This window comes from Acartia tonsa, chromosome 13 (genome assembly GCF_053477335.1).
Source record: "Acartia tonsa isolate MP-2025a chromosome 13, ASM5347733v1, whole genome shotgun sequence".
In the NCBI taxonomy this organism is placed as follows: Eukaryota; Metazoa; Arthropoda; class Copepoda; order Calanoida; family Acartiidae; genus Acartia; species Acartia tonsa.
The window spans coordinates 44,924,524-44,996,612 of record NC_137272.1 but is presented as its reverse complement, the minus strand read 5'-3'; the positions used below and the strand labels follow the sequence as shown (position 1 = coordinate 44,996,612).

Sequence of the window (72,089 nt, the reverse complement as noted above, 5' to 3'; positions counted from 1 at the left end):
TAACATATCTAATTCATTGGTCAACAGCTTTGGGGACTTTCATTGAATTTTGATTGGTCGGTTCATTAAGTGTCCAAACGTTTCAATCACTGATTGTAGTGTACAGTAAAGGTAATTTTGTGTATTATCCTTAGGGATGTATATCAATTTTTAGGCTATTGTCTTACACCATAGATCACTGGAAATTAACACCTTCTTATTTTCATAACAAAGCTAGCCATGACAATTTTAAGAAAAAGACAGGTTTAATCTCTATATATTTTGTCTCCAAAAATCAACAGTTACAACAGACTAGTGTATCGACCCCTGAGATATTATGGGACAAGACTATGACATATAGATCTACATGCATTTCTAATGATGATTCACAAAATTACCCCATATATAGATTTCAATTAGGGGTTAAACATTTGGATACTCAAATTAACCAACCAATCAAAATTAAAAAGTCTCCAAAGTTGTTTAGCCAATTAATAAGGAAATGTCCTTATGAAACTTTTGGAACTGCTTCTCTGCTAAATTTGACAATAGACAAAGCTTATTATAAAATAGTTAGGCTTCGAAAACAATAATTATAACATTAGTTTATTCATGAACAAAAGCAATCAAAAGATATTATATAATAATTTAAAATATAATAAAAATAAACAATAACGATGAAATTGATACAAAATTTAAGTGAATTAAATAATTGATTAATAAAAGTTTAGTGAAAAAATAACAAAGTAAAGCTAATAGATTAAGCTGGTTTGGTAAAAGTTAATACTTTAAATAAACAAAATTTGAGACAACAATATTAACATAACAAATAATTATAAATTTAATACATTATAGGTTTCAAGTTGCACATCAGGTACTGAAATTTCAAAGGAATCACAAATCATTTAAATAAAACAAAATACATAATTTAATAACAATAAAAATAAGATTGCTAATAAATGAAAAAATAAAAAAATAGCTAAAAATGTAAACTGTTCCTAGGCTTGCGTATACATTTTAACAGTGTTTGTTAAAAGACTGACAACATTTAGTCTTCATGGTGCTGTTCTTACAATACAAGAAAGGATATCTTGTAAAGAGCTGACTACAACTTAACCCATGCCCCACCGGTCCCTCAGAATCTGCACAAACATCATTTGTCAACCTTTGGTATGTTGTTGATGATCTTAGTGGTGCTGTTGATGTTCTTAATGGTGTAGTTGATGAGGTTTGTGAATTTGTGGTGGATGTCCATGGTGAGGAGGATATTATTGATGTTGTTGTTACTCTTGATGGCAAGGATGATGATGTCATTGATTGGGTGGTTGTTGTCCAAGGAGATCTTGAAATGATTCTAGTTGTAGTGACAGTGGTCTTGAGTGGGGTAGTTGTGGAGTAAATTGGAGTTGATTTGACAGTTTCTATAGTTGATGATCTTGAACTAATTAATGGGGCCAGTTTGGTAAAGTATGTACTTGGCTTTACGCACAAACCATTGCTGCAAAATCCTTTTCCAGCACAAGCAGTTCCTTCCACAGCAGGATGATATGAGATACAACCACCAGATGGAGAGTAGCAAAACAACTGTGTGCACATCTTTTCATCATGAAAACAGGCATTAGTACCTGCCTCCATCTGACACTGTTCATCAGCAGAAGAAACTCTTGCAGTCAACTGGTTGTGTGTTAGCAGAGGATAGTTTTCTTTAGAAGGAGTGTTGTACATACAGCTTGCTGATGATAAGGTGAGGTAGTGATTTAATTGGGCCAGTGAACAGGAGGACCACTGCATACCTTTAATAGTTCTTCTGTTGTCACTCATGATATACCCATTACTAGGGCTGCATGACCTAGCACCAGGACCTCCGACATAGGAAGGCGAAGAATCACCATCATGTGAAGCTCCCAGAAGATGGGCTAGCTCATGAGCAGTTACGATAACACCGGAATAACCTCCATTGTCCTCAACAATACCAACACTGCTGGTCTGTTGATTGTGGGAGCTACTCTTACAGGCACCTCCAACATAGGCATAACCAGCTGTTGATGGATGACACTTGGATCCAGAACCCCTGTACCGGCACATTTCTTCACCGGTTAAAATCAGAACAATATCATAATCAACTCCAGGATATGTCTTGCCATAGTAGTATTTTCCAGCGTCTGACAGAGCAGTAGCAGCATCAAACGAGTTGGAGGACAGAATATTGTTTGTAATGTAAGGAGTGTCAAACTTTGATTGAGATAAATGGATGTCTGCAAGCTTTAATTGTATCCTTGGAGACTCGACTGACTTGAATCTCAAATTAACAGCTGACATAAAGTTGACAACATATTCTCTAGCTTTGCTTTTAGAATTTCCTAGCTTGTTAAACAATGTTTTGTCCACTACCACAAGAATTTCAGGATAGATTGTGTTGATACTGTTGATTGATCTCTTTGATATAAGATGATCTTCATCTGTGGGATCCTCAACAAATAGAAAATCCGTGAATGTTTCATCTTTGGTTTCAGTTTGATTTGATTCTATCACAGTTTGGTTCTCAAATTTTGATAATGTTTCTCTAGTTTCAATATACAAACAATTTGTTCTATAAATATAAAATAAAAGTAGAAGGATTGCTAAATGTTTCATGGTAATATTTGGCAGTTTTTTGTTATTTAATAATAAATTGAGTGTTTAGGTTTGTTTTGGTAATGTTCAAGTTTTGAATTTCTAGTTTCTACTGATTTGAAGTTGAAATTTTGTCCATATTTAAAGGCAGAAAATGTGATCACTTCCGAATTTTGGTAGATGTGTGAACTACGTCACAACTTTATGACTTCAACTATTCAGTTGAGGTGTTGAAACTTATGTTGAAAACGATACTCTTAATATTACAAGCAGTTAGGGGCAATTGTAGAAAAGGGGGGAGGGAGTTAGAAGACCCCTCCTTTTTGAATTTTAGTTTTAAAAAGATAAAGAAAAAAAATCAAGAGGGGGCTACATTTTTTTCTAGGGGCGTTTTATCTTGGGAGGGTGATGGCACTCTCTCCCAAAAAAGGTTTAAACCTTCCCAGTGAATGTGATCTAATAGTACAGACATTTTTTATATAAGTATTAATATGCAGCTTTTTTCACTGATTTTTACAATTTACGCAAAATCATTCAAGGGATTGAAAGTTGCTAAAAGGTGAAAAATATCATATCATGTATCATATAAAATTAATTTTCCACAAAAAAAGGATAAAAATCATAAAATTAATGCTAGTTTTGTTAGCACTCAGGGAAAGAAATAATCTAACTAAACTTTTAATTTCTCATTTTACTTTCCACGGAAAGCTGTCTATAAAAAAGATTTATAATTTCTTTAAACTTAGGTATTTTTGAACTTAGTAATCCTTTCCCTAACTGTTGGAATGAGTAAAAAGTTGAAGTCATATAAAGCATGTAGTGTGTGGATTCAAACAAAAAGTGTTTGCATTTCCTCAAGCAGGGAAAAGGGATAGACAAGGACGTCCAAGCTTTTTAAAAAAAAGGGGATTCAAAGGTTTGTCGTAGGTAATCTAATGTATTTAAGATTTTGAGCAGGGTAATATGTGGGGTTTCTATGTTTGGTGGGGATAAACACCCCCTCACCCCCTATACGTATTTGTTAAAAAGTTTAGATATTTTATAATGTTTATAATTTTATAGGGACGTCTAAGCATATCACTTCGCATTTTGTACAGATTTACGCAAATATTAAAATGAAAATTATAAGATAGGCAAGTTTTTTTAGCACGGTATGTACCGAAGGCCCTTGCGATCATGTATAAATTTATGAATTTATTCAAATATTAATGAAAAAAATATCTGTAATACGATATCATACATGATTTTTCTGTATGGATGAGAACAGGTTCTAATCCAGCGTAAATTAATCAAGTTTGTAGTCATACTTGGATAGTTATTTCTCGCATCGTATTATAAACAGCTGTCCACGAATATATAAAATATACAATTGTAAAATTAAAACTAGTTTTAAATTCGTAGAAAACTGGATATGATACAATAATAGGCATAATTTTTACGTATGGCTAAGAACAGGTTCTAATCCAGCGTATATTAACCCTTACAGATCGGGCCCCTATTCCCACCTTAATAGATCGGGGGGGGGGGGTCATATTGATCCCCCCCCCCCTCTATCTCGGCTCCTGTTACAGTTAGAGACATACATTTTTTTCTGGTGGTTCATGTGTATTTTTAGAGAAAATTACTTTTTCTAGTCATAGCGGTCAGACCGCTCCTTAGCCGCTTTTTAGCGGCCAGCCGCTAAATATTAAAACAGCTGTAGAGCAGCCAATTTTGCAGCTAGGATGACCAAATTTTAGGACGAACTTTTATTTTTCAAAACAAAAAAAATACTTTTTCTGATCATCGCCGAAAAACGGCAAATAACGGAAACCGCCATTTTCAGCGGTTAAAGCGGTAAAACGGTGGTTGGCGGCGCCAATTAATATTTTTATCTGTTTATTGTTGCTCAAGGATTTACCAAAAAAATTTTTAGGCCTCTAGCTGTAATAGAATCCACGATATTTATGATCTATGTCTGTAGTAAAAGCCGGACAAAAATCGGTCATAAGGTCGGTCAGGGAGCGGTCAAACGGTCATAACACCACTTTTCTCAGAAGTCCCATTGATATCTAAAAAAAAATTAGGTTTCTATCTCAATATGAGCCCCCCCCCCCCCCCCCCCCCCCCGATCTGTAAGGGTTAATCTGTTTTGAAGCCTTACTGGAAAACAGATTCTAAAGTTTTTCCACAAACTTTGAAAAATTGAGGGGTAAGAAAAATATTTTCGGTGCAATTTTCCTTTAATTTCTGATTGTATTTATTTACCTAAAATTACTACAAAGCAAACAAATCCAAAAATAGCTTTCGTGGCTATAAATAGTAAACAGTTAGCAGGGATTTAAAGGGATAAGACAATAGCTGATACATTGATATACATTCTTAATAATGACAACGAAAATTACCTCTTTTTTAGATATAAATTATTGGTTAATATGTTTGGACATAATTTGGTAATTTGGAACCAACCAATCAAAATTTAATAAAAGTACCCAAAGTTGGGTATCAGTGTAATTAACAGTAAAGTCCCCAAACTTTTTGTAAAGATTTGATTAACTGCATAAACAAACAGGGCTGGACAAAAAAGGAGGGGGGGGGGGCGTATCCTAGCTAGCCCCATCCATAGCCAACTCTAGACCAATAGGAAACTCAATCCTGCCATTTACGTGATCTTGGCCGACCCACATACATACAGACACATAGACCTAGTGTTACTTTAGGGGTCTTTCTAATGTATTATATAAATTTATATGTAATATATATTTAACATATTTTTGTACCTTTTTACACAGTTTTTTACGAAAAGATAAACAACTCCAAAAATAGCTATTTTAGTTATAAATAAAAACAAGGATGACAACGTCAACATCCATAAGTTGCGAAGCCATAAAAAATCATAAATGGGAAAATGATAAAAGTAAGTTATAGAGCAGATGTTTAGTGACAATTAAAAAGAGAGAGATAAAGAAAGAAGGAAATAAAAATATTATTACAAAATATATTTATTATGTAATTTTTTGAAGACGAAGAAAGTCCATCAAAAAATTTACATGTTACGTCATAAAAACGAGGGATTATTCATCTCTTTTTTAGAGGTTTTCTTTCCTATCATCCCTCATTTTTATGACCTCATTAAGGGACTTACTTCGTCTTCTAATTTCTTGCATGATATATATACCGACGTATACTCTTTGGTATTAGCCATCTTCACAAAAAAATCAAGTTTCTATCTTGAATAGTAGCCGAGAAAATCACATTTTCCCAGGACGGGCGGACAAAGTGAATAATATAGCAGCTAAGGGGAAGTACACGGGGATAGGACAATAGATGAGAAGTTGATTTCAAGTATAGCTTCGAAACTGATTAATATCCGCTGGATTAGAGCCGGTTCTCAGCCATACTGAAAAATCATTATAGCATTAGTATTACAGAAAATATTTCACGAATATTGAAATTAAGAATCTTAAAATTAACCAGTTTGTTAGTCTGGGCCTTCGGGTTAACAAAACTGGTTTTAATCATATAATTTCATTTTAATATCCGCAGAAAGCTAACAATAATACAGTGCAATAATAACTACTACAACTGAAATGGTTATAACCAACAAAACACCTTCTGTATATTAAAATTATTGGTTGAAAAGTTATAACACAACTATTTTTGTACCATCCAATGTAGCTGGACACAATTGGAAAATCAGACTTGTGACGTCATAAGAATGAGGTATCGTCCAGATCTTTTTTTAGGGGTTTTCTTTCCCACTTTTCCTCTCATCTCCCAAATGTTTATGACGTCACATGGATGATTTTTTTAGACACTTTGTCCAGCTACCATACAATGAAATAAAATCACCCAAAGTTTACGAGACAATATATATTAAAAACTTTGGGTACCAATATAATTACAGGTACTCAATATCCTAGTTATGGAGTAGCTGCTATCTCAGCACAAATTACTCAAAACAAACATTGTTGTGTGTTTCCTAAAAAATAAAATTTCTCCTTGGCATAATGACATAATAGTCCAGGGACCTAAAGGGATAAGACAATGGCCGATAAATTGATGTACCTCCCTAATGATGATACATAAAATTATCCCTTCTGTAGAATATATTCGATGGTTGAAACGTTTGTACACTGAACTCAAGGTAACAACCAATCAAATTGATAAATAGTACCCAAAGTTGTTCAGAAAACGTTGTTATAAAACTTTGGGGACTAGTGTAATAAACAGCCCAATAAAACTTCTTTTTAAAACTAAAATTATAAATTTTTTTTGGGGGGGCGGGTCGAATTCCACCACCCTCGACCTCAAGTAGTTATACATTTTAGCGAAGTTTCACATAGGTCCCTAGCCGTTAATTCATAATATATCATGTTTATGCATTTTTGGAAATATTTCTATACATTTTTTATAGTGTTATGACGTAGTTATTTTTATTGTTTATTGAATTAACAGAAACTTGTGAAAATCTACATGATATCATAAAAATACCCAACATTTTTAAAAGCGAAGCTTTTCTATAGTTAGGGTCGGTCCGTCCGTACGTCCGTCCGTACGTCCGTCCGTACGTCAATCCGACGGAGATAGATAGCTTTTATTCGTTAATTTAGGCATGTTAGAATTGTCTTATCAATTTCAAACTTTGCTTGGTGATTCCTTTAGTAGTTAGGTACGATTTAGAAAGCGTAGGAGCTCTATAATCATAACAAGAATGTCCGTACGTCCATTTTAAACATGTTGATTTTTCTACTTTTTTAACAACAAATTTTTATGTGATCTAATCATCCGATTGATCTGATTTTTGGTATGTTGATTCGTGGAACAACAAAGTATAATGTTATGAGCAAACCAACTCTTTCCAATTCCTAAAAATGTAAGTATGTCCATAAACATTATCCTTTATCAAGCAGTTTTTCAACAATTTACTTACAATTTTGCTCCGATTCTTATACATTTATATTCTGATTATTTAGTTCTGACACTATACAAGTGTTAATGTCCGTTTGTCCTACCGTTTCAGTGCTTCGCTTTTATGGATGTTGTCATCCTTGTTACAAGTGTATTTTACTATATTAATACTAGCGAAGTTATTATATAATTCACTTTGTTGCTAGTAAAATTGTACATCTTAAATCTTAGGAATCTTAAGGGATAAGACTGTGGACGATTAAATTACCCAACTAATAATGATAAACAATATTACCCTGTAGATGAAAATTATTGGTTAAAAAGTTTAAGCACTGCAAATATTTAACCAAAAAATCAGGATTTAAAGAAAAGATATATTTTAGTAAGCATTAATTGTATCCATTGCCAAAAATACACAAAATCATAAAAAAAACGTATTAATTCATCAAGGGAAGTAATAGGCAGCATACGAATATAAATTACACTGGTACCCAAAGTTCTACATAGAAAAATTTTGGGTACTGTTAATTTATTTTGATTTAGTTATTTAGTTTAAACTTTTTTCACAAAAATTGTCTCAACAAATAATTGTATCTACAAAAGTGGCAATTTGTAGATATTTATGATAATTCAATTTATTGTCCATTGTCTTATTCCTTAAGATCCCTGCATTCATCCAATAAAAATGAGGTCATCACCAAATCAATAAGAATTAACTTGCGAAATTTTCAATTTGGAAAAAGTTTTTCAGAAAATTAATCATATTTGTAGAGGTGAAGCTTCTCTATAATTTAAAATATCTGTCTGTCCGCTAAAGTAGTGGGAGGGAGGGGGGGGGGGTAATCTGCTTGCTAGGCACTTTGAGAGAAAGCACCATTATGCGGCTGTTAAAATGAAAAAAAGCGGCCGGTGGTCCCGCAAAAAAAGGGGGGTTAAAAATTGCGGCGTTTCATTTCAACTATTAACATCGGGGATTAAAAGGGATAAGGCAATAGCCGATAAATTAATGTACTTCCCCAATGATGTTTCACAAAAGGACCCCTTCATTAGATTATAATTAGTGGCTAAAACGTTTAGACTTAATAAACCAAAAAATTCAATAAAGGTTCCTCTAATCTATTAGGCCAACGAATCAGAAAATCTTTTTGTAAAACTTTGGGGACTATTGTAATATACAGACCAATGTCCCGTCCCTCTCTAATTAACACATAACATTAAGGATAATATTCTAGTAGCAACGCATAATAAAAAATCATGGATGGACAAACGGTGAAAATGAGTTATAGAGCAGATGTTCAGTTGTCATTAAAAGATAAATAAGTTTTTATGTTTTTAAGCATGATTGACAGACCACCGGACCAAGTAAATTACATCATAGATGTTCATTAGTACAAGAAATTTTTCAGCTGTCTATCTAAAAAAGCAGCTTCGAAAAACAAACTGACAGACAGACAAAGTGAATTTTAAAGTAGCTTCGCTATTAAAATTGAAAATTGACTAACCTTCCTGCATTGTTGAGATACTGTCTAAATACTGTTTACTGTCCAATATTTTAACTTTAACATTTACTTAGATCTAGACTTAATAATAGGAAATGTATAATATTTAGGGATCTTAACCCTTAGAGATCGGGGGGGGGGTCATATTGACCCCCCCCTCTAGTTTTTTCAATGTCATTTTTTTTGTAGGTAAGATGGAGAGCTGTGACTTCATGACTTTTTAAGTTTAGTAATTATGCGTCGGCAAGAGTTGATTTTATTAGGATATCTGGTCTGTGTCGGTCGTGGTGTCCGGTCAAAGTCGGTTGGGTAGCACCAAAATTAAAAAAAAAATTCTAAATATATCTTAATTTCTACATTATGACTTTTGTGTACAAGGTAGAAACCTAAAATTTTTTTGGTGAATACTGAGATATCAATGACCTTATGAAAAAAGTGGTGTTATGGCCGTTTGACCGCACCATGACCGACTTTATGACCGATTTTTGTCCGGCTTTTACTACAGACATATATCATGAATATCGTGGCTTCTATTACAGCTAGAGACCTATAATTTTTTTTGGTAAATTCTTGAGCAACAATAAACAGATAAAAATATTAATTGGCGCCGCCAACCGCCGTTTTACCGCCGTAACCGCCGAAAATGGCGGTTTCCGTTATTTGCCGTTTTTCGGCGATGATCAGAAAAAGTAATTTTTTTGTTATGAAAAATAAAAGTTAGTTCTAAAATTTGGTTATCCTAGCTGCAAAATTGGCCGCTCTACAGCTGTTTTAAAATTTAGCGGCTGGCCGCTAAAAAGCGGCTAAGGAGCGGCCTGACTGCTATGACTAGAAAAAGTAATTTTCGCTAAAAATACACATGAACCACCAGAAGAAAATTTTACGTCTTTATCTGTAACAGAAGCCGAGATAGAGGGGGGGGTCAATATGACCCCCCCCCCCGATCTATTAAGGTGGGAATTGGGGCCCGATCTGTAAGGGTTAAGGGATAAGACAATGAAAGATAAATGTATATAAATCCCCAATTATGATACACAAAATTACCCTTTCTGTAATATTTTCACTTTAACAATTATTACTTAATTCTATAAATAATTATAGAGATATTAATATTTAGGGATCTTAAGGAATAAGACAATGTACGAAAAATTGATTTAAATCCCCATTTATGATACACAAAATCAACCCCTTTTTGAAACTTTTCACTTTAACATTTACTTTAATCTACACATAATTATAGAAAATATAAAATATTTAGGGATCTAAATGGATAAGACAATGGACGATAAATTTATATAAATCCACAAATTATGATACACAAAATCATCCCTATCTATGTTATTTTCACTTAACATTTACTTTGATCTACACATAATTATAGAAGGGATAAGACAATAGACGATAAATTAATTTAAATCCCCAATTATGATACACAAAATTACCCCTTCTGTAATATTTTCACTTTAACATTTATTGCTTTGATCTACACATAATTAAAGAAAATATATAATATTCAGGGATCTTAAGGGATAAGACAATGTACGATAAATTTATATAAATCCCCAATTATGACACACAAAATTACCCTTTCTGTAATATTTTCACTTTAACAATTATTACTTAAGTCTAACATAATTATAGAGATTTTAATATTCAGGGATCTTAAGGGATAAGACAATGAAAGATAAATGAATATAAATCTACAATTATGATAAACAAAATTATCCCTTCTGTAATATTTTCACTTTAATATGTATTACTTTAATCTATATATATCTGATATCCAAAGGTTTAAGACCAAGTTATCTTATTGAAAAGTAACTTTAAATACTTTTATTGTAATAATTTTAATCTATAGTTGGTGTAATTATTTGCATCATCAATAAGAATGTAATTAAATTTTCCGGCTATTGTCTTATCTCTTAGAATCGCAAGAAAAACAAGTATTAAATTTAATGTTTAATGTAAACTTGACAACTTCCTTATTAATTGCTTGCTTGGGCCGTTAACGAGATCTTAAAAATTAACTTACACGAACATCTTAATACTTTTTATAAATTAGATAAATATACATTCAATATAAATGGGTCTGTCATACTAAAATTTAAAAACTGAAATTCTTGCTTTAGCTAATATAATAATATATAAATTATTTGCTTCAGCCGTTTAGGAGATCTTAAAAATCAACATACAGGCACATTAACATCTTAATACTTTATAGATACTAGATTAATATACATTCAGTATAAATGGGCCTCTTATGCAAAAGTATAAAAAACTGAAATTCTTGCTTTAGCTATTACATATATAAATTGCTAGCTTTGGCCGTTCACGAGATCTTAGAAATCAAACACACAAACATCTTAATACTTTTTATATGCTAGATAGATATACATTCAGTATAAATGGGTTTCCAAAACTAAAACTTAAAAACTTAAATTCTTGCTTTATCTAATATAATAATTGCTAGCGTGGGCCGTTCACGAGATCTTAAAAATCAACATACAGGTACACAAACATCTTAATACTTTATAGATACTAGATTAATATATATAAATAAGTATAAATGGGCCTCTTATGCAAAAGTATAAAAAAAAACTGAAATTCTTGCTTTAGCTATTACATATATCAATTGCTTGCTTTGGCCGTTCACGAGATCTTAGAAATCAAACACACAAACATCTTAATACTTTTAATATATTAGAATGATATACATTCAGTATATATGGGTTTCCATAACTAAAATTTAAAATTTGAATTTCTTGCTTTAGCTAATAAATGAAATGCCAGCTTCGGCCGTTCACGAGATCTTAAAAAGCAGATACATGAACATCTTAATACTTTTTATAAACTAGAATGATATACATTCCGTATAAATGGGTCTGTGCAACTAAATGTAAATTATCATGGAAACATCAATAGATATTAAAGCATGAAATAGACATATCATACCATCCACCAGGGCCGGGGGGGAGGGGACATTGGACTTAAAATTACATCCAGTTTTACTATCGCGTTATTTTATTTGTTAGCTCAATTACTTTGGGTACTTTTAATTAGTATCCAAACTTTTCAACCAATGGTTTTAATCTGCAGAATGAGTATTTTGTTTATCATCATTGGAGATGTATATCAGTTTATCACCCATTGTCTTATCCCTTAAGGTCCCTGTATACCAACTCTATTCCAAACATATCATACCAATTCTACTCCTCCGTTCGTTTTAGCTCAACTTTTTAAAGGAGCAAATTGGCGGATTTTAATCAAATTTTAATATGTCAAGACCAAGTTATGTTAGAAAAGCCTGATTTAAACATTTTAAGTATCAAAGTCATACCTTGAACCTTAAACGGTTCCAGGACAAACGCAGGAGTCCCTAACGTCGGAGTGGACAAACGCAGGAGTGTTAAAATATTAATTTAACTGGGGTATTCCTATTCAGTTTTTTGTTTAGGAATGAATATTTTTTTTGGACCGATAGGTCATCATTTATTCACGCAGGGGTTAGGCATTTGAAAAACCTAAAAGATGGTTTAAAAGAAAATAAGAGGTAGGAAGGGCGTTCAAAGCTCCCCCCCCCCCTCCACCCGTTAAGGGTTAACAAAATGATAACATTTGAACGAGGCAAATTGCTGATGATGTAACTTTGTTGTATGATGAAAATACCTCTCATATACACCACTTTACACCACATTATTAAACTTGGCACCCAAAACAAGGATGACATACCTATGGTTACAAATATACTAGTACCCAAAGTTTTATAACAACATTATCTGATTTGTTATCTCAAATACCTTGGGTACTTTTATTAAGTTTTAACTGGTTGGTTCATTAAGTTGAGTGTACAAAAGTATTAAGTTAATTAATTATTTCCATACAGGTTAGGTTAGGTTAGGATATGAAAATACAAATAAGCCCCCGCAGAAGTTTCGCAATTAAAAACCTATAAGATGTTTAAAATAGGTTAGGTTAGGTTTAGTGTCCCATCCGACGTTTGTCCTAGGACCCCTGTAGGGGCTTTCATTCAAAGTGTCTATTGAGCACTTTAACCCCAACTTTTTTAATTCCATTAATTACGTTATATTGAATTGTCTAAGTATAATTAAAGTCAAACTAATTGTTTTTTTTAAACCTTATTTTGAAAATCCCCTCTCTCTCTCTCTCTCTTTCTCTCTCTCTCTTCCTCTCCCTCTCTCTCTCTCTCTATTCTAAAAAAGGTTTGATATCTATTTCATTCAGCTATAGGGAATTTTTCGGAGCCTTACTAATAATCATCTTTTAAAAGACCTAGGAAAAAAAGTATTTCAATATGGATTCCAAACTGGTTCTAAGCCATAATAAAAAATTTTCGTATTGCAGACAATTTCACACGAATATTAAAATAACATTTATAAAATTAATACCAGTTTTAAACTTTTTCATTTTAATATCCGGGGAAATCTGTCAAAAATACGATGTAATAAATAACTATTATTTCGTTTTTAATCTTATTCTGAACTATTATTATTAAATCCTTTTTAAAATATACATATAATAAAGGTCAGTCGGCCAGTACGGCCATAAATAATAGCTTTATAGTTATTTTAGGAATTATCCTATAAATTAACAACCTATCATGATGATTCCTGTAACAGTTAGATACAATTTAAAAGGTGTAGCTTCTTTATGGTCAGGCCATTTTCATTATGTGTGAATGTTTGAAAAGTTTCTGAAAGGTTGTTTTAGGTTAGGTTAGGTTTAGGTAGGTTAGTTGATTACCCCGCAGGGTTTAGAAAATTAACCCTGCAGAGTTCGAGCCCAACGCAGGGGCTAGAAATAGGAGGAAAGCTACTGTGAAAATATATGACGAAACCTGCAACTTCGTTTCCTTCAAATGACCTAATATTTTTAGCTGTCTTATTTTTTGAACTTTGCTTTAATGTTTGTTGTCATCCTTGTTTTTATTAAAAATTAATTTCATGTTATCATACATCTTACTAAATTTTCAAGTAGGTAATGTTAACTGATATTTTTTGCAAAATTTTACTCAAATGTGTGATATTAATCAAAACAATCTAAAGAGATAAGGCTATGGCCGATAAATTAATGTACATCCCCAATGATGATGCACAAAATTACCCCTTCTGTAGATGACAATTAGTGGATAACAATCAGTTAATGGACACTAAACTTTGAGGATTAGTGTAATAAACAGCTCAATTCCCCCTCCCTCCATGAAAATAATGTGATATAAGGAAAATTTTATGTTTAAGCATTGTACTCTGATTTTTAGAATCAAAAGTATTTATTGAATTAATCTTTTTAAACTTTCCATAAAGAACATTTTTTATTTAATATTTTATTATTCTTTTCTTTTCTTTCAGTTACTTGTTTTTTGTGTTAGCTCTATTTGATTCAGCCGTTAGCTAGATCTTAAGGTACTGCCCAACAGATGGACAGATAGACGGACAGACAGACGGACAGGTATTATTCTACTTGAATAACCCATTAGTGACGAACCGGGTATTAAAACCCGGTTCCGAAAAATGGAAAAAAACGGTTTCCAGTCTTCAAATTTCATCATCCTATAATATGGATCAACCGCGAAAAAAAAGGTGCTTTAGAAAAACGTTAATAACTTTTTTGTTTTTATGGTTAAGTTGCTGATTTTTTTGTGAAATCTAATGTTTATTGACAAGTACATCTATTTGTGAATTCGTTTTATTCAAATTATTACTTTTTATATGATTTTTTTTATCATTTTTTTACGCCCGGTTTGGCATGGCCATAAATACCCGACAGTTTTAAAACCCGGCTCGGTTTTGGTTTTATTACCCGGTTTTAACTTTTCAACCATTAAATATTTGTTTATGATTTATTATTCTTGAGCCACCCTAATCAGTATACCCTAGTAATCTCTATATGTGTCCTCCAATATTATTATGCTCTTTTTCTGATATGTATCATCCAATTTTTATATGTTCTTTTTTGTGTATGTCAGGTTTTAAAACTTCGACAAACGGGCTTTTTTACCCGGTTAAAGCGGCCGAAACCGGCCGAAACACTAAATTTGAAATAAATCGCTTCGTATATTACTTGTAGCCCTATAGATTACATGAGGTTGTGTAGTTTTCAATTACAGATCGTATCAAAGTTCTAAAAAGTGTTCATCTCACTTTGGGCGTTCAAAAATTAAATTTTTCATTTTTTTGTCGAAATAACCGGGTATTTAGGAAAAAGCGGCTTTTAATGCCGGCAGAAAACCACCCAAAACGGGTTTAAATACCCGTTGTGCATTTATGGCCATGCCGAACCGGTTTTTTTTGCCACTTTCCTGTGCACGCCACTAGAGCAAACCAAAAAAAAATGGAATTCCGTTTTGACCATTATTAAGCTTCCCTGAAATTTTCAGCTCGATCGGCCCATAAAAGTGGCGCTCGGCACTAATGGGATAAATGACAAATTAAGCACTTTTATATTCCAATTGTTTCTTTTATATCATTTAATATAATAAAAAAATTATTAAAATTGACCTAATCCTAATTGGGTTGTCAAATAGCCTAAAACCTGATCACTTCCCATTAAGATCTTCTCAAAATAAATACATTTTAAATTACATGAGATTAGAAATTAAAATGAGAAATATACTGGGAGGTAGGGGACATTAGGCTGTTTATTACACCAGTACCTAAAGTCATTTAATGATTTTCTTATTCGTTGGCTTAACAACCTTGACGACTTTTATTGAATTTTGATTGGTTGGTTTATTCAAAGTCCAAGCGTTTTAACTACTAATTGTAATGTACAGAAGGGGTAATTTTGTGTATCATCATTGTGGATGTATATCATTGTCTTATCCCTTTAGATCCCTGGAAATATATTTGTATGTTAGGGACCTGTTAGCACATTGTCATGCGGCGAAAAGTTGTTTACTTTTGAGGTGGGGAGGGGACTATTGAGTGTAAATTACACTGGTACCCAAAGTTTTACAGCAACAACATTATCTAATTCGTCATCAAGACTTTGGGAACATTTATTGGAATGTGATGATGGTAGACATTTAGTGTCCAAAGATTTCAACAAATTTTTTTAAGATGGAGTAATTTTGAACAGATCGATAGTATAGATGTATATACAGACAACTACCTCCCTTCATTTTAAAGGCCTCTTTCGTCTGCTTCTAAACTATGTTCTGCTACTTGGCTGTGTTAATATAAGCGACACCATTGGTTGATTTTCAATGACCCGATAGAAAAGTTGCACAAGGTGGTTGCGATGGTTAGATACAGTTATTTAACCCTTTCTCCCTCTAGTGTCTTACTCTAATTAAATTTTGTTTGCAATTATTGGGGATGTACATCAAATTTTCGTTCATTGTCTTATCCCTTAAGATCCCTGCTTGTTTTTAAACTCACAAATACAACAAAAGGGGGGAAACAAAGGCGACATTGGGCTGGTCATTACCCTAGTCCCTAAAGTTTTATAATAAAGTTTTCTTATTCGTTGGCTTAGGAACTTTGTAGACTTTTATTAATTTTGGATTGGTTGGTTTATTAAATTGAGTGTGTAAACGTTTCAACCACTAATAATAATTCTATGTTCATTATTGGGGATGTACACCAATTTTTCTTTCACTGTCTTATCCCTTTAGATCCCTGGCAAAGAAGCAAACATATAAACATTGCCGCTATGGATTTTCATTGGTGGAAAAACAGACAATGGATTGCTGGGCTGTGATTGGTCCAAAATTTGTTGGTCTCGTGTGGATTTCAAACTGTTTCATTGGATACGTTTCTTTTCTATTGTGGTTTTACAAAATAGAAAATCTATCTATCTATATATTTATCTATTTATCTATCTATCTATATATCTATCTATTCCATCTATCTATCTATCTATCTATCTATATATCTATCTATCTATATATCTATCTATCTATCTATCTATCTATCTATCTATCTATATATCTATCTATTTGTCTATCTATCTATCTATCTAACATTTCAGCACTGTATGAGCTATATAGAAAAGAGTTAAATTAACACATAGACAAATTATTAACTATATAAATTAAAATGCATATTATTTGAATTAGGTACCTAGTATAGGCATCGAACATTTTTTTCAATTGATTTAAAGTAAGAAAGGAGATTAATTTTTGTTTCTAAATAATCAACTCTCTCGGGGAGCCATAACCACGCGGGGCCCACAGTCCCAGCAGTGCCTTTACATTGCGGGGCTTCAGAGAACCCAATATAACCTAACTAACATAGACTTAAATATAAACACACAAAAAGTTTCCCCTTCAATATTTAAATTATTTAAAAGTACATATCTAATAACATTTTAGTCTATGATAATGTAAAAAAAAAGTTAATTTCTAGATTACAGAGTTAAAATTGTCCATCTATCAATGTTTGTGGTGAATCCATTAGTCCATCCATCAAATAATTGTTATAATTTGGTGTGAAACTTAGTAAAACAAGGATAGCAAATCCATAAAAACAAAGGATCATTAAGAACATTAATTTTTAAGTCTCAATATATACATAAATACAGGATCAAATCTAAATTTTTTTAGGACTAGCGGCTTCGCCCCTAGCCTCTAGGGGCTTTGCCCCAAGAGGTGATAAAAAAAATTGGCATATACGTAAAAGGACAAAGGAAATCCCCCCCCCCAAAAAAAAAAAAAATGGGGGGGGGATTTTTTGTTTTTTGGGGGGGTTGGGGGTGTCCCACCCCCCAAGAAAATAGCCTAAAACCACCACAGGACCAGTAGGTATATTTCCTGAAGAGTAGAATCCGATTGGTTCAGTGGTTACCGAGATCTTAAGGGACGGACAGACAGACAGACAGACATCGTACTACTTTGTATTATAGATAGATTATAATATTGTACATTGTTGTCGTAGTATTCATAATTTAAAAAGCCAGATTAATAGGGTGATTATATCATAAAAAAAGTTGTTGTCAATACATTTAATAATCAGCATGTTTTAAATGAACTTTCACTTTCTGGTAACGATTATAGAGTAGCTACGCTTTCTAAATCGTACCTCACTGTTATAGGAATCATCAAGCAAAGCTTGGACATTTAATTAACTTAATATTTCGATAACTACTAAACCGATTAAGTTCTTTATTTTAAAAAGCTTCTTATAGGTCCGTAATTGATTTTTGCATCTAAGTTTGGTTTTAGGCTATTTTCCTTCTTTCCTTTAAATACAAAGCTTCTAGATGCTAAGAGCGCAGGCGCTAGTAGTAATATATAGAGAAGATTCGTCACAATGAATATAAAAATTTTACCATCAAAACACAATAGAAAATGTACTAAAAATGACATAAAAAATCCCCCGATTTCCAATTAGATAAAAAGTGCTTTATAATGAATGTTTATAGAATGTAACCAAAAAAAAATTGTGAAAAATCAAAAAAAAATATATCTATAATACAAAGCAGCTTAATGTCTGTCCGTCTGTCTGTTCGTCTGTCCGTCTGTCCATCTGAAGCTTAAGATCTCGGAAACCACTGAACCGATTAGGCTCTACTCTTCAGGGTATATACCTATTGGTCCTGTGGTAGTTTTAAGCTACTTTCTTAGGGGGTGGGACACCCCAAACCGCCCCCAAAAAAACTGTTTTTAGGCAGTTACTTCAAAATAAATGACAGAACCTGAAATACTTAATTTTTTAAAAATTACCTCTTGGGGCAAAGCCCCTAGAGGCTATGGGCGAAGCCACAAGTGAAAATAAAAATTATAAAAATCTATATATGTATATGTTAGTTAAGATCTCGCTGACCACTGAAATAATTGGGTTCCCCATTTTTGAGACACTTCGCATAGATATTTTAGATGGTTTTTGGCCATTTATTGATAAATTTGAAAGTTTTTAGCTGATTTTAGGCTATTGCCCCATCCATCCCCCTTATTACAGATCCCCTAGATGATAGAGGCGTAACCTATAATAAGATTTTTTTAAAAATTATATCAAAAAGGATATTTTTCAAGATATTTATTGAATTTTGATTGGTGTATTATAAACTAGAGTAGTGTCAACCAATACTTATGACCATATGATGGGGTAATTTGTATATAATAATTTGGGATGTAAATTATTGTATTTTCCCTATTTGTCATTTTGAAAGAACGTTTCTCATAGTGCGAGGCAATTTTATGGATATTATGACTCACTCATAATCCAACGTTTATTCTTTTTAGTAGTGAAGATATTCTATAATAAGGGTCGATTCGTCCGTCTGTACGTCCGTAACGGATAGCTTTTTTCGTTAAATTAGGCATGTTAGAATTGTCCTATCAATTTAAAACTCTGTAATCATTACCAGAATGTCCCCGTACGTTATTTTTAAACATGTTGATTTTTTACTTTTTAAATAACAAATTTTTATTTAATCTAATTATCCGATTGGTCTGATTTTTGGAATACTGATTCCTAGGACCACAAAGTACAATATTATAAGCAAAGCAACTCTATAAATAAATCTTAAAAATGTAAGTATGGCCATAAACATTATCCTGTATCAAGAAGTTTTTCAACAAATTTACTCACAATTTTGCTTTGACTCTTATTCGTTTATATTCTTATCATTCAGTTCTGACACTTTACTCAAGTGTTAATGTTCATTTTGTCCTACCGTTTCAGAGCTTCGCTATATATGGATGTTGTCATCCTTGTTTATATTACAATTTGTCATTTTCAACATATTACAACAGAACCATCAAAAAAAGTAATATATTTAAAGTCGAAGCTTCCCTAAATTTATGCCTGTCTGTCAGTTCGTAGGACACAACAACCGTCCAATGTAGCTTATGCTTTATATGTCAATATAGGTACGGGGAGAAAGTCGCTCAAAAAATCAGCATGTGACGTAATAAAAATTATGGAGAGGAGAGGAGAAGTGTAAAAGAATACCCCTAAAAAAGAGTCCTCTAGGGCATGTACAAAGTCTTTTCAATCTATGTTAAGATCAGCTGTTTACCAAAAAAATATCTGCTAGGCGGCACTGTGTAATATTTTTATTTTATTTTTGGCGATTTCTCTTTTGATGGTGTTGGTACCCTACCTCAAAAAGCTCTAAACCTTCGAAGCTATAATACAAAGGAGAACCATATTGGTTGTGCGGTTAGCGAGATCATTCCGTACAAACAGACAGACAGAAATTCTTTACTACATTTATACTGAATATTGGGAATTTCCCCTCAAGCCTATTGTCGAGAACTGACACCTCCCCCCCCCCCTTTCTTCTCTTTAAAATGAAGTTTTACAAAGTGTCTCAAAAAATCAGCCATATGACGGTCTAAAAATAAGCGATTATTCATTTCTTTTTGAGGGATTTTCTTTCCCACTTCTCCTCTCATTCCTCAATTTTATGATGTCACATGGCCGATTTTTTTGAGACACTTTGTAAAGCTTCTTTTAAAATACATTTTAACAGATAGATTTCCAACTGCGTGTATCATGATTTTGAAAGTTCCAATGGATATAGAAAACCTGGATATATTGTCAAAGGAAAATTTGTCGTTATTTATCTAGCTAATATGGACCTCTTTTATTAGTCAGTTCGGTTATCCAATAGGAGGGGAGTTAATGGGGTAAAGGGGTTGGATGGGGGTAAAATTATTTTACCCAGCTGCGAGTATTACTTTATTAGAGTACATGACAATCTGGTGCAACATCCAAGTAATAACATATCCATTAAAATGGCCTACGGCAATTAAGATTATTTCTATGTGTCATTGAAAGTAAATCAATATAAACAAAATATATGTTTTACGCACACAGAGAGATAGACAGAGATATTGCTTTCCGCGAATGGTAAAACAAATTGTTCTCGCTGTCAACAAAACTGAGGTGAATTCTTAAAAAAAACTTTTGCCCCACTAAAATTTTAGTGAGGCAAAATTATCCCCTCTAAATTTTTACTTTGTCTTTTAGTGGGGCAAACTGTCACTGATTTTAGTGGGGCAAAAGTTTTTTAAAATTCACCTCTGGTATCAATGTATTTTTTTGGAGAAACTGTCTATAATACGAAACGATACATGATTTTTCAGCGTGGCTTTGATCGAGCAGATTTTAATTGGTCCTAAAGTCTTACTGAAAATTAACTTCCAAACATCTCAAAAATAGGTTAGAATTTGTTAATAGTTATTTCTTTCATCGTATTATAAACGGCTTTCCGCGGATATAGAATGTACAATTATAAGATTAAAGCCAGTTTTTTAGCCCCCAGGTGCCGAAGGCACGTGCTTAAAAAACTTGTTTTAATCTTATGATTGTACATTTTTATATTCGTAGAAAGCCGTTTATAATACGATGCTAGACATAGTTTTTTCGTATTGATGAGAACCGGTTTCTATCCACCGGATTCGAATGAATACCAGAAATAGATTTATAAATACCATCATACAAACTTTTATCTAAAACAACAAATTTTAAAAGCAGAATTTGTTTTTCTTATAATTACATGTTTTGCATTACCAATTGTTTTAGAGAATACTGAATTATTAAGATATATAAGTTGGAAAGAGTTTTAATGTTAGAGGTAGATTTGAATTCTAAAAGCGCAAATACAATTTAAGTTAATTAATTTGACATCTGTGATTGGTGGATTGAAAACTATCTGCGCTCTGATTTGAGAAGCTTAAGTGTCGTACATCATTCAACCAATAAGAGCGCAGATAGTTTTCAATCCACCTATCACGGATGTCAAAATAAATTAACTTTAATTGTATTTGCGCTTTTAAATAAAGAATTATACAAAAATGAATTTTATAAAAAAAATCCTTAAAATTTGATACAGATTTCAAATCTACCTCTAACATTGAAATTCCTCCCAACTTATATATCTTATTAATTATATCTCTCTCATAGTGGTTTGCAATTTTTTAATACAATTAACCCTTAACAGTCGGGCCCCTTGCCGCACCTTTTTCGGTCGGGGGGGGGGGGGGAGGGGGGCGTTAAACAAACCCTCCTATTATCTCAGTTCCTATTAGAGCTAGAGGGCTAAATTGTGCAAGTCCCCTGATTGATAATGATTTCCTGACCTTAAGTGAGTCAAAGTCAATTTTCGCTTCCTTTACTCTTTTATTTAAAAACCTTTGTTTTAAGGTCCTTTTTTACTTAAAAATTTCAAACGGCTGTAATTTTCTTATTTTTGAAGCTAGAAGAACATTTTTTTGCAGAAAATGTTTATCTTTATGTAAATTTTATATTAGAAATATCAAAACATAAATTTCTGGCAGCTGTACTTGGCAGCTGCCAGCCGCCGCAGCTTGCGGTCGGCGAGAAAACGGCGGCGAAAATTGCAGGCACATGAGCCTTTTAAAGATTTCTAGAGACCTGGAGAATCAGGACCTGCAGGATCATACCTGGAACCTGAAATTGACTTGAACACCTGTATTTCATATGAGGATGTACTACTAGAGGATATTTTAGTATTTTGGTAAGATAAAATGATTTGTTTAAGTCAAAAAAATATTTTTGCTCTTTACCTGGATGACCCTGCCAGGTTTACTGGCATCCTGTGCCCGCCAGGATGGAGATAATCAAAAAATTCCAACTCTCAGTTATGTGTCATGCCCATACTTAAAATGTCAGTTTGGGCTCTTTATCTTTCACACACAGAAAATAAAAAACCGGAGGGGAAGGCGTTCAAAGCCCCTCCCCCCCCCCTTCCCCGACCGTTAAGGGTTAATCTACCCAATTTTGAGACTTTTAGGGCTTAAAAATGTTAAGATTATGGGTCTTTAGAAAGCATTATTTTAACAATAAAATGTGGTATGTAAAACACAGGGAGGGAGTGGATATTGGACTTTAAAATACACTTGTACTTTTAATCCTTGACTTTAAAACTTTTATTGAACTTTGATTGGTTGGCTCCTACATGATAATTTCCAATAGTTTTGATCTACTAAAATTGAAAAAGGGGGGATTGTGAAACCCCACCTTCAAAAAAAGAAGTTATAATTCTTGTTAAATTTTGATATCTCTAAAGTTTTACAAATAGACTGATATGTCTTACAGAGCTCGGTTATAGAGAAGTTGCGCTATTTAAAATTTAAAAATAAAAAAATTCTACCATAAATAAATATTACAAGTTTATTAAATCAAATAGAATGCACAGTTTAAAATCAAACATTGAAATATTAAGAAGTATTTATTTAAAATTACAGAAGATACAAATAGTGGTTTATAATATACTATCGACTACGCCCCCTAAAAGCCTCTAGGAGCAAGGGGGAAAAGAAAATTTTAAAATAAAAAATGTAATTTTTGGGGGGCGGGCTATTTTTTTGGAGGGTGGATATACCCTCCCCAAATATAGTTAAAAACCTTCCCTGGACGTGAAAAGCTTCACTGTAAAGAAGAACCATATAAGGTCAGCGAGATCTTTTGCTTCAAACAAAAAAGCTTACTACTTTATATATTAGGTAGGTTAGGATAGGATTTTTAGTAAAGTTTTATAGACATATATGTACATAAGTTTTTTTTCCTTTCTGTAGTTACTATGACATACATTCGGTTCAAAATCAGTTTTAATCAAGAGAATAGTTATTTCTCGCATTGTATTATAAACAGTTTTCCATGAATATAAAATGTACAATTATAAGATTAAAAACCAGTTTTTATTAGCCCCAAGATGTCGAAGGCACAGGCTAAAAAATCTGGTTTTAATCTTATTATTGTTAATTTCTAATTTTACTATTCGTAGAAAACTGTATATTACACGATGCTAGATATAGTTTTTTTTTGTTTCGAGGGGAACTGGCTCTAATCCGCCAGATATAAATCTGTAAAAAAGGCTGACATAAAATTTAGTAAAGGAGAAACAATGTTGGCACCATACATGGAAGTAGCTCAGCAAACAAAAATTTGGGGTGGATTGGACAATGTGAGTTGTTGTTGTTTAATTGTCATAAAATCAAGAATTTATGAATTGAAGAATGAACTTGAACATGCTGACAGGCTAAATAAATTTTATAAAGGATTGAAGTTTCATGGTAGTGGAAATATTCACAAACAAACAAAAACCCACTGTCTTTCTTAAATAGCAGCCAAGAAAATCATCCTTCCCCCAAGCTGTTTCTTCCGGGCAGACTAACTGACAGACATTTTTGATTATAGAGTAGCTTTGCTACTTATAACAAAACTATTTAAAATAATAAACTAAATGTGGATTTGCTTTGAGAGTCTGAAGAACAATTTGTAAGAGGTTGAGGTCAAACTGTTTATTTTCTGATTCGATTTGAGACAGCTTCAAGGTTTGTAAAGGATTCTCCAGCGCCTTGAGTACTGCTGTAACAACTTCTGAATCAGTATTGGAGCATTCTAAACTAATTAGATCCAACTGCAGGTTTTTGTTGGTGAAGGAGAAACTGTTACCTTTAAGGCTGCAAAGTTTCAGGTTCCTCAATGTAGATTGTGATGCAGTGATCAATGATGCAGCTTGGTCTGTAGTCATTCCCAAACATTCAAGTTTCTCAATGTTGTGTAGTTTATGATTAAACAGTTCAGTACCTTCCGGAGCCAATATTCTCAAATCTTGTAATGACTGTTGTGCTGCTGACAGAATTGAATTGATAGAGTTTGTTGAAAGGCTAGAGCCATTAAATGATTGCAACTTTAGTTTGGTGGATGAGTCCAAATCAATATCAGTATCTACATTATCCAAATGCAGTTCTTTGATTGTATTCTTTGATGCACTGATAATGTCTCGTATAAGACTTCCTTCCGTGTACATGGCACTCAACTTGTGTAGTTTAAGGCATGGTGAATTGAATTGTTGATAAGTTCCATGAAAATATATAATTTCTAAAGCTTTCAATGTTGAAGAAAAAGATATTAAAGCTTTGCTGATTAGATCAACTGAACAGTGATTCACTCTTAAATATTCTATGTTCAGCTTAGGCATGGTTAAATCCCATTGGTTCATGAATTCATCATCCAACCCAAAAAGGATTAATTTCTTAAGATATGATTGGCTAGCCATAGTGATTATTTTTAATGATATAAAAGAAGGATTGCCAACAATTTCCAAACACTTAATTTTCAATGGAGGGCAAGAAAATTCCTCTGGGAAATCTTTCAACCCTCCACACTTTAGGGTTTCTAGACTTGTGGAAGAGCATTTAAGTACAGAGGCAACTGTCTTACCATCAACTTCACTTGTTGTAAAATTCTTCAATTTTAGATTTTTGGTAACTTCAACATTAATCTTGAATAATTGAAGATCTTCAAGTGTGTCAGCTTGATTTTCTATCAGTAAAGAGGTAAGCAGAGATTTATTGTCTTCATATTCCTTCAATCCTTTGAAAGAATGATGATATGTCTTTAATTTTAGACATTTTAATTTAGGCATGTTCAACAGTGGATCTTGTAGGAAGAATTCAGCACCATAAATCTTTATGTCAAGACTTACAATGTTATTTTTCCAATGGTTAATAATACTATCACTAATTAGAAACAGAGTCTCTGCTTTTGAAACTTCAGAAAGGTTTAGAGAGAGCTGAATATCATTGAGGGTTTCATCCAAATAGTGTCTTGTCTTAGCTTTCATCAGGTGAACCATTGTGTTAAGATAGTTAGAGTCAGTCAGGCTAACCTTCCATTTTATCATCACAGGATCTAATTTATTTACCCTTCTTTCACATGTCTTGGATGCCAGCTTCAGATTTTTCTTGTCCCTGGGGCTAAGGTAACTCAACATCTTTTCGTATTCATCATTAGGAAACTTTTGAAGATTACCATCATGATGTTCTATGTCATCTTGAAGGCCAGGTACAGGTCTTGCTTCATTAACGTCCTCCATGACTTCAATCCTTAATGATTTGTTTTATTTAATCATAGTGAGTACGTCATAGAGGCCGCTAGGGTCAATTGAGAGGGTGGGTGGAGGAAGTTAAGTTCCCAATTTAAATTTTCTAAGTAAAAAAGTATTAGGTGACATTTTTTCTCATGTTAATTTCTCTTAGAAGTGTGGTGTACTTTCCTTCAAACTATGTAGTTGTAAATCTTCCCAGGAACTATGAGAAGCTACACTGTAAAGGAGAAACATATCAGGTCAGTGTTTAGTGAGATTCTTTGATAAACAGAGACTGACAGACATTTTGTTATTTCATAAGTAAATTATATCTTTATTTTATTTTTTTAAGACCTCTTTTAAAGGAACAAGTATGACAACATCAAAAAAGTAATGTTTAATAAATTAGACAAATATAGAGTGACTTTAGTTATACACCCAGACCATCTATAAATATAGAAAAGCTTTGCTTTTAAGAATGTCTTTGAATGGTGCCAAAACTTAAGTAATCAAGCAGTTGATATTTACCCAGGGTGGGGGCGTGTTGAACTACCCCCCCCCCCTCTCTATTCGTTTTTTCTATCACATTTTCTGTGTGTGAAAGGGCTTTAACTAAATGACTTTGTAAATATGGGTATGACACATAACAAAGCATTTTATTATTAAAATAATAAATTTTCACCTCAAATTTGAAAAAAAATCTATTCTAAAGTAAGAAAATTAAAGCTGTAAATTAAGAACACAATCATAAAATTAATACCAGTTTTGTTAGTCCTGACCTTTGGCACCTCGGGGATAAAAAACAGGTTTAAATTTTATAATTTTTCATTTAAATATCATTCCTCTGAATACGTTCTTATAAAAAAACTTACCTGTAGAAATTAGGATCAAACACAAAAATTTGTTTTACAAAGTGTAAATATCTGAAAAGTATAATTTTATTTTCATTAGTTAATAAAATTGGGCTGTATAGTCACGTTATATGGTCACTAGAGACTTTAGATGCACTTGAAGTAGTCGACCTTCCCCCTGTAAGCAAAGCATCTAGATAGAATGGGAGGGAAAGTACATTCGATTTCAAATTAAACCTCAACGAACGGACGGAAGTACAGATCATATTTACTAAAAAAGTTTTTCAAAAAAATATAAATATTTTTTTTGCTAATTTTAACTTGCTATTATAGGGAAACAATTTTAACTGAGTTAAAATTTTCTTATCTCTAAATCTAAGCCTTTTTCTTATGATTCACCATGCTAGCCAACATGCTAAAAATTATAATTAACTGTTTCCAGAGTGGCTTTCAAACCGGATAATATCCGTGGAATTAGAACCGGTTCTCAGCCATACTAAAAAATCATCCATCGCGATATATTTTAAACAATTTTCTACGAATAATAAAATATAATTGTTGGTTCTTTGGGTCAATCATAATTTGTTATTTTACTATCCGCAGATAGCTGACTATAACCCAATGCCATAAATAACTATTCAAGTGTATTTGGTCTATCAGGACCCCCAGAAAAGTCAAGTAAAATTAGTTAATAGTGGAGTTAAAATAACACCATCTAGCGAATTTTAAAACAAGGATGACATCCATAAAAGCGAAGCACTGAAACGGTAGGACAAACGGACATTAACACTTGTATAGTGTCAGAACTGAATAATCAGAATATAAATGTATAAGAGTCAAAGCAAAAATGTAGACATACTTACATTTTTAGGACTTGCTTCGCCTATAACATTATACTTTGTTGTCCCAGGAATCAATATACCAAAAATCAGATCAATTGGATGATTAGATCACATAACAATTTGTTATTAAGAAAGTAAAAATAATCAACATATTTAAAATGGACGAACGGATATTCTAATAATGATTTTAGAGTTGCTACGTTTTCTAAATCGTACCCAACTACTAAAGAAATCACCATGCAAAGTTTGAAATCGATAGGACAATTCTAACATGCCTAAATTAACGAAAAAACTATCAGTCACGGACGTAAGGACTGACCGACCCTAATTATAGAATAGCTTAGATTTTTTTTAAAAGTATTGAGTTTTGTTTGTTGAAAGATAAGACCTAGCTTACTTTTGACTTATTTTCATTTTTTTTAAATTAAACATTTCTATAAAGTAAGAGGATGTTTGTTTGCCTGTGTGTTTGTGCCGTAAGATCTTCCTTTACAGAGAAATTTCTTATTAGCCCATAGTTAATATTTATTGGTTAATGATTTAATCCTGTGAGTAGCAGCTACGCCACGCCCTTTAGGAGCCTCTAGGGGCATGTGAGGGAAGGAGAGAAGTAAAACGTCCACCTTTATTTTTCTACAAAATTTCCAGGGGCAATTTCTTCCCCAGAATAGTTAAAAGTCTTCCAACGACCTATACGAAGCTTAAATAAAAGTTTGCCTCTGAATACCTAGACGAGCCCCCCCCCCCTCCTTATAGTATAGATGTATATACAGACAACTACCTTTCTTCCTTTTTCAAAGACCTCTTTCGTCTCCTTCTAAATTATTTTCTGCTACTTAGCTGTGTTAATATAAGCGACACCATTGGTTGATTTTCAATCACTCAATATAAAAGTTGCACAAGGTGGTTGCAATGGGGAGATACAGTTATTTAACCCTTTCTCCCTCTAGTGTTTTATCTAATTTTAAAGGTTTTGTGATTTTCTATTTACTATCACCACGATAATTCTATCGTTATATAATAATATATAATAATACATATAATATAATATAATATAATATAATATAATATAATATAATATAATATAATATAATATAATATAATATAATATAATATAATATAATATAATATAATATAATATAATATAATATAATATAATATAATATAATATAATATAATATAATATAATATAATATAATATAATATAATATAATATAATATAATATAATAATATATATAATAAATATAATAATAAAAGGTTTTTTTAAATTATATGAAAACTAGTGGCTGCGCCCCTAGCATCTAGGGGTCCCATATTCTAAAAATATTGAAGGACTGAAAAATAGCCTAAAACCATACACAGACTTATTTATAGAAATAAAATAACCTAAAACCATCTCAGGAACTGTAAGAAGATTTATTATAGAGGAGAACCATATCGGTACAGTGAATAGTGAGATCCTTCGCTACAGACAAAGCTAACTACTTTATATAATAGGATTACTTAGTACATACAATAGCGCGGGTTCGAACCCAAAGATTTTTGCTTTTTCACTTCTATTGCCTATTCATTGGTTGTACTTTATTATATAAAGTAGTTAGGTTTTTTTCTTTTTTAAGGTAAGCTTTACGTAGGTCCTGTGATGGTTTTAGGCTGTTTCATGGGTCTCGGAAATCAGCTGCTAGTCCTGTAATATAAAGTAGTATGGCTTTTTTTATCTGAGGTAAAGATCTTAATAACCACTGGCACTGAACTGATTAAGTTTTTTTTTAGGTAAGCTTCACATAAGTACTTAGATAGTTTTTGGCTGTTTCAGTTTAAGATTTAAGTCTGATTTAAGAAATTTGCTGTTATGGATGTTGTCATCCTTGTTTAAATATTCTTTAATTTTAACAGGGAGGGATAGGACATTAGGCTGTGTATTACACTAGTCCCCAAAGATTTATAATAACATTTCACATTCGTCGACTTAACTTTATGGACTATTACTGATTTTTTATTGGTTGGTTCATTAAGTTAAATGTTCAAACGTTTCAACCACTAACTGAAACTCACAGAAGGAGTAGTTTTGTGTATAATCATTGTATATTTTTATCCATTTATCAGCCATTGTCTTATCCCTTTAGATCCATGAGTTATAAGAAGCATTAGTATATTTAAGACATTAAGCTTTAATTAAATATTTTTGGTTAGAAATAAATTAAATTTTTGTTGTATATATCCCAGCTCTTTATATAGGTATGTCCATGAGTTTGTACATTTTCATTCTTCGAGTAATAGGTTTGTAATTTAAATTTTTAGCATCGTATTATAGACAGCTTTCCGTGTTTATTAAGATAAGAATTATAAGATTAAAACCAGTTTTGTTAGCCCCAATGGGCCAAAGTCCTGTGCTAACAAAACTGCTGCTATTAAGTTTATGATTTTTATTTTTACAATTGTGGGAAATTGTGTGATATATGATTTTTCAGCATGGCTGAGAACAGGTTCTAATCCAGCGAAAATTAATCCGTTTCAAAGCCATACTAGAAATATTTTTTTGTTTTTATTATTGGCTATATTGTCAATTAAAATGCACATTATTGTTTTTTTTAATTTAAAGATCATTATTTATGCAAAAATTATAAATGTATTTTATTTGAGATTAATATTAAACAATAAAAATCAACTCCATAAGTAGCGCATCTTGAAAAATCAAACCTACCTGTTACAGGAATCATAATGTAAGTTTGAAATGGATAGGACTATTCTAACATGCCCAAATTAAACATAAGTCTCACTGATATATATCAGAGATATGAAGACTAGGGCCAATAAATTTATGTACATCCCCATAATAATATACAAAATTACCCCTTCTGAATATTAGTGGTTGGATTGTTTGGAAACTCAACTTAATGAACCAACCAATTCAAATTTAAATAAAGTTGTCCAAAGTTGATAATCCAACTAATAATAAAACGTTGTTATAAAACTTGGGGGCTATTAAAATGTCCCTCTCTCCCTGGTTAAAAATAGTACATACTAAATAAAAAATCAAAAAATCGCAAATGCTAAAGTACTTTTAATACTGTGACGGAGTGATACAGAGAGATTTATAGACATAATCTAGATATAGAGTAACTGTGCTTATAAAATTAAAATAATCTCGAAATGATACTAAAGTAATTAACGATAGCGTCATGAAATCGTAATCAGAATTAAATTCCAACTATAAAAATCATAAAAATATTATATCCCTGTAAGCAAAAATTTGGAGGGAAGGTACCTTCTTTCTCCAAAGTTATATCTCTCCTGGAAAAAATCATTTTTTTATTTTTCTTTCTAAAACTAAAATGAAAAGTGTAAAGGGTCGACTCCTTCATTTCATTATTAATTTTTATAAAAAATTTACATAAGTAACAAGATATGTTTTTGTCTGTACTGAAGAATCTTACTAACCAGTGAACCGATATGGTTCACCTTTACAGTGAAGATTACAGGTACAGGGAATGTTTAGAACATATAAATTATCTATTTATCTTAATCTATAATTAAAAAATTATTTCAATATTTATTAAGAAAATCAGTTAGAAATTAATAAAATAAGATTTAAAAATCTATTTTCTGTATATTTTAATAAAGATGTATAAATTACAGTTGTTACAAAATTGCAATGTTTAATTATAATCATAAATCATTATTAAAAATGTAAAAATATAATACTTGAATCTCATAATTTAATAAAATATTCTTAAATAATGTAGTTTTATTCAAATCAAAATATTAATACTTGGATGTTGCACCAGATTTTTCTGTACTCTGATAAAGTGATACTTACAGCTGGCTAAATTAACAATGCCCCCTCTACACCATTCCCTCCTCTCCTACTGGATGATTAAACTTACCAATTTATGATGTCTACCCGAACTGACAACCAATTTTCCCCTGTCAATGTATCCATAATTCTATATCCAGTTTTATTTATTTAAGATATATATAAAAACAAGGATGACAACAACCGATGACAACAGGAGAGCTCTTTGCAGTGACCTCTAACAGGAGAAAATACACTTCTAGCATTGCTATGCTTTGTTGAAAAATTCTCAAAATTATTTCTATAGAGGATCTTTTCCAAATCTGCAAAAGAAACATTTCTGTGCCTGCCTTTCCAAGTTATTTGACTTCCATTTTCTATTTTTCCAGCCAGCAAATTATATATATAATTGTAGCCATACACCTTCTCTGACAGTCTAAAGTCATACATGTTATTCTTGCAAACATAAAAGACAGGTTGGTTGACTTCTGCAAGAGTAACAGTCCTTGTTTGCTGGATAATGGGCTGATCAACAAATTTGTTAACCGAGATCTGCATTTGAAATAGAAATATTCCAAAAGCAGTTAGCTGGAAAAGTAATCGAAATAATGCACGCTTCTCCATTTCGAATTCTCTTTTAACAATTTAAAAACTTTTTCATAACAGGTTATTCAAAATCTACTGTCTGATTACTAATCTTATATTAAAGTTTATTTCATACGAAGGAGTTGAAAGGTATTACTCAACTATTTAGTCATTAAGTTAATGTAAAACTTTTTCCATTAAACCCATAATTATTTCAAATAAAATTATAAAATTATAATAGGACCAATAAGAAAACAGTATAGGACACATCAAGCTAGTGCTCTCAGGAAAGGCCTTAACCCTTAACGGTCGGGGGGGGGGGGGCGTTGAACGCCCCCCCCCCTCCGGTTTTTTCTATCTCATTTTCTGTGTGTGAAAGAGAAAGAGCCCAAACTGCTTGACTTTTTAAGTATGGGTATGACACACAACTGAGAGTTGGAATTTTTTGAATATCTTCATCATGGCGGGCACAGGATGCCAGCAAACCTGGCAGGGTCATCCAGGTAAAGAGCAAAAATATTTTTTTGACTAAAACAAAGCATTTTATCATACCAAAATACTAAAAAATCCTCTAGTAGTACATCCTTATATGAAATAAAGGTGTTCAGGTCACTTTTAGGTTCCAGGTATAATCCTGCAGGTCCTGATCCTCCAGGTCTCCAGAAATCTTTAAAAGGCTCCTGTGGCCGCAATTTTTGACTTAAAGACTTCAAATTTTAAACTTAAGCTTTTCTTACATGTCTACATAACGTATTAAAATTTCATGAAGATCCGCCGCCGTTTTCCCGCCGACAGCCGACTGCGGCGGCTGGCAGCTGCCAAGTATAGCTGCGGCCGCTAAAATTTATATTTTGATATTTCTAATGTAAAATTTACATAAAAATAAACATTTTCTGGAAAAAAATTTTGCTTCTAGCTTCAAAAATAAGAAAATTACAGCCGTTTGAAATTTTTAAATAAAAAAAGACCAAAAGACAAAGGTTGTTAAATAAAAGGGTGAAGGAAGCGAAAATTGACTTAGACTTATAAAAGGTCGGAAATTCATTATCAAACAGGGGACTTGCACAAAAAAATTTAGCCCTCTAGCTCTAATAGGAACTGAGATAATTAGGGGGGCGTTGAACGCCCCCCCCTCCCGACCGATTAAGGTGCGGCAAGGGGCCCGACTGTAAAGGGTTAAAGAGCAGAATCAGGAACTTTTGTCCGTTTCAAAATATCTCGTTCCTAGCCTAAGAAAATTTCAAAAAACCTCTACAAATTGGATCATTCTCAATTAACTTTTACAAATGGTGGTTTCTTAGTCAATTCTATGGCAAGGAACGAGATATTTTGAAACGGACAAAGTTTTCTGATTCTACTCCTCAAGGCCTTTCCTGGGAGCACCATGAAGCCCTAATTCTGATGCAAGGGGGGCCTCAAATTTCAAAGTGCTTGAACCGTCGCAATTTTTGCATTACAGAAAAAAATACTTTGCATGGGTCATTTTTTTGCATAAATCAACCATATTTTGGCTGAGGGCCAAAATTTTAACAAAATTTTTCAAATCCAGCACAGGCTAATTTCTATAGTTAATAACATAAAATAATAGTTAATTTAAATGGGTGAATAAAAACCATTAAATCAATTCAATATTATAAAAGGAAACACAATTTAAAGTGCTATTATGTACGTTGCATTTCTAAAGTAATTCAATTCACCAACGTTTTTTGGTTCGTTTCGATTTCCATGGATTTCCTTAAAGAAGTTTATAAGTCTATCTTGAGGTTTTAACAGCAGCCAAGAATATCACATTTCTTTCATAGTTTTATGGACGTACGCTACCAAAAATTGATCCTGTCACTTTTATATGATGAACAAAAGGTATGTAGATTGTTTCAAGGACGTTAGAGGGGTTCATTCCACCCCTCCAAACGAATTTTCCTACATGTTTTAGGACATCATTAGGGTGCGACACATGACATTACTTTCATCAAAAAATGAAAACCTTGAAGGTTCTTGGATTGATTTACTATTAGTTCATTTAATTATATCCAGGGATCTTATGGTATAAGACAATGGCCGATAAATTATTACATATCCCCAATGATAATGCACAAAAATAACCGTTCTGTAGATTAAAATTAGTGGTTGAAACGTTTGAAGAATCATTCTAATAAACCAACCAATAAAAATTGGCCATAGTCCACAATGTTGTTAAGACAACGAATAAGAAAACGTTATTATAAAACTTTGGGGACTAGTGTAATCAACAACCACTTGTCTCTCACTCTCTGATTTTATAATTGGAAATTTGTGTATGTTTGACTTTGACAAAACGTTTGATTTGGGGGCGTGCAATAAAAAAATAAACAACTCTTTCGCATTACCGACAGAACAATGGACAAAGCGATGTATAGACTGAATGCTCAAAATTAAAATAAATTCAGATTTATATCTTTATATTGCGTGATGTCTCTCTGTGTCTGTATGTCTGTAGCTTAAGATCTTGCTAACCACTGGACCTATATGGTTCTCCTTTACAATGAAACTTATAAAATGTCCAGGGAATGTTTATCACTGATTTGTGGGAGGGTACCTCCATCCTCCCAAGAGAAATAGCGCATAATAATCCCCGGGCCCACCCTAGATATACCACACTTTTCTGGGATCTTGCCAGATCAAGTATCAACTGTGGGGAATACCAAAGGATGACTCCATGCAAAATTTGAGCCGGCTCCGGCCAAAACCGGCCGGGATTTTTATGAAAAACCGGTTTTTTCCGGTTTTTAGGGGGTATCTGTAAATCAAGCCCCCTCCTGGGTACCCCCCAATGATGATTTTTGCTTTAAGGTCTGATCTGAATTCCTCAACACTGGATATGACCCCTAGAGTTGAAAAAATGGTTAAAATCCGGTCTTTTGACCGGTTTTCGGCCATTTCCGGCCCCAAAAAAAAATTTAAAAAATCAAAATTTCATCTAAAATTAAAAAAAATATGCTTTAAATTCCATTTTTCATTAATAATTTTTCAAAAAACAAAAAGCTTAGGTAATGAAGATAATTTTAACAACTTAAAATGTGAAAAAAGGTTGAAAATTGACAAACTTATGTCAATTTGAAAAAAGTTGGTAAATCCTAAAAATTTGACGGATTTATACATACATTTCAGAATTTAGGTTGACTTTGGTCTTTAACACACGCAATATCCAACAAAATTACAATGAGAGGCTCTAAATGTTTTTCTTAATCCAAATTCTACATTCCCTGGCGGTTCCAGGGATATATCAGTAAGGCTTGTCAGCTGGCCAGAAAGCTTTTAACAGGCGGCCGACTAAAGGCCGGATTTGATGGTTTTTAATAATGTTTGAGTCAATTTTCAATGATAAGATAACGAGTTCAATATATATATGGTGCATTATTTGCCAAATGTACCACTTTTCTGAAATACTTTTATTTAGGAAATTTAATTTTCTAAAATTCATATTAAGTCAAATTTTTTTTGTGCAGCTAACCGTTTTTCGTCGAGATGGATTTCAATTGTTAAAACAAGAAAATGAAGTGTATATAATATAAATAATTGCTATAACATAAGTAATAAAAGAAACATAAACATAAACATGTGCATTTGAAATTCCTTTTGACAAAAATCGGTTGGATATACAAAAATTTTTACTTCACATAAAATTTAGTAAAATAAAATGCCTAAATTAAAGTATTTCACAGTTATCTTGAAAAATCAACGTATTCCTACCTAAAATGCGCATTAAATCCTCGGGAACGGCAAAAAACGTAAAAAATTCCTCCTTTGGCAGTGAATAACGGCAAAACGGTTCGGTTTTTGCGCTTTTTGCATAAATAACAAATGATGTATCTTGAAAATTTCTACAAAAATGAAGAAATAGTCTATGGCCTTAAAACGACTCCTTCCTCCCAAAAATGGGCGAAAACCATCATTTTTCAAAAACATGCACAGGGTGTCCCAAAAGTGTTAAAATTTGTAAAATAGGCAAATATTATTGTTATTAGTCAAAATCTGTATCTATATGACAGTTTTAAGTAACTTAAAAATAGAAAAAAAAATTTTAAAAAAACTAAAATTTTTTTTTTCTTTTTTTGAAAATACAGGGTGTCCAAAAAATAGGAAAATATTGATCTGGTCAGAAAACACTATGGCCAAACATACTAAGACACATATTAGAGTAATTTGAAAAAAATAGCCAATTTGGACCAAGTTTTAGCTCTACAGACACAAAAATCACATTTACAGGGTGTTCCAAAATGAAATTTGACAACCTTATAGTCCCGGGTCCTCCGAACCATTATATACCACATATGCCCACAGATTAAACACAGGATTTAAGCCAAAAAAATGATTTTTTTCGGACAGGTATTTTGGGTATTACGCTAGATATCCAAAATACACTTTTTGTTGGACACCCTGTAAAATTAGAGTTTTGGCCAAAATAGCATTATGTGCGCTTTTTACATGAATAAACGATCATTTTGGTGTATAAAATGTATAGGTTGGATGTAAGATTGATGAAAAAATTAATTTTTAAAATTGTGAAAAAATGGGTGTTTTTTAAATTTTTGTTACCTACCTTCATAGATAGCTAGATATCTAGACATCCAGGGACTCTGAAACTTTTTTTTGGCCATCCAGCATCCTTGAATCATCCAACGGACCAAAATATAGAGTATTAACAAAATCGAAGAGGTATTGCAGAAAAGTGGTACATTTGGCAAATAATGCACCATATATATATCAATTTGGAATTTGTTAATTACAATATCACACTTAGTTTTTTTCATAAATTAATTACAATTTAATATACAAGGTGAAATCTTTATATTCAAATAATTTTTTGTCATAATAAAAAGACAGAAACAAGGATGAAAACATCCATAAGTAACGAAGTGCTATCTCAGTTTGGGACCAAGAAAATTGTGTTTCCCCCAAATCCTGACAGACGGACATTAGTAATTATAGAGTAGCTTCGCTACTAAAAAGCATAGAAATTAATAAACACCATTACTTTAACTTTGGGGAATTGTCTATTCTGGAAATTATAATTTTTATTTTACATTAATCACTTCTGACCTTAAAAGACAACTTTTGCAATACAAAATAAATTGTTTTAGGGAGTTTTTTCCTTCTGATATTCAAAATGTCGTGTTAAAAGCACTATCTGACAATAGTTTCTTTCTCCATAAAGAAAACTTAGTTGTGGGGATGTTAGCTTCCCCTGATGAGCAAGAACGCATCAAAGCTTATCTTCAAATCATGGAATCCAGGAGAAATAATGTTATAGAAAGGAGGGTATTTCGAATACCGAAAGATATTAACATCAATGCTCAGAAACTGTCAGAAGTCACTTCTGATGCATTGGTCATAGAGCCACCTGTTCTCAAAGGAATAGACGATGACCAACTAATGCAGTGGGCACAGAATGGTGGCTTTTCTGTGCCTTATGAATGCCATTCACAAGTTATAGATATTACATTCTGATATTTGATTGAATTCATCTTTTAAAATTACTTAAGTAGCGCAGCTACACTATAACAAATTACTTTTTATACATTTTTTGGCCTCTCCTGCTATCCATAATTAACTTTATTTGCTGTTTTGTGATTTTATGATAAACTCTACTATACTATAGCTTTAAATCACTTGTTGTAGTTTGATATTTTCTGTAGTTCTTACGCTACATTACAAATGGATGCATTAATCCTTGTTTTCTAGAGAGTTGAGGCTGCTGTCCAATTGACATCGTCAGTAGCTATGAAAGACATTCCTTTTGAGTCTAAATTGGGCAAGGCAGTAGCTATTTCTGAAGCCAGGAAAAAAATTACCTACAATAGCATCATTAAAAACTATGAACTTTCGGAAGAATAGTTTTATATAAGAATTGTATTTTGGCAATAAATAAATTTTTGTAATAACAAACAACAAGGATTACAACATACATAAGTAGTACATTGATCAAAGTGTGCAAATGGACAAAGTGGATTATAGAGCAGATGTGGACTAAGATATTACAAACAAAAAATTAATGAAACTATTTTAACCTAACCAACAGACAGACGGAATTAGATTAGATGCTGAGAGGAATGTACACAGAAAAACTCAGACATATATCTTAATTAGAGGTTCATCCCCTGACATATGGACATACGGACAGACACACATTTTAAATTGTGGAGTAGCTTCGCTACAAAAAAACTATTAAATTGTATATTAAATTGTAATTAATTTATGAAAAAACTAAATGTGATATTGTAATTAACAAATTCCAAATTGATATAAAGGGTGAGCAAAAAAAATGCGTACCTTTTTAAAATTGAAATTGTGCGGCTTGTGTTAATAGTAGAAAAATATTATGCACATCGATAGAACCGCTATGAAGTCTATTTTTAGGAAATATTAAAACGATTCCTCTGCTATGTATAGTTAGGGAGCTACGTGTTAAAATGTCCCAACTGATGTAAAACTTGACTTGCGATTAAATTTTAAATTATAACTAAAAATTAGAGAAGATATTTTGCAAAAAGATATGCCTACATTTTTAAAATTCAAATTGCGCAGCTTGTGTTAATAGTAGAAAAATGTTACGCATACCATTAGAACCGCTATGAACTGTATTTTTTGGAAATATAAGAACGGTTCCTGTGCTACGCATAGTTTAGGAGCCAGATTGTAAAATGTCCCAAAATTTACTCGCAAGTCAAGTTTTAAGTCAGTTGGGACATTTTAACACGTAGCTCCTAAACTATGCGTAGCACAGGAATCGTTTGTATATTTCCTAAAAATAGACTTCATGGCGGTTCTAACGATATGCATAACATTTTTCTACTATTAACACAAGCCGCACAATTTCAATTTTTTTTTGCTCACCCTTTATATTGAACTCGTTATCTTATCATTGAAAATTGACTCAAACATTATTAAAAACCATCAAATCCGGCCTTTAGTCGGCCGCCTGTTAAAAGCTTTCTGGCCAGCTGACAAGCCTTACTGATATATCCCTGGAACCGCCAGGGAATGTAGAATTTGGATTAAGAAAAACATTTAGAGCCTCTCATTGTAATTTTGTTGGATATTGCGTGTGTTAAAGACCAAAGTCAACCTAAATTCTGAAATGTATGTATAAATCCGTCAAATTTTTAGGATTTACCAACTTTTTTCAAATTGACATAAGTTTGTCAATTTTCAACCTTTTTTCACATTTTAAGTTGTTAAAATTATCTTCATTACCTAAGCTTTTTGTTTTTTGAAAAATTATTCATGAAAAATGGAATTTAAAGCATATTTTTTTTTATTTCAGATGAAATTTTGATTTTTTAAATTTTTTTTTTGGGCCGGAAATGGCCGGAAACCGGTCAAAAGACCGGATTTTAACCATTTTTTCAACTCTAGGGGTCATATCCAGTGTTGAGGAATTCAGATCAGACCTTAAAGCAAAAATCATCATTGGGGGGTACCCAGGAGGGGGCTTGATTTACAGATACCCCCTAAAAACCGGAAAAAACCGGTTTTTCATAAAAATCCCGGCCGGTTTTGGCCGGAGCCGGCTCAAATTTTGCATGGAGTCATCCTTTGGTATTCCCCACAGTTGATACTTGATCTGGCAAGATCCCAGAAAAGTGTGGTATATCTAGCCCACCCCCATCAAAAAAATTTTTCCTTTTTTTTCAAATGTGATACAACTCAACCTCCACATTACATTAAGGCCTCGAAGGGCGTTGCAGCCAATATATATAAAGATCTAAAGAACAAATATACTTACATGTGTCTTCAGTATGTGTGTATTTTTATCCATCAAGATCTCAGAAACCACCGAACCCATCTGCACTTCTTACCTAATATTATCTTTGGATCAATCTATATGCTTCAACCCCCCCCCCCCCTTTCTAAAAAAAGATAACAAAACCTGCTATTCCAAATAAATAAGCGGTTTAAACAAATATTTTAATGTTTTTTTTCTTCAAAAAAGTAATAATGTAAATGTAAAATTTCCTTTAAATCTTTCTATAAAAGTCACTGGATACTTTTCTTTTTTTACGATAATATATGAAAAAGAACTATGACGTCCATAAGTAGCGAAGCAAAACAAAATTTTCTATGGACAAAAAATACTATTTGATAAAATAATAAGATTAATGGTGGTACCCTCCTCCAAAATAGCTATAAACCTTCTCAGGGCCTATGAGAAGCTACTCTGTTGTAAAGGAGAACCATATCGGCTCAGCAGTTAGCGATATCCTTCAATACAACAGACAGAGATCCTGTTAATTTATTATAAGGATTATTAAACGACTGGACGGAAATATATAAGTAACTGTACAATCCTTTAAAAAATTTAAAGTAGCTTTACCGCTAAATTGTTATATTTAAAGGAAAATCGTAAATAAATGGTGAATTATTAACAGTTTTTATCAGAAAGGTGTATTAAGAAGTTGTAAAGTAGATATAGGAAAATTCTTTAATCTTAAATCTAAATATATTTTATTGCAAATAACCTTTGATTTCTCTATTCTCAGTTTAAGTTTGTAGGGGTAAAACTTTTTAATATGGCTTTGAAACCGATTGATATCTGCTGGATTAGAACCGGTTCTCAGTTATATTGAAAAATCATAAAGTAGCAATGTATTACAGTAAATGTTCCACGATTTTTTAAATTAAAATAATAAATGAAGTAACAAAATTGGTTTAATCTCATAACTTTTCATTTTAATAACCTCGAAAATCTGTTTATAATACAATGCGATAAAACTATGAAACATACAGCAGTTGGATGTAATAAGGTGTGTAATAATTCTAAGTGGGGTTGTAGGGATGTCCAAGTTTTTTACGAGGGGGGGTCTCAATTTGAAAGCAAAATCTTTTAATCGGGTTGTGCGTAACGCCCATAATTTTTTTTTGTGGCGGGAAAGAACAAAAACTCTTTTTTGTGTAAGATTTTTAAAAAATTACCTGATTTGTAGAAACCAAGGGCATATTCAAAAAAATATAAAGGTATTTCAAAGATTTTTTTATGTATGGGGAAAGTGGTTTAAAACTTTCAATAGTTGTATTTATATATGTATAACATTTATATAATTTACTATTTAATCAATAGCAATTAATATAAATAATATAGTAAAAAAAAAATATTATTTTAGTACTTCAAAAAAACTTTATTTCAAAACATATCATCTTCAAAATATAAAATTCATTTTTTACCTTGTAATTAAAACATCTTCTTTGGTTTATCTAGTTTTTTTTAAGTTACTAAAACAAAATAAATATTAATTGTTTATACAAAACTAGCAAATAGAGGCCTCTAGGGTGCTTCAGTAGTTGGAGGTTGCGAAAAGTTACCACAAATGGTTAGTTTTAACAAGACCATGTCAAAAATAGGTTTGTTTTTCTGGGGGGGAAGGAGTGGGGTTCATTTTAATAGGGGTGATTTCTCTTGTAAAAAAATATTTATAAACCTTCCAGGAACCCATGACACACTACATTGTAAAGAAGAACCATATCAGTTCAGTGGATACAAAATCCGTCGGTACATATCAAAGCAAAGATAGACATCCTGTTACTTTTCTATAAGGATTTACAAACAATCATAATGATCTCTTCATGACTGTTTGCCTATAATTTTTATTGTTCATGGTTGTAAAATCTTACCTTACATGTCAATATTTTTCAGGTATTTTTTTCAGATAATTTGATGGAAGGGGACATTTTTTAGATAGTAATAGATATAAACTTAATTTGGGGGGTATTTTTTCCTCTTCTGAGGCAAAAGGCAAATTGTAAATATGTATTTAGACTTAAAAGTGAGCTAACATTGACTGGCCTATAATAAGGCAACATAGTTATTATGAATCACTACAAATAATATCAAAATGTTACAAATTGTAACCCCTTAAAAACTTTTTCAATCCAACAGAAGTTTTTTCGTGGAAAAAAACAAACTTAAAGCCTTTAATATGGTATTTGTTCCTTAAAAGCTTAGTATAATATATTTTTCAAATAGACAGCATAAAGTGCCAGCAAAAAATGACGTCATACAATAAAATTGACCAATGCGAGAAAAGTAACCACTGTAATTGACCAATGGTAAAATTTATACTGGTCTCTCATTGTTCATTTTCATCATATGATATTATTTTTGGAGGCACTTTTTTCAAATATTGAAACAGCAGATGCACCAAAAAAATCCTTGTATCTCATCTCTTTGTACAAAATAATTCCATACAATAACATTATACCTGTACAGATCTGAACCTCCTCTGGCAACCAGACCATAGTATCATTATATCCATTGGCAGGATCATGCATCCAGGTACAGGTCACCAGTTGATCTACAGGTTAATTTTTTTCAGTAAAGATAAATTTATGTAGTTAACAAAAATCTCATGACTGAACAGTAACACATAGTGTCGTAATGGCTGAATTGTAGAGTTGACTCAATGTGTTTTACAATGACCTTTGATTTATATGTATGAAGCTATGAATAATAAATTAAGCAATAAGTTTGAAAAAAGTTCTATATAGTTACTACTATAGGACTTATTAGCCAGGTTGTCACTAAGAGTGGGGCCTGGACAGCATAACGAGCTCTGAGTCTATTTTAGAGCTCGTTATATATATTTATTGATCATAGCTTCACCCAGTAATTAGATATTTATTATACCTACCCTAATCTGATTTAAACATAGTGAATATTCAAAGTGTATGTTATTTATATATTAAGTATTGCTACTCTATAACTAACTATTTACCGTCTGTTTTCTGTTGTATAAATACCACAATAGGGTTTGAATCATGACCCAAATCAAGGTTATAACTAAATAATGCTATGTCAGAGGTGGATTCTTTAAAAAAAAAGGATCGCTATAATCGGCAAGTGTCGCCAGATCACCAAAATTGTCTTTTGTAAAAAAAATTCTTTAAAATCATATGAAAAATCTACCAAAACTTAAATAAAATCAGATGTGCAGCATCAATAGTAAAAGTATGGTCAGCCTTGGCCCAAAAAGTGATTTCAATGTAAAGACATGAAAGACAATGGTCGTGTAATCTACAATAGTTGGGTTGCTAATACTTTGGCACCTACAATAAAAGTCTGGTCCTAGATTGTTATCAACTGTCCACATAGGATATTAATTTAATAAGGTATGTAATGAAGAAAAAAGTCAACAGATATAACAAAACAAATCAATGGGTAAATTGATAGACAATGAATAGATAGATTGAATGAAAGATAGATTTATAGAAAAATCTATAAGGAAATTAATAGATTAATAGCTATATAAAATTTGTAACCTCTTTGTGGATGTTCCATAGTACCATATTCTGTCCATGACATTCCATCTAGAGATGGCCAACCCCTATGATTAAAAGTCCATTTAATCAATAAATGAAATTTACAATAGCAAAACTAGAGTTCTAGAAAATGATTTTCTTCTTTAGAAAGTGGTGTACTTTAACTAGAATCAGTAGAATTCATCATAAGACAACTGAATAATAACAGTTCTTTAAATTCTTAAATAAACATTCCATACATCCCTTTAGAATTTCAAAGCATGTCACTTGAAATTGTTAAATAGTAATGTATAATTTTATATAAATGTCAATCAAACATTAGCTTACCAGGGTAAATCAATATCCAGTCTCTTTCCAGCTGGACATCTGAACATTACTGTATCATCCTTCTCATTTACCCTAAAAGTTTTATGAAATACATGAATAAAGATTGAGTTGGATCAGCTGTGAGAGAATTGCTTTGAATTATGTCTAATCAAGATACACCATTCATTAAAGTTTTGATATGTCTTTCTAGAAATAATCTTATACACCTTTCTTTGAGGCAAAAAATGGAACAAAGGTAAAACCAGTAACATAGAGAGAGAATATGAATTATACATTGTGAATTATTGAACTTAGTAATAGTGTCTAATTTTTTATCTTTGTGACGTAACAAAAATCAAAGGATGAGAGGGGAGGTGGGAAAGGAAACCTTTAAAAAAGAGATGGATTTTTGTTACGTCACTAAGATAAAAAGTTAGACACTATTACTAGGTACGAATTATTACCTATAAGGCCAGATAACTTCATGTCCCAATGGCGGGGCAGGTGGTGGTTCTGTACAGCGACGCTCTGAATAAATATGATGATTAGAATCAAATCTAGAGGAAGTTTATTTTATTTTATTCTGTTAGGTCCTTTGAAGGTTAATAATTGTTTTAGTAAGAGGGTACCACCACCCTCCCAAGAGAAATACACCCCCTAAAATTTTTTTTATTACTTTTTTTTTAAAATCTAAATCTTCCTCCTCCTTAAGTGCCCCTAGAGGCCTCTAAATAACATTTGATTTAACTTACTCATACAAGGCACAGGATCATCAGGTTCTTTCCATTGTCTGTTGGGAAGGCACTCATTATACCAGTAGGGGAAATCTCCATTGGTAAACATGTACCCATTCTTACATCTATACCTAAAATAATTTTGACTCAGAAATCAAAGTAAACCCTTTACTTTCAACAAATTTATATATAGAAAAAGATTTATCCCAAGACAGCATAAATCATATTGTGGTATCCAAAAAATAAAATAAAATAAAAAATATTTTTTTCATTGATTTTCCATATATATGACCAACCTTGTTCTTAATAGACCATAAATCCGCTCAGCACCAGGACCATCATGAATTGGTGGAGGTTGGGCTGGACAATCCAATTCTGGAATAAGAATTCCAAATAGTAGTGGATCATTGCATATAGAATATGTGATTTTTGTTGTCATCTTAGGTTGCTAATTAAGGAATTTGTCCTCAGTATCAGGGTTAGTGAGAATCTATAACAATATTTCCATATTCTATATCCCATTGACATGTATGATAGATATACCAAAAGATTCTACCAGGTGTATTCAAAAATAACCCTTAGCAGATGCAGCACATCTATAATACAAAGTAGAACGATGTCAGTCTGTCTGTCTGTCTTTTTCTTTGTTTGTCTGTTGTACCAAAGGATCTTGATAACTGCTGAACCGATCGGGTTCTCCTTTACAGGGTAGCTTCTCATGGGTCCTGGGAAAGTTTATTTTCTTTGGGGGGGGGGGGCACCCATAACCCCTCCAAAAAATGAAAAATACCCGCCCCCCCAAAAAAAATTTTCCAAACTAAAATTAAAATAGTGGGGTCGGCTAAACCCCTCCCCCCCCAAAAAAAATAATTTTTAAAAATATTTTTCTTTTAAATCTAAAATAGGAAAAATTAGGTTGAAAACCTCTTAGGGCAAAACCCCTAGAGGCTAAAAGCGAAGCCGCTAGTTAATTAGAAATCATGCAGATAATATTGATACTTACTGACACACTGTTCAACCTCTGTAACACTCCAAGTTCCATCATTCTGACAAACAGACAAGGTTGTGTTCATTCCATTGGAGGGGTATCCCCACCCTTTAGAATTATTCTTTTGATACACTTCAGAAAGCATTTATGGTGGCAAGTATTTTTATGTAGGTCAGTCAAAATTTGTTTTATTGTAGTTTTAAAAATTTATTTGACCATGATTATCTGTAATTTTGACCATGATAATCTGTATATTTTATATTTTAACCCCATAGTTTTCACAATTTGAATTAAAAAAATAAAATTTCTACAAGATTTTTTCATAGTCTTAAAATGAAACTGCTAGCTGAAAACCTTATTATACTCCTCATGTTAAAACTTTAAATCAATATGCTGTATCAAAATTCCTTCTCTGGTACAAGTGTATGTTATTTCAGTGGCATAAGGCCTAGGGTTTCCCACAGTTTCTGTCCAGTTCATTAATGCTAGACCATTTGCTTCTACAGCAAAGGGTGCATCTGTGCAGTTGATTGCTAAATAAAATATAATAAAATAATATTGTAAGATGTTTAGTGTTAATGTTCTGATTTATCTGGTATCAATTTAATATATTTTCTCGTATTCATTTGAATCCGGTGGATAGGAACCGGTTCTCATGAATACGAAAAAGCTATGTCTAGCATCGTATTATATTTAGTTTTCTACGAATATAGAAATGTACAATCATAAGATTAAAACTAGCTTTTTTAGCCGTTGCCTTTGGCATCACGGGGCTAAAAAAACTAGTTTTAATCTTTTAATTGTACATTCTATATCCGCGGAAAGCCGTTTATAATACGATACGAGAAATAACTATTCTAATCCTCTCATAAAACAACCAAACTTTTCAACAACTAAGTTGTTTGTATGTGTATATCAAGTAAAATCAGTTAATTTATTTCAAACCAAGCACATTATTTGGGTATAGTCCCTTTTGTTGCAATGCCTCTCAAGGAGCGTTTCGACGAATTTTCACAGTTGCTTTTCCCTTATTTCTAGCCCCTGCAGTGGGCTCTAAGCATGTGCTGCCAATTGTTTAACCTTGCAGGGCAATCACATAACCCAACTAAACCTAACCTAACCTAAAATAACCTATAAAAACTAATGTGAAAATATGACAAAACGCCTCTTACCAGGTGTTGCCACTAAAGGGACTATATTAAAGATACCATTATTTTGTTAGAATACAAAATAAAGTTTTATTTTTAATAATTTTCTTGCTATTTTAACACTGTTTTAAAATCATTTTAAACATTATGATAAATTGTGTAAAATCAATCAATCAAGGTAATAATGGAAAGGGTGTAAATTCTTAAAATATCCAGTGTTACCTATACATCTGGGCATGATGGGAATGTCAGGGAACTCAATATGATCCAGGACAGGTCTCCAGTGTCGGTCTGCATCACATCGTACTGTAAATTCATCGATTGCAGTCACCTGTTATATAGTTTTAATATATAGATTTGTAATAATGTAAGTATGATAATAGTTATGATTCCCTCTGATATTCAGAAACCTTATTTGGTTTATTGGAAGAGTCCTTTCCCCAGTGCAGTGTAAGAAATATAATCAGAGAATGAGAGGATTTTGGACTGTTAATTAATTTGGTACCCAAACTTTTATTAATTCACTCATTCTTTGGCTTACTTTTTTTGTTTTTTTTTCATATCTTTATTGGTAGGCTATAGTTGTAAGTGCTCTAACTTTCCAACCAATAATTCAGGATTTCATTTAATCATTATGATATCAAGTAAATTTTAGTCACCTGTTCATCTGTTATGTTTGGAAACTCCAAGACAGAACCTTCTGGGCATGAGTATTCCAGCTCTCTTGTGTATGAATTCCAATCTAAAAACATTGAAGGCATATATCTAATGTTTAGCAGTGACCCACATTTGTATAATTATTCCTGTGCATGATATGAATTCATTGGCAAAGAAAATTTACAATTGAAACAGAAACTGAGAAATCTAAGACAAATGGTCAGACTAGGACAAATACTTGCTACAGAGTATCTGAAGTTCTAACAAAAACCTGTATCATTATTCATTCTTTCTTCAGCATTGTGTATGTAAGGTCTGGAATTGTTTGGGTGTAATGGTACCTCCTCATCACAGTAGACAGCTGAAAATAATTGACAGTCAATCCAATTTTAGGCTCCAATAAGTGTATTAAAGAGTTTAGGTAATGAAAATAAAATATGTGTATATTCTGAGAGATATCCACGTATCTCATATCCATTGTTATAAATGGTAATTGGAGTAGTGACCCTTTATATCTTCTTGTAAGAACATGATAATAAAATTTTCAGAAAAACTTTAAAAGAGTTTGAATAAATTTTAGACTTCATATTTTAAATCTTATAAAATAGAATATGAGTGATTCATTTGTATCTTCCTCCTAAAAACAATTATGGAATGCTTTGTTATATAGCCTTACACTCAGTTAAATTTGTTAAAATATATTTTATGCCTAAAACAAGATCAAACTTCTTATCTTTTGTTTAAAGAAAACATTACTTACGAACACACATAAGTGTTGTATTGAAAGTATACTCCCAGGTTCCATTCTTACAGATTGTGCTTACAGATATGTCATGGGTATCTAACATCAAATTTAGTAAACTTTAGTTCAAACTACAATTATTTCAAAGATAAACAATCCTTTTAATAAAGTAACAGGTTTCTCTGTGTGTTTGTCTATATTTCTGTGTGTAATAATTTATCTCAATAACTGCTGGACCAATATGTTTCTAGGTCCAACAAGAGGCCTCTAGAGGCACTTGTTTTTGTTTATCAGTTATTATCTCACTAACCACAAAACATATCTAGTTTTTTATCATAGGGAAGCTTCATAAAGTTCTTGGGGAGGCTCTTGGCTATATTGTTAATTTGCTTTTTTTCTATAAATGGTTTGAGCATTATAGGGCAGTAGAATAAAACCATATTCCTTATTTTATATTTTGATATTGTTGCCTTAAATATGATCAATGAAGCCCTTCAAGCGAGTTTTTGTTTTTATCAATCATATCATAGACTAGAGTTGGCTCGATATAATTATCTGCCTATTGGCTAGTTTTCTATATGCATATCTATTTCTCAATAAATCTATTTTCCTCATCCGGCATTACTATCTAAAAGAAAGTAAACATTTAATAATCTAAATGATTTTAAAAAGATTTTTTAAATTATATTTTTTTCTTTACATTACCATCACCAAAGGGTTAATGATGATGATTACAATTTTAGTTTAATATTTGAACACACAAAGTTAATATTTGAACACACAAAGTGTCGCCACAATCAAATTCTTTTAAAACAGAGTTTTCTTAAATTTATTATATTATAAATCTAAATTTTCTTTTTTATGATTAGAAATTAAATACATTGATATAAGGTAAATAGCAACATGAAATTAAAAAAAGGAATTTATTTTCAATAAAGTAAAATAATGGGTCTTATCATTCTGGGCAATGAGAGTTTATTATGGATTATTGGAGCACTATGAGTTTTAAACAAATATTCCTTGGAAAACTTGAGCTCGTTTATAGACATTTATTTCCTATATAGATCTGACATGGATCTTGAAGCAATTAAGCAGGCCGTTTTGTACATGTTAAAAATTGGAAGATTTCATTAAATAAAAGTTATCGCAAATATACTTAGTAAATAAGTAACACAGCCATTTACTCTTTGATAAATGAACACTTTAAGCATTACTAAATTCCTTTGAAAATATATCCCACAGGACAGGTATACGTCTCTGTATCATTTTCTTGTTTCACTTCATACAGCTCAGCAATAGTTACATTATCATCCAGGCTGGTTATAAACACTTCTATATCATCTGTCACATTGTTAGCATCAAATGGCCAGGTTGGAAAGTGAAGCCGTTCTCTTGTGTTGGTTATTTTGTACTTCGGTTTTTCATTTACAGCCTGAAACAACATACTAAAATTATCAGAAAGCACAGGAACAGCAAGAAACAATATTTCAGAAGAAAATAACAGTAAACTAACATCAAGTTAAATAGAAATCAAGAAAGATTCAATAAGCTTTTATGACTCTCTCAATCAGTCCTTCCAATCTAAAGGCACTTTCAAGCTGGACGCATCTACCTTAGCCTTGAGACCCATTCTTTCTCCTAAAGTTACAGAACCATTTTTCAATCATTTATTAAGGGCGAATTCTTAAAATATAATATAGTAAATGTTACTAGAAAAATGTAAATGTAGGTATCTGAAGATAGCTGACTATGGATTGAAGATATTATTGGTTCCTATTGCTGCTATTTATGATGTGTTACATAAATAGTAAAAGTATTGTTAGGGCTGAAATTAATGAATTGGTTATCTGTTAGATGTTTATTATATTATAATACCAAGGGTGTTTCAACAACACAGAGTTTTTTTTATTTTCCTTTGTTATTCCAGGTTGATGGACCTAACATTTAGGTGTCATGGACAGCATCCTCTATGATTTGAGGTAGGTTAAAGAAGAGCTGCACCAATGACAATAAACATACCGTAAACCAAGTGGAATGATAGTGCACTTGGACAGAATCAAACAGTGGGAACTGTGGTATTGGTGGAGGCTGAAGACAAACTGGAATGAAATCTTCAACTGGACAATCTTCAACACAGTAACCCCATTCAGTTATATCATTACCATCAAGTTCTATAGATAATGAAAGATACAATTAATCATTTCATACAAATATCAGAAACCTAAATATCCTAAACTTCTTTCATTGCATGTTCTTGGCTTAAACTATGCAATGTACTGCAGTATATGGCTTAAATCTAACACTTTTTTGAGATATTTGTAATCAAACATAAAATTACTTTAAAGAAAATATTCCTTACTTGTTGGACACCAGGGCCTGAAGAGATCATCTTTGATACAAGCTTTTCTCTGGACATCCTTGTAAGTAAATGGGAACTTGCATTCAAAACCCTAAATTTTGTAAAATCAATGTGTAATATAGATTTTGAAACTTTTAAAGTTTGTTTATAATTTCCTTATCAATCATAACCCATGTTTGTATTGACAATAACACATTTAATATTAAAGTAAAATATTTGGAATACATATGACTTGAAATCTATTTTTGTCTTTTGCTTTAACCATGCAGAGTTACAATCCTAAAGTGCTGTAGTAACTCCTGCATAATATAAGTTTATTTAATGGCCACTTTCAGTTGGTACAAAATTAGCATTGAAATATCCATTATAAATTTAAGGATTACATTGGCATTGCACTGTGGAATCCTATTTGGGTGCACTTATGTTAAGTGGAATCCTGTTTGAGTGCAATTCCATTTGGTGGAGTCTTGCTTTATGCAATTCCATGGTTGCAATCCCGTTGATACCAATTTTAAGATATACCTCAATTGTATAGCAGGCTTGATATTCACACACAGATTTCTTTTTGTCATTCATACAGGTTGCTCCAAGCCTTGACATTATTGTATCCAATATGGCAAATGTTTGTTTTAGTTTATCCTAATACTAGCGGCTACGCCCTCTAGAGGCCTCTAGGGGCACATGAGGAGAGAGTCAAATTTAATTTTTTAAAGGAAAATGAAAAAAAAATTGGGGGGGGGGCGAAAAAATTTTTTTTTTGGGGGGGGGTTGCCCCATCCCCCCCTCATTTTTAATTTTAGTTAAAAAAAAAAAGACAAAAAAATTTTTTGGGGGGGGGGATTTTTCATTTTTGGGGGGGGTTGGGGGTGTCCCACCCCCCCAAAAAATAGTTATAAACCTTCCCGGGAACTATGAGAAGCTACCCTGTTAAGGAGAACCCGATCAGCGGTTCAGCGGTTAGCGAGATCCTTCGGTACAGACACACACACAGATACACAGACAAACAAACATCCTGTTACTTTAGTATAAGGATAGGCAGCCTGGCAAAAATCTACGCATGAATAAAATTTCTTAAATGGATGTTATAGGTATGAATCTAGAAAAATGAAAAATACTTGATTATGCCACTTTGGATACAAACCTTGGAATAACTCTCCCATTTGGTGCCAAAGTCATACATCCCTGCAAATCATATAATTTATAAATTTATATAATTAAATTGAACAAAAATTATCATTAATTAGTATTCTTTGCCATTTTATTCTTACACCTGGGTTGAATTTTATGAGTGTGACATCATTTAAAGGATGCCTGCAAGAAATACCACGCTTTACCTGCTGAAAGACTGCCACAAGTAGACCCAATACCCCAAATTTAAAGCCTTCAGCTTCAATAACAAAAAAGTTCTAGGCATTTCAAAATAGCATTTTATGTACAATGAAAATTTTGAAAGATTTCCAATGCTCATAAAAGAAAAAACAATATTAAATTACGTCGCCAAGACACAAAATTATGACTTTATCTTTGTCAGAAACTTAGATTGCTTGTAACTAATTACATTTTTACAATAAAAACACCACATTTCATAGTAAAAATCTATGAAAAAAATTTGATTTAAATTGCATTTGTAAACAAAAATCATAGCGGAAACAAAGGTGGAAACTAATACAAGCTTAAATGTGATTGGTTGCTTAGCTGATTCAGCCTTCAGATTGGCCACAGTACACTCGGTACAAGGCATTTTTATTGTAAAGATATAAATAGTTACTGGTGACCTAAATTTATGACAAAAATAAGCTTATAATTTTGTTTCTAGGCCACGTAGTTTAATTTCAAAATTTCTAACATTAGCATTGAAATTCTTTCAAAATTTTCATTGTACATAAAATGTCATTTTAAAATGCCTAGAACTTTTTTGTTATAGAAACTGAAGGCTTCAAATTTGGGGTATTGGGTCTACTTGTGGCAGTCTTTCATCAGTTAAAGCGTGGTATTTCTTGCATGCTTCCTTTAAACCCAAAATGTTTCAAGAATTAATTAAATTACTATGAAGGGAAATTCTGCTTATACCAATTCTGAAATTAATTTGAAAACAAATTACAAAACCTAAATGTGGTTTTTCTGCTGTTGTTGATAATAATACAGAGAATAATAATACAGAGAAAAATTAAACTTTCACTATTTGTTACATACCTGACCCGTGTATCCAGCTTGGATAATATCCATGGATCCCATCAACTGAACTTCAGTGATATCAGTCACAACTGTTACATTGGCATCATAATCTAGAGAGCCAGACCAATTCTTCTCAAAGTTAACCTATATATACATTATTTTAAGATGACATTACTTATTCAGAGATAGTCTTGTTACTACTGCTAGTTGTTAAGAACTTAAATGACAACATAACTGTTTGCTATTTAGTTTTTACCATGGCCAACACAAGATGCAATCTAACATCAAATTGTCTGTTTTGCATTACATTACCAAATGCAGTTGTAAGAATGCTGGAGCAACCAATATGGTCCCCAATCTGTGGAATTCAATTCTAAAAGGAATCCCTGTGTTACATATTTACATTAGTGTCCTTTATTATGTAAAACTATTATTACCGAAAATTTACTATCATCACAACCAATTTGAAGAGTGAAGTTAGTTGCTTGTTCCAGATCATATCCTTCCATAGGAACTTCTGTTTCTGGTCCTGCTATTCCAGCTGTTATGGAACCTGAACAGAGCAATGGTATAGAGGGACTATCTTATTAGAAACCTAGTTGACAAAATACAATTGGGTCTGACATCCCTAATTTAAGTCATAATGAAGTCCTCGCTAACTAACTATATTTGGAAAGGTGTCAGAAACAAATCAAAACTTCAAAATTATGTAAAAAATACATTAAAAAGTATTTGTTTAGGATGCCTAAAGATATCTAAACTATTAATAAAAAAATTTAAGGCTAGAATAGAAATCTTGCAGATTATTATCCACTATATTTAATTAATATTGCACTATATATCACAAATAATATATCAACCAAAATATGTGAGTTTAATTGTAAACAATAACACCTACCATTTTAAATATCCATTTGATGGGATATTCTCATATCGTTTTCAAATTTAATTTATCTATAGTAAAACCTTAATAGTCACAATCACCATTAATACTGCCCATGTGGATAGTCTATTTAAAAGAATAGTCACATTTCAACATGCAAATAATCTTAATTACAGTAAAGCTGTGATTGTCACTTTCACAATTAACTCCACCCATATGGAAGGTCCACTTGAACAGAATAGACTCCTCAACAACTAATTTAACTTACCTATAGTAAAGCTGTGAGTATCACTATCACCATTAACACCTCCCATATGGAAGGTCCACTTAAGTGGAATATTTTCTTTATCAATCACCAACTTTACAACTGGCTTCTTGGAGGACAATCTCCTGGTACCAAATTCCCCGAAAATTCCAACATATTGCGTATTTTGACTATCACACACGCCAGCATCAAAATTTATCTTTGTGGGGGCTTTCACACCATGCACACTTAATCCTGAAACAAACTTCAATTGTTAGGCCTTAGCAATGTTGAATTTTGAGGCTTATACTTCAATTATTTGCCGATTAATGTAGAAGTATCCAAAATTGTTAAAATGGGTTTAGGGCACTATGGTTGTATAATTTTCTAGCATATCTTTATATAAAAGTAACAGGATGTTTGTCTGTTTATTTTTACTGAAGGCTATCACTGCTAAACAATTACCCACACCAAAACATTGCTTTTGTTTTTTCTATAAGTTTTTGTGCTTTTCTATATGATGTTTGATTGTTGTGTAGGTAAGAATACCTGAAGATTTAACATTGTTTCTCCAACTTCTTTCAGGTGAGGTATCTTCAATTGTCTCTGGTGTATTGAAATCATATGGTCGGCCAACCTTTACAAAATTGAAGCTTTTAAAACCATCCACAAATAAGAAAAGCTGAATTCAGCTGTTTTTGGAAGTTAATGTTAGACTTGACAATAACAACAAAATAAAGATTTTGAGTTTAAGCCTTATAAATACGTTTATATTGTGAAAATATAATAGAAAATGGAATTGCAAAACAACTTATTTATCTTGAGGTAATCTAAAAGTTTTCGAAGCTCCTAGTCGAAGACCTTTCATATAGATGGGTATAATGGTAAGTTGATTTTTAGCCTTTTTAGAAATATTTTTTTGTAGATTTTGCAAAGTAAATATTCATGCAAAGGCCACAATGAAGGCAATAAAGCCCTTACAACCCATTTAGATTTGAAGGATTGTGTTAAAACAGCTTTTAAAAAGACTGCTTATTAAAAATATATTTTTTTTCAAATCTATTTTTCTAGGATCAATAATATACTTTAAAATTAAATTTGCTACCCTACTTTACTGTTTTATATATATAAAATAGGGAAAAAAGGGATTAACAGACAAGCGGACAGTAATATGATAGTTGGGCCCTTAACTACTAATCACCTGAGGAGTCCATTCACTTTTAAACATTGTTCCTCCATCAATATAAATTTCTCTAAAATAAAATTAAAATCATTAACAATCATCTTAAGCATTTTTTTTTAATTCAATTCGTTTGTTTCAAAAGTAGGTAAACTTTGGCAATTGTAGAAACTTTATATTAAGGGAATCTTTGCAGTGACTTTGTGTAAGAGCTGTCACAGAAATATTTTTAAATGTTTCTTTATCCCACAGTTGAATCGTTTGATTAGTTCAGCGGCTATCAAGATTAGGGTTGGTCAGATACTTATTTGGCCAGATAACGGATATCCTGCTGATATTTAATGCCAGATATCCTGTATTTAGAAACAAATCTGACAAACGTTTGATATCCGGCAAATTACCGGATATCTGGCATTAGAAATCAGCCGGAAATCCGGTAACCGGATTGTTTCAATATCCGGTATTCGGCCAGATATCCGGACAAACCAGATATTCGGCCCAAACGTAATCGAGATCTTAGGCTTCAGACAGACAAACATCCTTCTACTTTATATCATAGATAAATAATTATACATACATATCTGGCTGTAGAATAAAAGCTGCTGTATTCATGTCACCTACAAAATATGTATACTTAGATAAAAGTAACAGGATGTGTGTCTGTGTATTGGCATGGGTTAAAAAAAAGACTAAATAATTTTATATGCTATTTTGCTGGGGTTTCGACACCCCCATCTAATTAGATAGCCGGTAATCAGTTCTAATAACAGATCTATAGTTTAGATAACTACCTGCCCCCCTTTTCCAAGGACCTTTTTCGTCTGCAAGCAAATTGTTTTCTGCTACATAGCTGTGTTAATATTCCCAACACTATTGGTTAATTTCAAAGACCCAATTAAGAGTCAGCACAAGGTCCTTGGTCCTTGGGATGGGGATATTATTTAGTGTTTTACTTTAATTTTCTAATTTCTTTTGTAATTAATGTATCTTTGACTTAAAACTAGTGTTTGATTCATTTTTAGTATATCTATTTTAAGAGCTTTTAGTAATAAAACCTAAGTTTTTTACCTCTTTTAATCTCTTTTTACCTCTTATTATCAATCTCTTATGAAAACCAAATACTTGTCAAAATAGTTTCAGCTGTGCTTCTTATAAAGCATAAATCACATTTCCCCATAGCATTTATGACTGACGGACGGACAAAGTGAATTATAGAAGAATAAAAAGTTGATACCTGACAAGGCCATCCTAAGAAGTTCGTGGTCTGAGCTAACACAATGTTCATCTGTATGTTTCTTCTCAGCTAGAAAAACATAAATAAGTGAATTGCTCGTATTTATTCAAAACTGATTAATATCCGGTGGATTAGAACAGGAAAATTATGTCTATCATTTTATATATAGTTTTCTATGAAAAACCTATTTTTTAGCCCGTGCCTTCGGCTAAAAAAAAATTGTTTTAATCTTATAATAGTACTTTTTTATATCCGCAGAAAGCTGTTTAAAATACTTTACCAGAAATAACTATTCTTTATTTTATCAATTAAAAAATTAAAAATCTACCAATTACAAATATAAGGATTTAAAACTTTAGACTTCTATTAAGGGAGAAAGGTGACACGGAACTGTAGATTACTCTGGTACCCAAAGTTTTATAATAACATAATTTTAATATTTATCTGAAAAACTTTGGGTACTTTTACTGAATTTTTGTTTGTTTTTTTTAAACTAGATGTGTACAAAGTTTGTTTATCATCATTGGGGATATTCAATAATTTATCGTCTAATGTCTTATCCCTTAAGACCCCTTAGTTTTATTAAAAATTTAAATAATACACAGGATATTAGATTTTTTTAAAGTACAGTTCCTCCTACTATTATTCTAATTTACAATGGTTTAGTGATGTTTTCACAAAAATGATAAATCCATAATTTTGATACTTATATAAAAGTAATAGGATGTATATCTGTATGTCTGTGGCTTTCTTGCAATTTGCTGATACCATTCTCCTTTTTTTTGAAACTAAGCAATCCCTCCCCCCCCTTACCCTCCCTAGAGACATTTAAAGGCGTAGCTACAGATAGTCGAGGTCGTGATTTTTGATGATTGTCTAAACAATGGGCATGGCTCCAAACCCTATTAATGCTATGCGGAAAATAGGATATCGTATGAATAACGTTTTCACTGAGCTAACGCCAGTCCTTGTCCGTGCTGAAAAATCATATAGCGCATTGTAGTTAATTAATTTTACATAGATTTTTATTAGATCCAAATTGGAAGATTCATACAAAGCAATGTTTAAACTTTTTAACCGATGATTTTAATCTGTATTCAATTTTCTTATTATCTTTGGGGATGTACATACATTTATTGTCTAATCCTTAGAAGATAAAATATATAAAATCCAATTCATAAAAAATGTTGGATTACTTAAACATATAACAGGACAATAAAATGGACCTTTTCAATAGATCAATGCTTTTTGATTTTTCCCAAAAATAATAAATTGAATTAAATAGTGTTGTTTCTATACAGTTTTTATCATGGATCATGTGGGGGGGGGATGTTCATATTTCTCTTTTAGAAATTTAGAGGCTTGCCTTCCTTTAGGTTTACTTTTTCCATGAAAAATATCTGTGCACACTACTAGTTAGGATCAAGTAACAAATTCATGTTAATGCACAAGAAAAATACTTCAACTGCGGATTTCCTATGCATAATTAACAGTTTCTTTGTTGTTTAAGTTGTTTCCTTCTAAAGTGCCTAATGAACACTGCAACCCCCACCCCTTGATTTTACTTTATATTACTTAAGGGAATGTTATGATAGGTTATGTTAGGAATTGGAAATCCCCGCAGGGTTAAAGCTTCCGCAAGGGTTGGACATAGGAAAACTAACTAACCATACCCCTAAGCCTCTAAAATAAAGGGGGGAATCCCGGTGTTCAACAGACATTTTTAGAGAAATGTTTTTTTTTAAATTAGCTGTGTGTGCAGCCGCTTGGCAGTTAGCAGCTGAATAAATACTTAGAATCATATTTTTGTCCTGATCCCTAATTAATTGTTTTCATTCAAAGCAGATTCAAAAGAAAAGATAATGGCCATTAAAAAAGAGATTTCTCTGTTAATTAACCTAATTCATAATAAGTTGATTTTGTATTTTGAACAAGGATGACAACATTTATCTATAATACAAAGTAGCTTCATGTCTATCTGTCCGTCCGTCTGTCTGTCCGTCCATACGTCTGGAGCTTAAGATCTCGGTAACCACTGAACCAATCGGATTCTACCCTTCAGGGAATATAACTACTGGTCCTGTGGTGGTTTTAGGCTATTTTTATGGGGGGTAGGACACCCCCAACCCCCCCCCCAAAACAAAAAAAATCCCCCACCCATTTTTTTTACGAATTTTGCGAATTCGTTATTTAATCGCAAAAATTTTTCCTGCTGGGTAGGTGCGAAAATTTGCGATTCGTTCTGCTGGGTAAGTAATAGAAGATGTAATTATACCTCTTGTGGCAAAGCCCCTAGAGGCTAGGGGCGAAGCTGCTAGTAATTAATAAAGCTCTATAATTAAGACATAAGCGCTGAACATACGGACGGTAGTGGTATGTTATTTGTTACATTAAATGAGACGATCTTTTTAAAAAGGCCATGTCTATCATATCTTATAGTACAGGTGAACGGACAAAGTATTATATATTGTAAGTAAATTTCTTGTAATCATTCGAATCCGGTGGATTGGAACCGGTTCTCATCCATATGAAAAAAACTATGCATCGTATTATATCAAGTTTTCTAAGAATATAAAATGTACGATCATAAGATTAAAACCAGTTTTTTTAGCTTGTGCCTTCGGTACCTCGGTTCCTGGACCTGTATGATCCCTCTCTCAAATGAAAAACTAGAATTATTAAGCTACAGACAAAAAACGTATTACTTTATATAATAGGAGTAGCGGATACGCCCCCTCGAGGCCTCTAGGGGCACTTGAGGAGGGGGGAATTGAATCCCAAAATATATTTTCTTTAAATTTAGATTTGTTTTAAAAGTAAAAAAAAAATTGGGGGGGGGCGACGACCCCCATCCGACCCCATTTTTTATTTTAGTTTTTAAAAAAATTAATTAAATTTTTTTGGGGGGGATGGAGTAATTTTTTTTAGGGGCATATTTCTCTCTGGAGGGTGGTGGTACCCACCCCTAAAATAGTTAAAACTTTCCCGGGACATATGAGAAGCTACCCTGTAAAGGAGAACCCAATCAATTCAGTGGTTAGCAAGATCCTTTGGTACAAACAAACAGACAGACAAACATCCTTTTACTTTATTATAAGGACTAGCGGCTTCGCCCCTAGCCTCTAGAGACTTTGCCCCAAGAGGTTTGATCAAACCAATTTTTCGTATTGTAGATTTAAAATAAATTGCAGGGGGCGGAATTTTTTTTTTGGGGGGGGGGGGCTAGTCGACTCCACTATTTTAATTTTAGTTTTAAAAAGAAAAAAAAATTTATTTGGGGGGGAGGTATTTTTCATTTTTGGGAGGGTTGGGGTTGTCCCACCCCTCAAGAAAATAGTCTTATACTTTCCCAGGACCTATGAGAAGCTACCCTGTAAAGGAGAACCCGATCAGTTCAGTGGTTAGCAAGATTCTTTTACTTTACTATAAGGATTGTAAATGCCTATAACACATGTTTAAATAATAACACAGTGATAGAAACAAAGCTTTATAGAACTGGTTCTGCGTCTTACAAATTTCCATATTCTATATTTACTAATGTATCCAATTATAGGTATGACCCTTGTTTATTTCATATATGGTTTCTTCCTTAATTAGGTCAAGAATAGAGTGAAAGAAACGAATCTTTATAGAACTGGTTCTGCGTGTTACAAATTTCCATATTCTATATTTACTAATGTATCCAATAATAGGTATGACCCTTGTTTATTTCATATATGGTTTCTTTAACCTTAATTAGGTCAAGAATAGAGTGAAAGAAGCAAATCTTTATAGAACTGGTTCTGCGTGATACAAATTTCCATATTAACAACATATTCTATATTTATTAATGCATCTAATTATAGGTATGACCCTTGTTTATTTCATATATGGTTTCTTTAACCTTAATTAGATCAAGAATGACAATATCAGTAAATCACCTAACCCAATATAACCTAATCTAACCTAACCTAAAGGGTGTGCAAAAAAATGCAGACATTTTTAAAATTTGAATTGCGCGGCTTGTGTTAAAAGTAGAAAAATACTACGCATACCGTTAGAACCGCTAAGAAGTTTATTTTAAGGAAATATAAAAACGATTTAAAATAACCTATAAAAAGACATTCTAAAAATAAGACGAATCGACCCTTAAGAGGCGTTGCCACGAAAGGGACTATCATATTTGAAGATTTAATCCTAAATCTGAACAAAATTCAATCAGTACGTATAGAATTTTTGTATAACCTTCCCCAAAATATTTATAAACCTTCCCTGTAAAGGAAAACCATATCCATATTTGTCTACCTTTATAGTTAACCTAATTCAAGGATTATGAGCCAATAAATTGATGTACAAATGATGATACACAAAATTACCCCTTCTGTAGATTAAAATAAGTGGACAAATATTTGAACACTAAACTTAATGAAACAACCAATCAAAATTCAAAGTCTCCAAAGTTTTTAAGCTAAAATATAAGGAAACGTTATTATACAACTTTAGGGACTAGTGTAATGAACTGCCCTTTGTCCCCTCTTTCTCTCTTAACCTAATTCGTATTTGTTTTTGTATAAAGAAAATTGGAAAAAATTACACAGTGTTTTAATATTTTACAGTTATTCTAAAATAAACTATGATAGCCAATTACACTTTTAATTCAAAAATAAACCAATAGGTCTTTAATAAGTAATGAGATGCATTTTTTGGTTGATTGATATGAATTGATAATTAATAGTTTTTTATCACATTGTTTTATAGAAAGCTTTCTGTAGATATTAAAATGAAAAAAAAATGTTAGCCCCAATAGGCCAAAGGAATGTGCTAAAAAAACAGTTTTTTTGTGTGTTTTATATAATAATATTCGTGGAAAATTGTTTGTATACATGATTTTTCAGTGGCCATACCGTAAAATAAATCAACTCAACTTACAAATAAACCAAGAAAAGTTATTTTTTTAAATATTAAGGGATGGGGACAAGGGGCTTGTTTTCCCCCTTCTTCGCCCTGTTATTTCGGAAACTAAATGACATATAAAACAATTGGATCACAGTGCATATGAAGGTGCTTTGACTTTTGTGTCAGAACCTAAATTGGGACATAGTGCATTTCATTACCCTAGGTTAGGTAACTTCATTTCACTTTTCAATAAAATCTAAAATACAGCCGTTTTTGAGAAAATTAGATTTGAAAATTTTAAGTTCAATTTTCACCCACAAGGAGTTACCGCATAATCATGACAAGAAAAGCAAGAACTTTATAAAAGCAAACTTGTTCAAAATTTTAAATGAATAATCTTTGCTTTTCTTGTCATGATTATGCAGTAACTCCTAGTGGGTGAAAATTGAACTTGAAATTTTCAAATCTAATTTTCTCAAAAACGGCTGCATTTTAGATTTTATTGAAAAGTGAAATGAAGTTACCTAACCTAGGGTAATGAAATACACTATGTCCCAATTTAGGTTCTGACACTAAAGTCAAAGCACCTTCGAACGCAGTGTGGGATATGGAATACGTGGATCTATGGACAGGGGAAAATTTGTTGTCAATTTGGATTGCTCATATGGAGCTCATTCAGCTCGTAAAGGGGTTGATGCAGGGTTTCATTATTTTAGAGTACATAGAAATCTGGTGTAAAATCAAAGTAATAATATATACATTTTCCTCTTTTTTTTGTTAAATCGTAGGGATTGGAGATTTGACTGTATATTACATTGGTACCCAAAGTTTTATAATCAGATTCGTTGGTTACTTTTATTAATGTTTCAAATGGTAGTGTTCAAACTTTTCAACCAAGAAATAAAAGCCACAGAAGGGGGAAGTAACCATCACAGAGGTTGTAAATAAATTTATCATCCATTGTCTTATCCCTTAATATCCCTGTAGTTTTTTACCTGTAGTAACTCCATAGCAGGTTCTGCCATCCGGTTCTGGCTTGTACAGGTTGTAGCCAGCTGGACACTCTGGTGCTAGATAGATAGATTGGTAAATGTAAATGTTATATTAAAAATATAATCACCAAACCTTTTAAAAATTTAGATTTTATGTATAATGTTTAATGTTTATATAAATAAAGTAATAGGTACACTAATACATTGAAATTAACTAATTGAGGGAAAGAACGTTAATCCTATACTTCTATCCGGCTATTGACCCTAATCCATAATAATCCAGCAAAGGAATTAAATTTGAAAAAAGTGTATTTTGAGTATCACGTCTAATGAAGCTACATAATACAAGAGAACCATATCAGTTCAGCAGTAAGAGATATCTTTAATAAAGCAGACAGTTATCCTCACACTATAACAAAAGGATAAAAGTCCATAGGATCAATGCAATCAAATCAAATTGCATGCAATATTAAAAGAAATCGCATGCAATTGCTCTGCAAAATCGCTTGTGATTGTAGTGCGATAGTAATACGATTTTCTGGCTGGGTTAAAAAAAGGATAAAAATGAATACTTATGAGTCCATAAACAATAGTAGTCCATAGGGTCAGTGCAGTCAAATCAAATTGCTAGCAATATTGCAGGAAAACACATGCAGTTGTTCTGCTAAATCGCTTGGGATTGTAGTGTTATAGTAATACGATTTTCTGAATTTTATTAAAAGGATAAAATGAATACTTAAGAGTCCATAAACAATAGTAGTCCATAGGATCATTGAAATCAAATCAAATTGCTAGCAATATTGCAAGAAATCACATGCAATAGCTCTGCAAAATCGCTTGCGATTGTAGTGTGATAGTATTACGATTTTCTGGCTGGGTAAAAAAAATGAATACTTACGAGTCCATAAACAATAGTAGTCCATAGGGTCTGTGCAGTCAAATCCGCGGGCTTTGAACCCGATACCTCTCTTCAGATAGGCGCACAGCTTTCCATCAAGTTTCACATTTTCACCGTCATAATCATAAGACTGCAAGAAGTGATAAGTGTTTTGGACTAGGAATAAAACCTCCACAAGCATGAATTTAGTATGTTTTTCGAATGATAGTGTTTTACCTTAAGCATGGCTAAGTTATAGCATATTTGGTACAACAAAATGGTAAAATAAGATGTGGAGAATCTTCAAAAGAAATTTAAAGTCTATATCAATTAGCATCAGAGCAATAAAATCAATAAAATCATACCCAAAGTTTTATATTGGCTCAAAAACTTTGGATCCTTTTGTAATACATATTTTGTTAGTTACAAACTAACAGTTTTCAAACTATCCAAGTAATAATTTTAATCTACAGAAGGGGTAATTTGGATTATTATCAAGAATATAAATCAATGTATAGTCATTTGTCTTATCCCCTAAAATCCCTGCTCATCACATTCCTGAGCATTATAATCAGATCCATCCAAATATTTAGCTTGTGTCAGGTTGATTCCCAACATGATGTTTTGTAAATTCAGTTTCACTGACAGCAATCTAAACAATAAATGTATAAGTATAGATGTATAACCCAGACAATTACCTCAGGTGAATTCTTAAAAAACTTTTTGGCTCACTGCCTCAATAAAATCAATGAGGCTCACTAATAATCTAGAGGGGATAATTTTGCCTCACAATTTTAGTGAGAAAGTCAGCCACGGGCTAAATTTATATTCATAGAAAACGGGTTATAATACAATGCTAGAACCAGTTCTAATCTACTGGATATTAAATGGTTTTGAATAAATACAAGAAAAGAGATTTTACCTGATATATTCATACATGCCTTTAGATTTGATGGGTAAAATAACACCTCCTTGTCTATGATTTTAAACTTAAAACAGCTGTCAGTCTGTCATTATTTAATGCTTCAGGGAATTATAATTTTCTCTATTCTTATTTAAGATAGACTGCAGTGAAAATACCCCTTGCCAAACTTTATGCAATATTATTAACTAGCGGCTGCTACCCTAACACCCAGGGGCTCTATATTCAAAGGGATATGAAAGGGGAGAAAAATAACCATACCCAGATTTTTTTTATGAAAATGAAGAGCCTAAAACCACCGTAGGACTAAAAAGCTTTCCTGTTAAGGAAAATGATATTGGTTCATCGATTAGCAAGATCCTTTGCTATGAACAAAAAAGATCCGGTATAGTCCCTTTCATGGCAAGGCACCTTAATGGGAGATTCTTCGTATTTTTCACAATAGCTTTTCTCATATTTCTAGCCCCTACAGGGCCAATATAACCTAACCTAACCTAAATAATCTATAAGCCTTTTTTTAAATATAACTAATCGCCCCTTAAGGGGCGTTGCCATGAAATGGAGTCAAAATAGATGCATACCCCCGGGGGGGGGGGGGGTTAATTTTTATGATACCGGGTATCTCCACTCCTAAACTAGGATGCTGCCAGTGACTAGATAGTACAAAATCTATTTTTTGTGAAGATTCCCCAATAGATGAGAATATACTAAAAAGCTGTCCACTTTGATTTAAATTGATTGATATAAGTTTAAATTTTTCCTTGCACAGGTGTGTTTAGCCTCATGAATGAGTTGCTGAGTTTTACTTTTAGCCAAACATGCACCCTTGTAGAATATATGATCCACAGGGCAGGGCTGGATATACTCTACTGGAACACTAAACATACAAAATATAACAATAGATATATAGTACATGAATATATCAACAAGAAAAACATTATATGGATCTCATTTAATAGTTTGTCCTTTTATTCAGTGGGAAAGGAGAGAATAAGAAAAAGGAGTATTGATATTTTGTCCAAGTGCGAGTATCACTTCATTAGAGTACATGAAAATCTTGTGAAATATCAAAGTAATATTATATCCAATAAAATAATGTGAAATGTTGACATATTCCCTCTAAGTGCATAAGAGGGCACATAAACTCCCCCTTACCTTCTTATTTTGAAATATAGATTGTAATTGAGGAATTTTTTAATTCATTTCACTTTAGGCCAGAGGGGTGAATTCTAAAAAAAATTGCCTCACTAAAATCAGTTTGCCCCACTAAAATCAGTGAGGCTCACTATAAATTTAGAGAGGATAATTTTGCCTCACTAAAATTTTAGTGAGGCAAACTGATTTTAGTGGGGCAAAAGTTTTCTTAAGAATTCACCTCAGGTTATGTTAGGAGCCCCTTGGAGAGGGGTACGGTGGGTTTAGAAAAAAACAGGGTTAACCAACTTTCCTTTTTTTCAATTATCTGTGCTCACTAGTCATTTTAAGAGAAATCAGTGAAATGTTAGGTTAGGTATGGCCCCACAAGCCTAATACAAAGTTAGGCTTTTTTTAATATTTAATTACTGAAATTACTTTAAAATCAATCTGGATACAAAAAAGGCAGCTGTTGCTGATGAACTTCATTGGAAATAAGAATGCTATACATTCTAACATATTTTAGCAATATTAAGTTACATGTTGTGTTAATGAGTGTTATCAATGTTAATGTTTAACCTGCAGAAGTAACTGTATTTCTCAGTACAATCCACTGATTTAAGCTTTCTGAAAAGGAAAATAAAGTGAATTTTATTACATAAAAGTTAATCTTATTGTTATGAATAATAAGTACATGGTAAAAAAAAATAATATGATAGTTTATACTACTTAATAATTCTTAATAATTACTTCAATTTTCAGACAGTTACTCTATTGTGACAGGTTATCTGTAACAAAACAAGTTTTCCCCTATGAGGGTAGGGTACTCATTTTGAACATATTTAAGCATAAGTGTAAAGCCTTTGATAAAGTAAGGCTACCCTGTTAAATTGGTGTCATGAGAAAAGACCTCTGGGTAGGAATCCCTCCTTCACCCCAGCCCTTGTGGTGCTAACCTACACTTACCCATGTTGAGTATTATCCATGATTGCACAATGTTTATCTGCAGTGGGTTCAGAATCAGCCCAGTTTATTTTATCTCCCTCTGTGCCATCACTTAGTCTCCATATTGTTCCAACAGGCTGGTCTAGGGTAATACAAAAATATTGTTTTCCTGTATTGCTTTGAAACCGATTAATATCTGGTGGATTAGAACCAGTTCTCAGCCATACTGAAAAATTATGTCTAGCATTGTATTTTATCCAGTTTTCTATGAATATAAAAAATCATATATAAGATTAAAACCAACTTTTTTAGCCCCTTCCTTTAACATCTTGGAGCTGTTTATAGTACAATGCAAGAAATAACTATTACATGCAAAACAAATGAATATACAATAAGTAGTAGGCTTCTAAGCAGATTTTTTAAAAATTACTTTTGTTTGATTATGATAAATTGATGATTATAAAAAATTTAATTTTCTTTTCTCACAAAATAAAGTTGTTTGATTTGTTAATACTTATTTTGCATAGTTTAGTTGTATACCTGATATTGAGTCAATGCCAATGTAAAAGTTATCCAGTCCATAAATAGTCTTGGCAAGAATGTGTAAATCCTGATATAAAATCAAAATAATGACATAGATAAAGTTTTAGTTAAGAAATATGATTGATGAATCACTACCTGCTGATGTTGATATTCAATTGGATATCCTAATCTTCCTGGCTTACTAGGAAGCGACTCTGCCGTACAGCTGAGTTCTGCCTTGGAAAAAGATTCAGCTGTTGACATAAGTTTGTAGCAATAATCTCCAATTTTATGAGAACCTTCTGCACATGACTTTGCTCTGGGATAATCAATTGGTACATGACACGTCTTGGAAAGTTTGTATACTTGGGAAGGGACTAAATATTTTGGAAAAATTTGCACACAGGATAATTTGCCAAAGTATCCCTTGTCTTCTTCTTGGGTTGAAAATGATATTGAGAGTCCTTCTTCCCCCTCAGGAAGTAGTTTGCCAAACCAAATATTATTAGTAAGAATCTCAAAATGACCTTCTTTGTTATCAAGCCCAAATGTTTCATTAACATAAATTCTCACAGTTTTAGTAGGTGTTTCATATGTCATTGCAATATAATTCCATGTATTAGCTTCAAGCAGAGCATGTGAAATGATTTCAACTGGAGAACTACAAGTTTCATCTGGACAAAGTTTTAGGGTTGGCTTTCCATTCTTTAATAACAGAAATACTTGATTATCAATTCCAATAAGAATTTGCTCTCTTGTTACATCGTCAATAGGCATCATCCAAAAACCAATGGTGAATCCTGCTGAAGTTGTTAATGTTACTGGCAAAATGTCTGTCATGAATGATTCTTCTATAAAGAATGCTGGCTTGAACAGTTCAGTAAGATTCAAAGGTGTTTCGGGGAAACCAACAAATTTTTCTTTTGATGTTTCAGTAATGTTATCCATGGCATGAACATAAGCTGGCCACCATCCCATTTTTTCTACAAAATCCATATGTGCCACTTGTTCAACTTGACAAATAAAGTTATTATTTCCTGTGCAGTCAGAGAATTCTAAAGCGTTGGTTGTTGGGTTGAAAACAGAACATTCACCTGATCCTAAAATTATTACATAATATTTAACTAAACACACATAAACCCGCAACCGTGGCTCGCTCGTCGTCGGGAAGGTGATAGGTTCGAATCTCGGTCCGACACCGCTTCAAAACTAAAGACGTTAAAAATTGTTCCCACTGCTACTATGTCAAATGCGCGACGTAAATAGTTAGAGTAGGGGGAATGCCTTGGCCCAAAACAGGCGCAACTCGTTACCATGCACAGTTAGGACTTCTCAGACAAAGGTCGTGCATCACAGAGAGTTGGTTGTCTGTAATGTACTGTACTACGGGTATGAGGTGAAGGACCAAGAGTCTGGCCTTGAGTTGACAAGTTGACTGTTCAGTCCAGGTGCAACTCACCCAAACGACATTAGCAACTAAACACACACTATTCTAAATCTTAATAACTTTTATATATTTTTAATAAATTACCTCCTGTTATGGTCAAAGTTGTTTCTTGCAAGGTAAAAGAGTCAAATTTCTTGTCAGGTGAATCAGTCATGGTTGCTGGATCTTTTCTGTAACTAGCCCAAACGGAACTTGTAATTGAATTTTCAGTTAGATATTCAACAATGAACAGTTTATGAAAATCTGTTTCAAGTTTTAGCAAAGTCCCTTTGTCTTTCCTACATTCATTCATGGCTTCAACATAGGTAAGTGAACTATCAGAGACTTTATAACAATCTTCAATGAAAACAACATAACCTTCAGGACATTTCCATCCTAAGCTTGCTTCACAAATATAGCCATGAAGGTCAGCAGATGCTATTGCTTCATATGTAATAGAAGGAGTTCCATCATCTGCAATATTAAGGATACCAATATCAGGAGCAGATCCTGATGGATCTGGTACATCTGCACAGTCTTTAATAGCACTATAGCCATTAGATCGAATGGTTGGCCGGGCATCCTTGGTAGTTTTTGTTATTCGTCTTCCATTGTAGTCAGTCAAACCTTCATGAAATATTCCAATATTGTATGAATTTGCTTCACCAGGTGACGTTATGGATGTAAATAATCCAGCAGCCTGTTCACACTCACTGAAACTTAAAAGATGGCCACCTAATTTTGAACATTTGAGAATTGCCTTACCATGACTTACTTGCTCGTCTTTTTGCACATGTAGACATTTCTTAGCCCCTGTATTCCATATAAACCCTGCTGGGCATACAGATTCACAAATGTATGGTTTTTCAGCAGATTTATCAGCTGCTTTCCACTTATAATTTTCTTTCTTAACTACTGCCAGCCTGTTATTATCAGTGCAAAAGTACTGAACACAACCTTCATTCTCTTTACCACCTTTCCAATTTGAATATGCTGTAAAATTCTTTCCAGAACTTAACCAGGTCCAGTATTGATTTGAAACAACACCTCCAACCCAGAACTCAGACAAATCAGGTGAATACTTTGGTAAATATTGTGTTTTCATGCTTTCTTCTTCATTTATATAATTAGCAATGAGTGGCATTATGGTATCATCATATATGGATAGCAAAGTTGCCCCCTCCTTTACACACTTAGCAGCAGCTGCTTCAAATGTTTCTGGGAATGGTGATACTCTGATACACTTACCTCCAACAGAGTCATAATTCACTGAACAATCAGCTCCAGATTTTGCTAAATATTTGGTACAAAATCCATACTCATCTACATTTTCATCAAACATAAGTGAAGGATTTATTTTAGTTGGGCACCATATTTCATCTCTGGGATCTTTAACACATGTTCCATACCAGACTCTGTCATGAAGGAATGGAAACAAGCACATTTTACCAGAACCGGGTCCTTTATATGCAATTTCTCTTTCATCTGGACAAAACTCTCTGTCTAATCCTAATCTATTTTCATCTAACATTGTTGGGCACCAGGAAAATCTTTCAGTTTCATTGTAAACACATGAGTGATACAGGACATCAGAACCATCAACTTTGAATGGTAAGTTACAAACTTTTTCATCATCAGTGATAGTTGTTATTATTCTTGCCTCACAAGCATAACCCAATGGATTATTATAGTCATATTCACTATCACACTTTTCTGCAACAATTTTACCATCTTTATCCATCATGATACATGCTTTGTCTGTGTAGCTGCTTAAGTCTGCAATGGTTACAGAAGTAATTGAACCTTGATCTTCTATGACAGACTCCAAATAATAAGCTCTTGACAAATCATTATATTGAATTGTAGGTTTAACATCTTTAATATTTGTGCTAAATGCTCCCAGAGCAATCCAAGAGTTCTGGATACCACTATCATAACTAAAATGTTTAGCCCCCCCTGGTTTGATAAACTTTGACTCAACTTCTGCTAATTGTTCAGATAGAGCATAATCCCTTGGCTGGTACAATCTGCTTCCAAATCCAAGACATATTTCTTCTGCCTCACTTACACTAGATACTCTTCCACTGTTACCTCTAGCTGACATGTGATAGCAATTGCCTGTAATGAATGAAAAACCAACAGGACAATTCTGAACCTCACAATCATCAGCACACACACCAATATTACCAGTACCTTCAATGTGATTATAATTCACATCAGTTTTTAGACTACACCATGGAGATTCAGAATCTAATGAAATGCACTTGTCATAAAGTCTGCCTTTGTAACGGAATGGGAAGCTACAAACTTTGTTATCTTTGGTTACACATTCAGTGTAATGGCATAAAGCTCTAAACAAAGCCCAATTAAATGTACCAGGACGTATGCCTCTTGCTGCAGAAGTTGGAGCAGTACCAGATGTTTTTAATATCCACCATTGTCCCGGACTAACCTCTCCGCCATGCAAAGGTTCTATATCGTCTTCACTGATAATTTTCATATTATTTGATGTGATAACCTTGACTTCATTATTTGACTCATATTTTCTCCAACCTAAAAGTTAAATTTTTAAAATCTAGTTTTAGGTGCTAACCTTTCATTTTACTCTTTTTCCCTCTATCTTCTAAACCAAGAGAGCTCTTTCCCTATTACTGCACAACATACAGTACCTTTATTTAGACTCCAACATTAGTAAAATTTTTATTTAATTTATTAGTAATGTGAGGGATGACATTAGCTTAGTTCACAAAAGACATAGGTCTACCCAGGGGCGTCCAAGCTTTTTCATTTGAGGGAGGGTAAAATTTTGGGGGTGCCTACGCCACCCCCAAGCTCATTTGGGGGGGGGGGGGTAATCTTTATATCATAGAGGGAAGCTTTTTTATTATGGGGGGTAAAATTTGAAAATCCAAAATTTTGGGGGTGCCAAATTAACTTGGGGGGGGGGGTTTAATCACCCCTTTACCCCCCCCCCCCTTTGGACGTCTATGGCTCAACCTCTGGAAATTTTAGGTCAACCTACAGATTTTATAAAGTCATTTGATAGTTGTACTTGTTTAGGTTGACCTACAGAATAAATTTGTCAACCTCTAAAAGTTGTTAGTGAACTGGGCTACTAGCTTTAGTTTAGCATTAAGAGAAGTTTAACTTAGTACATAAAACAAATAATCTGAGAAGAAAACATGAATGATATCTTACCTGTTAACAGTTCCTGATTAGCATTTGCAATCTTTCCAAAATCAAAGATTGCCTGTATTTTGTCTGTTTCTGGAGGAATGTTGTATAATCGTGTTTTATCTCTCAAACAAACTTTCTCACCTGAAATAGCACTATCATAGTACTTTACTAATCATATTGGAAATATTCTTAGAGATATTATTTATCACATATTTTTTTGTCTTTGATAAATTCATACCTGCCCAATAGTCTGGTTTCTTTCCAAGACCATGACTTATCTTAAGACAAGTTCTACCAAGTTGATGAATCCAGGTATATCCTGGCGGACACAAGGGTGATGCATCACATATTACCTAATGATATGATACATACAACTTAAATTATCATAAATTTTACATTTACAAATTGTTCCATTATGGCTACATGAAGTGTTAAAAACTAAACTTACATTAAACTTACTGTCACAGCTGACAATTCTTCCTTTAAAATCCCCTTCAATATAATCTAGTACCATACAACTTCCAGATTGGTCCCCTTCTGTGGTTACTGTAATATCTATGGCAGTTAGATTTTCTCTGTTTAGCTTATACCACACATTGTCAATTTTCTGTACTCCAATCCAGATGGGCAACATGTTCTTACTCAATGCATACAATCTAAATGTATTTAAATAAATATTACTTCAAAAAAAAGAAAAAAAGAATTACTATTGATTACAAAAATTACTAGATTCTTACCCTACAACATGATTCTGTATATCACTCATAGGTTGAATAATATATTGCAGTTTTGATGAACAAGTATCAACAGCTTCCTAATAATAATGTATATTATCACAAGCAAGTCATACAAATATCTTTTAAATCTAACAAAATGTAAAGGCTGTATAACCTATTTTATGTATCCATTTCATCTTTAATTAATGGAAAATTTTATTCTTTTTGTTAGATAAGCAATATTTATTAATTAATTAATTATTAACAAAAAATAAACAAGAATTGCCTGATATGTTTTAGGGGTATTGTGGGTTGTTGCACATTGATCGCCCAGAGAAATAATTCCATTATCAGATGGACAACTGACATGATCAGGTATGTTTTTGTTGTGCCTAAAGATAAGAAAATTCCTTGTTTCTATTCTGTCACCCTTTGATCAAATGTTATGTGTTTTTGATGTTTTCAAATTATCATCAGCTTACCAGTTGAATTTGAAATAGTTGCACTTTATTGATTGTGACATGGTTCTATGACATTTTAGATCAGGTTCACCAGTGATATACTTGATCTAGCAAAACAAAATATCTCAATATAAATGTTAATCTGCTTCATTTGTTTTATTTGGAAGATTAAAAATAAACCTTATTTCCACTGTCAGCATCAAATACAGTTATCAATTTAGCAGCTCGCTTCATATACACT

At 32.5% G+C, this 72,089-nt stretch overlaps 3 protein-coding genes across 3 annotated transcripts; all 3 read right to left on the bottom strand.

Moving 5' to 3' along the window:
• Positions 1–580: 580 nt before the first annotated feature.
• On the bottom strand, positions 581–2,773 carry LOC145335521 (A disintegrin and metalloproteinase with thrombospondin motifs like). Its single transcript, XM_080181306.1, has one exon. The coding sequence runs from the start codon at positions 2,611–2,613 to the stop codon at positions 997–999; it is 1,617 nt and encodes a 538-aa protein (XP_080037432.1). The 5' UTR covers positions 2,614–2,773; the 3' UTR covers positions 581–996.
• A 42,778-nt stretch (positions 2,774–45,551) lies between these two features.
• Positions 45,552–47,832, bottom strand: LOC145335333 (uncharacterized). Its single transcript, XM_080181069.1, has 5 exons — positions 47,745–47,832; positions 47,256–47,345; positions 46,987–47,069; positions 46,550–46,658; positions 45,552–45,712 (listed from the first exon to the last, which is right to left on the bottom strand). The coding sequence occupies exons 1-5, from the start codon at positions 47,830–47,832 to the stop codon at positions 45,552–45,554; spliced, it is 531 nt and encodes a 176-aa protein (XP_080037195.1).
• A 1,107-nt stretch (positions 47,833–48,939) lies between these two features.
• LOC145335332 (uncharacterized) lies at positions 48,940–71,305 on the bottom strand. The gene is made up of 23 exons (XM_080181068.1): positions 71,120–71,305; positions 70,910–71,024; positions 70,693–70,812; positions 67,600–70,047; positions 66,225–67,168; positions 66,087–66,156; positions 65,568–65,688; positions 65,181–65,228; positions 64,233–64,344; positions 62,567–62,696; positions 61,672–61,746; positions 55,802–55,870; positions 55,145–55,184; positions 54,589–54,640; positions 53,937–54,024; positions 53,412–53,642; positions 52,698–52,813; positions 52,279–52,404; positions 51,227–51,267; positions 50,608–50,677; positions 50,086–50,176; positions 49,746–49,897; positions 48,940–49,158 (listed from the first exon to the last, which is right to left on the bottom strand). Exons 1-23 carry the CDS (start codon positions 71,303–71,305, stop codon positions 48,940–48,942), a joined length of 5,664 nt encoding a protein of 1,887 aa, XP_080037194.1.
• Between the last annotated feature and the right edge of the window lie 784 nt (positions 71,306–72,089).

Coding starts and splice junctions, on each gene's coding strand:
- LOC145335332 (XM_080181068.1), bottom strand. CDS start 71,305: ATGTTGCCCATCTGGATTGGAGTACAGAAAATTGACAATGTGTGGTAT. Junction 62,697..64,232: donor ATGAGGCTAAACACACCTGT/GCAAGGAAAAAT, acceptor CACTTCTTGCAG/TCTTATGATTATGACGGTGA. Junction 50,177..50,607: donor AAGCCTGCTATACAATTGAG/GTATATCTTAAA, acceptor TACAAAATTTAG/GGTTTTGAATGCAAGTTCCC.
- LOC145335333 (XM_080181069.1), bottom strand. CDS start 47,832: ATGTTAGATACCCATGACATATCTGTAAGCACAATCTGTAAGAATGGA. Junction 47,346..47,744: donor TACAACACTTATGTGTGTTC/GTAAGTAATGTT, acceptor AATTATTTTCAG/CTGTCTACTGTGATGAGGAG. Junction 45,713..46,549: donor CATCATGCCCAGATGTATAG/GTAACACTGGAT, acceptor TATTTTATTTAG/CAATCAACTGCACAGATGCA.
- LOC145335521 (XM_080181306.1), bottom strand. CDS start 2,613: ATGAAACATTTAGCAATCCTTCTACTTTTATTTTATATTTATAGAACA.